The sequence below is a fragment of the Podarcis melisellensis genome (assembly GCF_964234715.1).
Source record: "Podarcis melisellensis genome assembly, chromosome: 13".
In the NCBI taxonomy this organism is placed as follows: Eukaryota; Metazoa; Chordata; class Lepidosauria; order Squamata; family Lacertidae; genus Podarcis; species Podarcis melisellensis.
In genome coordinates this window covers 6484452-6553800 of record NC_138545.1, presented here as the reverse complement: position 1 = coordinate 6553800, position 69349 = coordinate 6484452, and the positions used below count along the sequence as shown (strand labels likewise).

Below are 69349 nucleotides of genomic sequence, written 5' to 3'. Positions count from 1 at the left end.
GCGGGGATTCGAACCGCCGACCTGATCGGCAAGCCCTAGGCTCTGTGGTTTAACCCACAGCGCCACCCGCGTCCTCCCGCATACTCCCTCAATTTATCCTCACGACGATCCTGCGAGGTAGATTAGGCTGAGAAGCAGCGACTCAAGGTCGCCCAGCAAGCTCCGTGGCCAAATGGGGAGCCCCACAGTCTCGCCGCTGCCCCACACTGGCTTTTGGGGCACGAGAATAGCACATTGGGTCACAAGATTCTGCGAGGAATCTTGGGAACTGTAGTTTCTTGAAGATGCCACGGTTTGTAGCACTGTGAGCGGGTAAACTATAGTTTCTTTGCGGGAAGGCGTGACTTTTAAAGTGATCCTCCGTGTCGACACAACCTTTGCGGTGGAGTCACGCCACTTCAGTTAATTCTGTAACACGACGGAAGCAGGGCCAAAATAAAACCGGAAGATTTGAGGCAGAATGGCGGGATTTCGGCAGAAAGCTGCAGGGTGCTCACCAGATAAGAATGAAGCAGTGTGGCCGCACCAAAGGTTTTTCAGGTTGTCATTGCCTGTGACATTCCTGATTGAGCCCCGAGTGCGGATCTTGATGAATGTGCAATGAAAAGGAACGTTTTGCAGGGAGGAAATCCAGAAAGGGGGAGAGCAGGGTGTGATGGAAAGCTGTCCTGGTGGGGGCAGCTGAGACGGGACTGTGCGCGGTTAGCTCAGGTGCAGTGCTAATAACGCCAAGGCTGTGGGTTCGAATCCCTGTAGGAGCCAAGAAAACCTCTTAGCTCAGCGGTAGAGTACAGGATCTGCTTTGAAGAACATTGGGGAGACTGCTCTGAGGCCACATATAAGGCAGGGCTAAGACAGACCCCTGCCTGGATCCCTAGAAAGCCACTGCCAACCAGAGTAGGAAGTATTGAGCTAAATGGGCCATCAATCTGTCTTGGCATAAGGCAGCCTTCTGGGGTTCCTCTCCCCTCCTCTGCCCCCCTCTTTCCCAGTTCCCAGTTCTGGCTGAATCCTTCAGCCCCTCAGTCATGGCCTTTGCTTCAGGCCCTGCTGTCAATGACAAAATGGCGGAAGCTACGAAACAGTCATAATGAGCACCTCTGAGCATATGCAGAGGGAGTTTCTGTCCCTAACCACAGCTCGCCTCGTACATGCCTGGGGCTAGGAGGAGGGAATCGGAGCCGGGTCGCTCTCCGGGTCCATTTAAAATATAGAAAGCTGCCTCCTGTTTTGCGTGGAGGAGAAGCACTCTGCACATGCTCAGAGACAAGGCCGTTTTTGTAAGCAGAAGCCGTCTCCCTCCAGGAAGGCGTTCTAGAGACCTCTTGTCCTTTCGCCCTTTTTATTTTCATCCAAGGATCTTCCCCCAATGGGGGGGAAATGCACTCTGCGTACGTTCAGAGTCGTGGTCAGGGAGAATTGCCAGAACTTTCAGAAGCAAACTTTCTCTCTCGGGTGACTCAGCTGAGTCCATTTTGATGCAACAGTGCGGTGCTCGGCTGGGGGGGTGCGCACAGAAAACGGGCGAAACCACACTTTGGCGCATTAAAAGGCCCCCGTTCCTGGGGCAGGTTTGGGGCACTGGGGGGCTGGCCGGGGGGGATGACATGTTGTCCAAGCCCAAGCCTGTGGCCCGGTTGCCATGGCTTCTGCCCCGGCCTATGCTTTCCTAATACCCAGCGGTTGCTAGGACAAAGGGGCCGGGGAGCGTTGCTAACCCTTTGTGACAGGGGATTCTCGGCCTATTCAGGGTGACGTCACCCTGTCATCAGGCCTCACCCCACCGCTGGCCCGGACGCTGCCAACCCTGGCGTGACCTCCCCACCTGACCGGGCCCTGTTGTTAAGCCGAAAAGTGGGGGTAAAGCGGGTGGGAGAGAGAGAGCCTCCCCTGGCAAAATAACAGGCCCTTGTCCTGTTAGCCCCTGCCGGTCCCCTCCGCCCGCTATCCAGCGCTCAAACAAACAAACCAAAAAAGTTTGGGAGGTTGTGCACAAAATGCGCTTTTTCTTCTTCTTGCTGCGTGTTGATTCATCTCAGTAGACCGCCTTGCAGGGGGTGTTAATGGGCTCGATTCTGAATCCTCTGCTGCCTTGTGGGAGCAGAAAAGGCTCAGGAGTGAACCCGATGCAAACATACCCTCCGACGTTTCTCCAATGGAAATAGGGACGTCATGTTTCATCGTTAACGTTTTACTATTTCTACCCCAAGCGTTTTATTGGGTTGCCCCAGCACTCCAGCATATATAAGAAACAGAATAAAACATTAAACATTTTTTAAAAGACTCGATGCCTGCTTCTTGGGAGAAAAGCAATGACAAACCTAGACAGCATCTTAAAAAGCAGAGACATCACCTTGCCAACAAAGGTCCGTATAGTGAAAGCTCTGGTTTTCCCAGTAGTGATGTATGGAAGCAAGAGCTGGACCATAAAGAAGGCTGATCGCCGAAAAATGGATGCTTTTGAATTCTGGTGCTGGAGGAGACTCTGGAGAGTCCCATGGACTGCAAGAAGATCAAACCTCTCCATTCTGAAGGAAATCAGCCCTGAGTGCTCACTGGAAGGACAGATCCTGAAGCTGAAGCTCCAAGACTTTGGCCACCTCATGAGAAGAGAAGACTCCCTGGAAAAGACCCTGATGTTGGGAAAGATGGAGGGCACAAGGAGAAGGGGACGACGGAGGACGAGATGCTTAGACTGTGTTCTTGAAGCTACCAGCATGAGTTTGACCAAACTGCGGGAGGCAGTGGAAGACAGGAGGGCCTGGTCCATGGGGTCACGAAGAGTCGGACACGACTAAACAACAACAACATGGGATGGCTCAGAAGTTGGATAACTCCGTAGCCTCCAGTGAAAATAGGGACATCCTAAGGAAAAGCAGAATATTCCGGGATCAAATCAGAAACCAGGATGGCTTCTCTAAATCAGGGACGTCCCTGGAAAATAGGAACACTTGGAGGGTCTGCACAAACCAGAAGTGGAGTCCCTAAGGGGGTTGGACGGCTCCTTGTACTCCTCCTTCTGGAAACTTCCACAGCCAAGCTTGTGCCAAATATCTTGCTCTGCTTGTGACTGAAGACTCCAGTGACAGGATGAGGCCAGTGGTCCATCTTAGCCAAGCGTCCTGTTCGCACTGTGGCTACTCTGGTGCTACGGAAAGAGGCCCGGAAGCAGTGCTGGATTTACGTATAAGCTAAACAAGCTATAGCTTAGGCTCTGGGGCCCCCCCAAAAAAATTTAAAGGGGGAAAAAACTGGATGTACATTTCCAAAATATAAGATAAAAAACAAATAAAATAAAACCTACATACAGCAACAGTGTTATGTGTTGTGTAGGCTCCTATGATGTGAGCTAGCCTGCTCCTTAATATATCACTGGTTTGCTCCTTTCTATATATAGGGTGCCTACATTCTGCATGGACTGGTTGCATGGCAACATGGGCAAATGGCTTGAGATAATAATAATAATAATAATAATAATAATAATAATAATAATAATATTTATAATATTTATACCCCGCCCTCCCCGGCCAGAGCTGGGCTCAGCATGGCTAACCCCATTAAAATTACAGTAAAAACATAATAATAATAATAATAATAATAATAATAATAATAATAATAAAAATAAAAATAAAAAACCATATTGTTCTCAATCACTTTCGTTGCTGTGAGGCGCTTGCATGAAAGGGAATGAATAAATTGTTATTATTATTATTATTATTATTAATAATAGCGGTATGGTGTTTTTTCCTGGTCTGGAGTATGTGAAAACCAGGAATGCTGACAAGGCCTTTGTTGAGGTAAGACAACATGCTAGTCCTTTGTGAGTTTCCCTGTAGCCCAACAAGGTTTGGGATCACGTTAACCCCTAAAACAAAGGGAAGCTGTTTCTCTGTGTGTTTAACCCGTGACCTGTCATTTACCAATACGGGGAAAAAAGTTTAGTTGTGAGCAAGAGGGGAATTAAAAGAGAACCATTTAGCAACCAGGGACGCCGGTGGCGCTGTGGGTTAAACCACAGAGCCTAGGACTTGCCGATCAGAAGGTCGGCGGTTCGAATCCCCGCAACAGGGTGAGCTCCCGTTGCTTGGTCCCTGCTCCTGCCAACCTAGCAGTTCGAAAGCACGTCAAAGTGCAAGTAGATAAATAGGTACCGCTCTGGCGGGAAGGTAAACGGCTCCCTCGGCCAATAAAGTGAGATGAGCGCCGCAACCCCAGAGTCGGTCACGACTGGACCTAATGGTCAGGGGTCCCTTTACCTTTACAATAATGTCTTATTTATTTTATAGTAGAGTACATTGTTCAATAGGGGACGTGGATGGCACTGTGGTCTAAACCACAGAGCCTAGGGCTTGCCGATCAGAAGGTCGGCGGTTCGAATCCCTGCAACGGGGTGAGCTCTCATTGCTCGGTCCCTGCTGCTGCCAACTGAGCAGTTCGAAAGAAGTCAAAGTGCAAGTAGATAAATAGGTACAGCTCCGGCGGGAAGGTAAACGGCATTTCCATGCGCTGCTCTGGTTTGCCAGAAGCAGCTTAGTCCTGCTGGCCACATGACCCGGAAGCTGTACGCCGGCTCCCTCGGCCAATAAAGCGAGATGAGCGCCGCAACCCCAGAGTCGTCTGTGACTGGACCTAATGGACAGGGGTCCCTTTACCCTTTAACTTTTTAGCAACCAGGAAAAAGGTTTCTGGGATGTTAGCGGACAGAGAGAAATGCCCGTCTCCATCTCAGCTTCATCTCTTTGCAACACTAGCAGCTTTTTCAGATGTCTTTTTGTGCCCTGTCGGTACAGCGCGCGAATCTTAGCCTCAGGGTTGTGGATTTGAACCCAGCGCTGGGCAAAATATTCCTGCATTGCAGGGGGTTGGACTAGATGACCCCGGGGGTCTCTTCCAACTCTAGAATTCTTTGATTCTTCTCTGGATCATCCACACAGAGGAGGAAACGTGGCTTTTCAGATTTCAGTTTCTTACTGCTTGTAATAATTTTCGCCTGGGTGAATTTTCTGTTTGGATCTTCCTAGATCCTAGTTCGCGACAGCCAGGTTGATCCCTCCATAACATACGTCTAAGACCACAGCAGGATCCTCTTTCCTGGAATTTCACTCTGGACTGGTATTCTTCCCTTGAACCAAACACGTACTCAGGACATCTGGGAAAATCTGGTTAGCGTTAACTAGAAGCCCGGATGAGTTTAGGTGATTCAGCAACAGTGAAGAGAAAGTTAATTTTCATATTGCACGTTGCACTTCTAAGTTTACTAATCAAGTTGCATATTCATATTCTGTTTCGTTTCTCCATGTTAGCACTGCATACACTGTTCCTTATTCCTCCCTTCCTTGAGAAGGCATCCTGATCAAATTTGCAGATGACACCAAACTGGGAGGGGTGGCTAACACCCCAGAGGACAGGATCACACTTCAAAACGACCTTGAAGGAATAGAGAACTGGGCCAAAACAAACAAGATGAATTTTAACAGGGAGAAATGTAAATTATTAAAGGTAAAGGTAAAGGTACCCCTGCCCGTACGGGCCAGTCTTTCCAGACTCTGGGGTTGTGCGCCCATCTCACTTAAGAGGCCAGGGGCCAGCGCTGTCCGAAGACACTTCTGGGTCACGTGGCCAGCGTGACATCGCTGCTCTGGCGAGCCAGAGCTGCACACGGAAACGCCGTTTACCTTCCCGCTAGAAAGCGGTCCCTATTTATCTACTTGCACCCGGAGGTGCTTTCGAACTGCTAGGTTGGCAGGCGCTGGGACCGAGCAGCGGGAGCGCACCCCGCCACGGGAATTCGAACCGCCGACCTTTCGATCGGCAAGCCCTAGGCGCTGAGGCTTTAACCCACAGCGCCACCCGCGTCCCTGTGTAAAGTATTGCACTTGCGCAAAAAAAATGAGAGGCACAAATACAAGATGGGTGACACCTGGCTTGAGAGCAGTACATGTGAAAAGGATCTAGGAGTCTTGGTTGACCACAAACTTGACATGAGCCAACAGTGTGACGCGGCAGCTAAAAAAGCCAATGCAATTCTGGGCTGCATCAATAGGAGTATAGCATCTAGATCAAGGGAAGTAATAGTGCCACTGTCTTCTGCTCTGGTCAGACCTCACCTGGAGTACTGTGTCCAGTTCTGGGCACCACAGTTCAAGAAGGACACTGACAAACTGGAACGTGTCCAGAGGAGGGCAACCAAAATGGTCAAAGGCCTGGAAACGGATGTAAATATCAGTGCAGTTTTCAGATTGGTCACATATCCCAAACGCCCGACGAGACAGGAGGCAAAGATGGTTGTCGTTATTCTGCAGTGCTGTGTGAAAGAAGGTCGCAGCACATAGCACAGAGTGAATCTGCTTCTACTGTGCCGCATATGTTTTTCACAGCTGACCCCTGACCTTTTCAAGGGCCGAAAAGCCATCTCCTTCCCACACGAACACAGCTAGGCTTCTATCCACCCGGATGGTCCATAACATTGTTTTTTAAAAAGCTGTTAAATGTGTTCAGACGCTCTCAATGTTTTCAGGTGGTTTCAAAATTCCTCTTAAATACTTTTAAAAATCACATTCTTTTACATTTTTTATGCTCGCCACTCTGGCTCCTCTGGGAAGGACTGTATGGAGATTGAATAAATAATAGTTATTATGAATTTTGCTCATTGTATAGTGTATTTTATCCCATACAAAATGCTGACCGACCCCCTTGAAGAAAGACCACGGTCCCAGCCTTCTCAGTAACCAGATTCTCCAGATGTCTGTAAATAAAACTGAGCTCTCCTAATCGCATCAGGGTATATTCTCTGTTTAATTGGCCAATCTTTCTATTATCTCCCACCCCCGTCAGCCCCTTCTCCCTGTCCCGCTCTCGTGTCTCGACCTCGCTGACCCACATTCTCCCCTGACTAATCCTGACCACACCATTCCAGCCAAGCCGATCCAATGCCCCCTGCCTTGATCCCGGGAAACAAACAGGCAGATTAGCAGAATGGGGAGACTTTTAATGGGATCTAGTGGGAGTGGGCCAGAAGGGAAGATTTCTCCTGCCGGATCAGCCAGGGGTTAAACTTTTAACCCCAGCAGTCCACACAGCCTCCACCGCCTCCTGCAACTTCAGATAAGGAAGGGGAGATTATCTCTCCAGGGTGCCAGGGGTTAAACCATTGGGTGGTGGGCAGGGTGCCAGGTGAAAGGTGCTGGGGGGGAGAGAGAGAGAGAGAGAAGGAAGGGTTGAATCAGTTGGAGACAGGAGCGTCTTTCACTACAAACCCTGAAATATAAGAACCCCTCTCTCCAAACCTCGAACATTGGGGACGCTACAAAACGCGGGGTTTTCGCAGCAAAACTATTGCCAAACTTTGGTTTGGCAATAAAATAAAATAAAACTTTGGTTTTAAGGGATTCTGACAAAAGTTGGATTTCTGGGTGTTAGTTACAACCTCCGGCTTGGAGTATCCATCACAGCAGTACCTCAGTTCTTGAACGTCTCTGTTGACGAACGTTTCGGAACCGGAATGCCGAAAACCCGGAAGGAAACGCTTCTGTTTTTGAACAGCTTCCATTGCGTGCTTTTCGATTTTCGCAATTGAATTTGCGGACAGCCCTTCCTTTGCGCCTCGGCTTTCAATCGTTTCGGAACTTGAACGGTCTTCCGGAATGGATTACGTTCGAGAACTGAGGTACCACAGTGGTACCTCGGGTTAAGAACTTAGTTCGTTCTGGAGGTCCATTCTTAACCTGAAACTGTTCTTAACCTGAGGTACCACCTTAGCTAATGGGGCCTCCCGCTGCCACCGCTGCACAATTTCTGTTCTCATCCTGAAGCAAAGTTCTTAACCCGAGGTACTATTTCTGTGTTAGCGGAGTCTCTAACCTGAAGCGTCTGTAACCCAAGGTACCACTGTACTTTGTTTGTGGGACACCAGGTTTTCAGTGCAAAAAGACTGCAAATCTTTTATCACAGGCTTGGAGTAAGGTTACGAGATTTTTTTTCAATGGATCCAGGGACATTTTTCAACTTCAATGGATCTTGTATGGGGACTGATTTGTAAATCCAGGGACTGTCCCCAGGAAAGGGGGATGTCTGGTAACCTTAGCTTGGAGGGGATCCCAAATTTTGGGGTCCGTTGTTGATGAAGCTGGAGCAGGGCACAGGGATTCCTTTGTTTCCCTCGAGGACTAAGTTCTCAGGGTCATGATTCTCAGAGTCTCCCGTCAGCCCCAGACTGCTGAATTCTGCGGCGTGTCATTGTTGTTGTTGTTTAGTCATTTAGTCGTGTCCGACTCTTCATGACCCCCTGGACCAGAGCACGCCAGGCACTCCTGTCTTCCACTGCCTCCCGCAGTTTGGTCAAACTCATGCTGGTCGCTTCGAGAACACTGTCCCACCATCTCGTCCTCTGTCGTCCCCTTCTCCTTGTGCCCTCCATCTTTCCCAACATCAGGGTCTTTTCCAGGGAGTCTTCTCTTCTCATGAGGTGGCCAAAGTCTTGGAGCCTCAGCTTCAGGATCTGTCCTTCCAGTGAGCACTCAGGGCTGATTTCCTTCAGAATGGAGAGGTTTGATCTTCTTGCAGTCCATGGGACTCTCAAGAGTCTCCTCCAACACCAGAATTCAAAAGCATCCATTCTTCGGCCATCAGCCTTCTTTATGGTCCAGCTCTCACTTCCATACATCACTACTGGGAAAACCATACCTTGTGATAGTGAATTGACCCCAGAGCTTTCCAGGGTTGCAGGAAGGGACTTGAACCCAAGGCGTTCTACATGCAAGGCAGCTGTTCTAACCACTGAGCTACAGCCCTTCCCCATAAACAAAGAGATGAGCGTGGTTGCTTACTATTTATTCATTACCTACTTTGCGGGAAACGATAGCCCACTTTTTATCAGTCCAGGGTAGGGCATAACTGTTAACGTAAGCGGCTGGCTTCATCTGTGACTAACAGAAGGAACTTCCTAAAAATAGACAGAGATATGGAGGCAGCGAAGAACAGCAAGGCCAGGCAGAAACAGTTTGCAATAATGAATTATTATTATTATTATTGACCGGGTCAAGGGAAGTCATAAAAGGTAAAGGGACCCCTGACCATTAGGTCCAGTCATGGCCGACTCTGGGGTTGCAGTGCTCATCTCGCTTTATTGGCTGAGGGAGCTGGCGTACAGCTTCCGGGTCATGACTAATCCGCTTCTGGCGAACCAGAGCAGCGCACGGAAACGCCGTTTACCTTCCCGCCGGAGTGGTACCTATTTATCTACTTGCACTTTGAGGTGCTTTCGAACTGCTAGGTTGGCAGGAGCAGGGACCGAGCAACAGGAGCTCACCCCGTTGCGGGGATTCGAACCCCCTACCTTCTGATCGGCAAGTCCTAGGCTCTGTGGTTTAGACCACAGCGCCACCCGCGTCCCATCAAGGGAAATCATAGTCTCACTCTATTCTGCCTTGGTCAGACCACACCCGGAATACTGTGTCCAGTTCTGGACACCACAATTTAAGACGGATATTGACAAGCTCCAGAGGAGGGCGACCAGGATGATCAACGGCCTGGAAACCAAGCCTGATGAGGAATGGTTGAAGGAGCTGGGTATGTTCAGCAAACTTGTTTTCTCCTGCTCTGGAGGGTAGGACTCGAACCCATGGCTTCAAGTTACAAAAAAGGACATTCTGAGTCAACATTAGGCACCCAGGCATCTTAATGTATAACCCAGACCGACAAGTTTTTAACCCTCTCTTTCCGGACCTACAGACTCAGTCCTCCCGCCCCCATCCCATACCTATTTGGAGATTATTGGGGTTAAAAGTTTAACCCCTCTGGAACCCTGACTGAACCACAGCAGGAGAAATCGGTCCCCTGTGGGACAGCGATCCCATTAAAAGTCTCCCCAAGGCAGCTAATCCCTTTGTTTGTTTTTGCCTGGGATCAAGGGATGGGTGGAAGGAGGAGGGGGGGACGAATAGGCTTTGTTGGGGAGGGAGATCTGATCTCATTAAAGGTGCCACTCAGGTCAGGATTAGACAGGGCAGATTTCTTAACACTCTGGGGCAGGCAGTAAGGCCTAGTGGGTGGGGCGGGCCTGTAGGAGCTCGGATACCTGGGTCCTCTCCAAGGAGAAAGGGGGGAGTCAAAGTGGGGAAGCATCCGGGACTCGAACCCAGAACTCCTGGGTCCAGTCTCCTCCCAGGGTCGCTAACAAATAATCTCTCCTTTTGTGTCTCTGATCCCTTCCCACAGGTGAGGGTGGAGGACGGAGATTATCGCTAATCGGCTCATAACAGGTTTATTTTTATGGCCCCTCGTCAGGTGTCTCCACCTCTGCTAAAAGCTGGAACATGGGGTCAAGGGGGGAGGAGGATGGCTATATCTCTCCTAAGCCAGACACCTGTCTCTCTCTTCCCTGTTGGGTGCATCTGTTCACTTCTGAACTGATCCCATTCCCCCCCTTTCCCCCCCTTATATGGTTTCTGGGCCTTTCGCAGCTGCAGGCAGAAATTCAACAGGTGAAGTTTATCTTCCTGGCAAGTGGGAGACTTCACTTCTTACATTTTTGCCGCCAGGCTGCAGTTATACAGGTGAAACTCAGAAAATTCGAATATTGTGGGAAAATTCATTTATTTCAGTAATTCAACTTAAAAGGTGAAACTAATATATGAGATAGACTCATGCAAAGCGAGATATGTCAAGCCTTTAATTGTTATAATTGTGATGTTTATGGCATACAGCTGATGAAAACCCCAAATTAACAATCTCAGAAAATTAGAATATTAAATGAAATCAGCAAAACAAGGACTGCAAATAGAGCAATATTGGACCTCTGAGAAGTAGAAACATGCACATGTACTCAGTACTTGGTTTGGGCCCCTTTTGCATCAATTACTGCCTCAATGCGGCGTGTCATGGATGCTCTCACCCTGTGGCTCTGCTGAGGTGTTATGGAAGACCAGGAAGCTTCAATAGCAGCCTTCAGCTCTTCTGCATTGCTCGGTCTCATGTCTCTCATCATTCTCTTGGCAATGCCCCATAGATTCTCTATGGGGATCAGGTCAGGTGAGTTTGCCGGCCAATCAAGCACAGTAATCCCATGGGCATTGAACCAGGTTTTGGTACTTTTGGCACTGCTGGAAAATGAAGTCAGCATCCCCATAAAGCTCGTCTGCGGAAGGAAACATGAAGTGCTCCAAAATCTCCTGGTGGACGGCTGCGTTGACCCTGGACTTAACGGAGCACAGTGGACCAACACCAGCTGACTACATGGCTCCCCAAATCTCTTTTCTGATGAGAGCAGCTTTTGCATCTCATTTGGAAACCGAGGACCCAGAGTCTGGAGGAAGAATGGGGAGGCACACAATGCCAGGTGCTTGAAGTCCAGTGTGAAGTTTCCACAGTCTGTGTTGATTTGGGGAGCCAACAGAAGCAACATCAATAATAATAATAATAATATACTAATTGTGCCTTCATTTTAGGAGGAACTCTGGCTTGGGTTCCTTTGTATTTCTGCGTAAAATTCTTATTGGGGTAGCATGTTCATCAGCTTTCCAAGAACCCTGACTTCTCAGTTTTATTCCATTTCTTCCTCTTCTCATCCTTCTCTGTCTCCTTTGACTCCTTCTCAGCGAGTTTCTAGGCCTCGTGGTGGCAAAACTATGCTTAGAAACACGTGGGAGAAGATAAAAAGTTCCATAACTAGGGGATGTCAGAGAATTCTGTCAGAAACGGAAATTGAAGTAGGTTTTGCCACGATTCACAAATGTTTTTCGCTCTATAAGACGCACCAGACCACAAGACGCACCTAGTTTTTGGAGGAGGAAAACAAGAAAACAAATATTCTGAATCTCAGAATCCAGAACAGCAAGAGGGATCGCTGCGCAGTGAAAGCAGCAATCCCTCTTGCTGTTCTGGCTTCTGGGATAGCTGCGCAGCCTGCATTCGCCCCATAAGACACACACACATTTCCCCTTACTTTTTAGGAGGGAAAAAGTGAGTCTTATAGAGCAAAAAATACGATCTTAAATAATTCGGCCATTTCCCACCTTCTTTTTGATATTTCCCTTCCACTGAGGTGTACTAAAGTTAATCCCACAATTAAACACACAATTAACTACATTTGTTTTGTCTACAGGGGATAATGAGACCGATGACGTAGGTTTTAGCAGAAGCCGAACTGTAGCAGAACGGAAACATCGCCGATTGAGACGGACGCACGACATGATGGAAATCGCTGCCTCCTATCAACCCGACCTGCGACACACAAATTTGTGTGTGTCCACAGTTTTTGTTGTTGTTGTTAACATGTACCAAGATGGAGAAAAAGTAGAGCTTTGCCACCATCGCCACAAGTGGCAATGTGAATGGGCATGGCCCTGGAAGGTGGCAACGAATGACTCAAGCAAGCGAGTCAAGCCATGTACTGTGGAGGCAAACTATATACAGTGGTACCTGGGTTAAGTACTTAATTCGTTCTGGAAGTCTGTACTTAACCTGATACTGTTCTTAAGCTGAAGCACCACTTTAGCTAATGGGGCCTCCCGCTGCTGCCGTGCTGCTGCGGCACGATTTCTGTTCTCAACCTGAAGCAAAGTTCTTAACCTGAAGCACTATTTCTGGGTTAGCAGAGTCTGTAACCTGAAGAGTATGTAACCTGAAGCATAGGTAACCCAAGGTTACCTATGGAAGCCGCCCAGAGTGGCTGGGGAGGCCCAGCCAGATGGGTGGGGTATAAATAATAAATTATTATTATTATTATTATTATTATTATTATTATTATTATTATTATTATTATTATTAAGGTACCACTGTATATTGTTATGTACTGAAGTTCTCACCCTGGGCCAGCAGGGGGATACTGCAGATAGTTTTCACTCAGGTCCACATATGCAAATAAGGGATTGAAAGTGACGTTCAGTGATTGGATAGTTACAGAAAGTTGTTACAGTTGCATTGTAGCGGAGCTCTATATAAGCAGGCTGGCTGAACCCTTCAGTTCAGTTCTGTTCTGGCCTGTGAATAAACAAGAGCTGTTTGAAGAATCACTGTGTCATCTGATATGTTCACCCACAACCTAGCATATATCTATTGAGAGTCAGTGTGGTGTACTGGTTAGAGTGTTGGACCTTGGAGGCCAGGGTTCGAATCCTGACTCAGCCCTGAAGCTCACTGGGTGCTCTTGGCCAGTCACTGTCTCTCGGCCTATCCTACCTCACAGGGTTGTTGTGAGAATGAAATGGGGGGTTAGAGGGCTGTGTACAACACCTTCAGCTCCTTGGAGGAAAAGGTAGTATATAAAGGTAGTACACATACTCTAGAAACCTCCCCGTTCGCTTTTTAAGGAAAGGGAGGAGTTTTGCAGAAAAAAAAACATTGAAAAATACATTTATTAAGAAACCAGAAGCCTTTCTCCTTGGAAATAACAGGACCAGAATTGCCCAAGAAGGATGTTAGACTGTTTTTGTATGCCACTACAGCAGCAAGACTTTTATTAGCCAAAAATTGGAAATCGCAAGAAATACCGACAATAGAAGACTGGCAGGTGAAGATGATGGACTTTTCGGAGCTGGCTGACCTGACTGGAAGAATCCGCCACCAGAAAGAGGAGGAAACACAAGAAGACTGGAAGAAATTTAAAGAATATTTAGTGAGATACTGTAATAGAAGATAATTAAGAAATCCCTAGAAGTAACAGATTAGGCTAAGGGATAGAAAAATATTAATAATAAATATTATTATGGATTACAATTGGAAGTAAGGTTCAGAAGTATGTAATGAAAAAAGAGATTGATGTTATAAATAGGAAATTGGGAACTGCTAAAAATGTGATATGACGAAATTCAGATTGGAGGGTGTCGAGGAAGTCTTTTAGCAATGTAAATACACCAGGGAATATGAAGAAAAAATTCTTCTTTTATTTTGTGTGTTCTTATTGTTGTTAAGTTTTCATGTTGTGTTAAATGTAATGTTTTTCTTTTGTGTTTTTGTCTGTGTGTTATAAGAGAAAACTAATAAACTTTTGGGGGGGGAAATAAATAAACTGCTGTCTGAAGAGCCTCCCACCCTATAAAAATTACCGTATTCTTCCGTGTATAAGACAATATTTTTTCCTTAGAGATAATAGGCAGCGTCGAGGTGTGGTTGCAATCTCCTGCACCCCCCAAAAAAAGCTCAACAACTTTGGGCAATTTTTTTTGCGGTCCCCCAAAATAGGGGTCGTCTTATACATGGGGTCATCTTATACACGAAAAATACGGTAGATTTTGCTGCAGGTGTATTGAGCAGAGGGGGGGTGCTTCACAGTGCATTAAACAGCTTGCCTGAACTAGTCGTTTCTCACACCAGAGTTGTCCACGGCCACCAGTTGGCGATCTCGCAAACTGCAGAACCTGTCGACAGCCTTCATTCTTATGTATATAGGAAGATATGCTCCAGATCACAAACCATTCTGGCTTTTTGCAGAGGAGGCAGGGCAAGAACAGACAATTCCTAGACCCTCACTGATGGTCGTTTCTCCCCTTCTCTTATAGCCATCTGGGCCCCTTTGGTCTCGCCACGGGAGGGTACAAATTGAGGGATGAGCGAACAGCACATGGAATTAGGGGGTGGGATGGCTGAATACTAGGATACAGTGAAACAACTTTAAGCTTCCTCCACACAAAGCAGAGTCTGCACCCCTCTCTAAACCAAAACACCCTTCCATCCTGGAAAGCTTTAACCCCAAATCCGGATGTCTGGAGACTGGCTAGAATTGCACAGTGGCAAAACAAAGGCACTCTGTGCATGTTCAGACGCTCTCTGTTTCTTTACAGGCTTCAAAGTTCTGAAAAAGGAGGCTAAGCCCCAGCGACTCTTGACATGTATTCAACTCTGGATTGTTGTTGTTGAGTCGTTTAGTCGTGTCTGACTCTTCGTGACCCCCTGGACCAGAGCACGCCAGGCACTTCTGTCTTCCACTGCCTCCCGCAGTTTGGTCAAACTCATGCTGGTAGCTTCGAGAACACTATCCAACCATCTCGTCCTCTGTCGTCCCCTTCTCCTTGGGCCCTCCATCTTTCCCAACATCAGGGTCTTTTCCAGGGAGTCTTCTCTTCTCATGAGGTGGCAAAGTCTTGGAGCCTCAGCTTCAGGATCTGTCCTTCCAGTGAGCCCTCAGGGCTGATTTCCTTCAGAATGGATAGGTTTGATCTTCTTGCAGTCCATGGGACTCTCAAGAGTCTCCTCCAGCACCAGAATTCAAAAGCATCCATTCTTCGGCGATCAGCCTTCTTTATGGTCCAGCTCTCACTTCCATACATCACTACTGGGAAAACCATGGCTTTAACTATACGAACCTTTGTTGGCAAGGTGATGTCTCTGTTTTTTAAGATGCTGTCTAGGTTTGCCATCGCCTTTCTCCCAAGAAGCAGGCATCTTTTTATTTCGTGGCTGCTGTCACCATCTGCAGTGATCATGGAGCCCAAGAAAGTAAAATCTCTCCCTGCCTCCATTTCTTCCCCTTCTATTTGCCAGGAGGTGATGGGACCAGTGGCCATGATCTTCCTTTTTTTGATGTTGAGCTTCAGACCATATTTTGTGCTCTCCTCTTTCACCCTCATTAAAAGGTTCTTTAATTCCCCCTCACTTTCTGCCATCAAGGTTGTGTCATCTGCATATCTGAGGTTGTTGATATGGGTCCTAAAAATATATATTTTAAAAATTATGGGGTGCTAGCCCTGACTCTGGCGTTAAAGCAATGGATTGCATTTCCTTCACCCTCCCACTTGCTGTGGTTTCCGTAGCTGCTATTCTGGGGCCTTGGGAGAGAGGCATGACAGGATGAAAGCTGGGTGCGGAGGAGAAACCAGTGGCGGCTAGAGAGGAACCAGCGGGGAGCAAAAAGTGACTCAGCGCATCTTCGCAACTCCGGCGACCCTGACTCAGCACAAAGCAATCGGCTGTGGGGAGCCTATTCTCTTTTCATGACCATAAGAAGAGATTGTCGGATCAGAGCCAGGGGCCCATCTAATTTAACATCCTGGTCTCACGGGCGCCAACCCATAAGCAGGATTCGAACGCAAGACCCACCTCCATTCCTGCAGTTTCCAGCAAACTGGTATTCAGAAGCATTGTTGCCTGAAGCAAGCAGAAGGAGCAAAGCCATTGTGGCTAAGAGCTGCTGATTCCCTTCTCCTCTATGAAATTGCCCTGTGGGAGGGAGTTCCACAGTTTAACTGTCTGCCCTGGATGAACTTATTAGCAACACAAAAGCAGCTGTATTTTAAGAACAATGTGTCAGGGTGCAACTGACTTGGGGGGAAAGGAGCCAGTCATATTCCTGAGCCTTTAGCTCATAGGTAGGCAAACTAAGGCCCGGGGGCTGGATCCGGCCCAATCGCCTTCTAAATCCGGCCCGCAGACGGTCCGGGAATCAGCGTATTTTTACATGAGTAGAATGTGTCCTCTTATTTAAAATGCATCTCTGGGTTATTTGTGGGGCATAGGAATTCGTTCATTATTTTTTTCAAAATATAGTCCGGCCCCCCACATGGTCTGAGGGACAGTGAACTGGCCCCCTGCTGAAAAGGTTGGCTGATCCCTGAGTCTAGCTGCTATTATTATCCACTAGGCCTTTTACTGCTACTGCTCAGGATTCCAAAGAAACCCAAAATTAATTGCAGTGGTTAAAATCGGCTCAGTTCTGAAAGGCTCAGCCCGCCATTTTGATTCAAAATAGGGTTGACCTGTACCCAAACCTAGACGGTTTGGTTACAATAGCGCTGAGTGGCCGATTTTCCAAAATATATAGCAGATTAAGAAGAAGAAGAAGAGTTTGGATTTTATATCCCGCTTTATCACTCCCCTTCAGGAGTCTCAAAGCGGCTAACATTCTCCTTTCCCTTTCTCCCCCACAAAAAAACACTCTGTGAGGTGAGTGGGGCTGAGAGACTTCAGAGAAGTATGACTGGCCCAAGGTCACCCAGCAGCTGCATGTGGAGGAGTGGGGAATCGAACCCGGTTCCCCAGATTACGAGACTACCGCTCTTAACCACTACACCACACTGATTAGTTGAATTTCTGTCCCTCCCTTTGTCCCAAAGTAACCCAGGTGTTGGGGGAGCAAATGCTAGCTGCGGTTTCTGAGTAGTCTTCAAGGGAAACCCATTGTGGAGTGTTTTGCAGTAGTCTAGACCTGGAGGTCACCAGATTGCAGAGAGCTAGTATGTAGAACTCAGCTGGGGAATAATAATAATAATAATAATAATAATAATAATAATAATAATAATAATAATAATAATAATAATAGACAAGAGAAGATTCCCTGGAAAAGACCCTGATGTTGGGCAATCTTAATTCTGGCTTGGGATTCATCCAGCCCAGCCTTTCGCATGATGAATTCTGCATATAAGTTAAATAAGCAGGCCTGTCATACTCCTTTCCCAATTTTGAACCAATCAGTTGTTCCATATCCAGTTCTAACTGTAGCTTCTTGTCCCACATAGAGATTTCTCAGGAGACAGATGAGGTGATCAGGCACTCTTATTACTTTAAGAACTTGCCATAGTTTGCTGTGATCGACACAGTCAAAGGCTTTTGCATGGTCAATGAAACAGAAGTAGATGTTTTTTTCTGGAACTCTCTAGCTTTCTCCATAATCCAGTGCATGTTTGCAATTTGGTCTCTGGTTCCTCTGCCCCTTCGAAATCCAGCTTGCATTTCTGGGAGTTTTCGGTCCACATACAGTGGTACCTCGAGTTAAGTACTTAATTCGTTCCGGAGGTCCGTACTTAACCTGAAACTGTTCTTAACCTGAAGCACCACTTTAGCCAATGGGGCCTCCTGCTGCCACTGCGCCGCCGGAACCCAATTTCTGTTCTTATCCTGAAGCAAAGTTCTTAACCTGAAGCACTATTTCTGAGTTAGCAGAGTGTGTAACCTGAAGCGTATGTAACCTGAAGCATATGTAACCCGAGGTACCACTGTACTGCCTAAGCCTGCCTTGTAGAATTTTAAAAACAAGTTATCAAGGCCTGGCCCAGTCTATGTACACACTCAAGCACTTTCCAAGTGCCTTCTTCCCCTCAAAGAATTCTGGGTACTGTAGTTCACCCCTCACGGAGTGACAATTCCCAGCAACCCTTAAGAAACTACAGTACCCAGAATTCTTTGAGGGAAAGGATGGGCATCGGATGTGCTTTAAAGGTTATAGTGCCCAGCCCCGTCAGCGTCGGAAGTCCAGATCTGCAGAAATAATCTAGGTGAGGTGTCGGCTGCTGCTGCTCCTGGATTGCCCTGGAAGAATCTAGAATTTTGTTTTGCAAAACAGAGACAGAATTAAGGAGTGAGGTCACTTCTCCAGTTGCAGAAGGTTCAGCAAACGGGGTTCGCCATCTGCTTGAAAACGTGAGGCATCTGGAGGTGAATGTGGGAGTTTGTGGAAGGGGGGGTAGAGTCATATTGTCCAGTCAGCTCATCTGACCCACTCGTGATCTCTCCTCCGGGGATGGGATGACCTCAGCAGAGAAGAGGTGAAGCAAGTTTCTTGCACCAGTCAGCAGCCCCAAATGAGGAACTTGCCTCAGAGAGAGAGAGAAAGAGAGAGTCAAGAAAGTGAGGAAGCAAGCAGATAAAAGTCTTGAGAGCTCCAAAGACTCTCTGCCAAAGCTGTGTGGCAAAGGAACCTTCGCTAAGAAAAGTGCCTATTCTCTAAGGGCAACAGTAGCAATGCACAGTGGCGTAGCGTGGGTTGTCAGCACCCGGGGCAAGGCAAGTAACTTGCGCCCCCTAACTCGTGGATTTGTGCCCCCTAGCCCGTGGATTTGCGCCCCCTAACCCTAACCCCCAGATGTTGCGCCCGGTGCGGCCGGCCCCCCTGCACCCCCCACGCTACGCCACTGGCAACGCAAACACACCAGATCCCCGATCAGCAGAGGAGAACGAGAGAATCCTATTAGGGAAAGCCCTCAGCAGTGTATGTAATCTGGAAGAGGCCTGCTTATTATGCAGGCGCTGGCTGCAAAGCTTGCATCCATTTCCCCCATTGGCCGGGCTGCTGTGACATCACATGGAATGTGCACGAGCATTCTATCTGCTCCGAATATTCGCACAGAGAATATGGTGGAAGAGAGAACTTATAGAATAATTATAATATGCAGTCGTATTAGAAAATGTGGTGAAACCATGGAAGGGTGGAGGGGAAGTCGCACACTAATGGGATGCTAATGGGAAAACATTGTGCAATTTGGGTTTGTTTGTTTATTGGGGAAACTGATAAATACACATTTTTTTAAAAAGAAAAAGCTGTACGTTCAGGGGGTCCCTTTCCCCATCCTTTGGCCCCCCCGGGAAACACAACAAGTCGGCTGCACCTGGGTGGAGAGAGTGCAGCTGAATGTGGGCAGCCTGAGGAACTCCCATCCACTTGAGGCCTGCCCATGAAAATATGAATGAGAGACCAGGGTGACGCCCACTGTTTCCAAGAACTCTTCTCGTTGTGAGACCCTAACCCTGAGTTAGAATTCGGAGGCTGAGATTATGTATCAGAAGAAAAAAATGAATTGATATTAATGTTTATATACTAGTAACTTTGTATTAATGTAACTTTTTTATACGTAACGGTGTGCATTTGTAAGATGTAAAGTTGTCTGTTGTGGCTTCAGTTTTCTGCATACCACCTAGAGATACTGTACAGTGGAACCTCATTTTTCAAACTTAATCCATTCCGGAAGGCCGTTCAGCTTCCAAAAAGTTTGAAAACTGAGGATCAATGGGCTGGCTGCAAAGTTAATGGAAAAGAAAAAGAAAAATTTGGCTTGAAAGTCGTTTGAAAACCGGAGCAGTTATTTCTGGGGTTTCGGCGTTCAGGAGCTGAAACGTTCCAAAACAGAGGCATTCAGGAACCGAGGTTTGACTGTGTTTTCAATATATTGCGTCAAAATTAAAAGACTCAATCGATTGACCAACGTGTTATGATCTTGGCCTCCATGTTTCATAAACACAAACAGAACCCTCTCCAGACCAACCCTCTGTTGCCAACCAGATGCCAGAGAAAGGCAGCGTGGTGCAGCGGTTAGAGCGCTGGACTAGGACTTTGGAGACTTGGGTTCAGTTCCACTGTCTGCTTGCTGTTGACCTCAGGGCTGTCTTAAGCTTATTATTATTATTATTATTATTATTATTATTATTATTATTATTAATACCCTGCCCATCTGGCTGGGTTTCCCCAGCCACTCTGGGCGGCTTCCAACAAAGTATTAAAATACAGTAGTCTGTTAAACATTAAAAGCTTCCCTAAACAAGACACCAGGGTGCAAAGATCTACCCAGTTGCCCAGTCCCAGGCACACAGGAGGGCAGATTCGCCCGCCTGCCTCAGTGTCTCGCTGGCTCGGTCGCCCCCGAACTCGCGGCGCAGAGCTGCCCACAGCAGAAGAACCCGCTGCAGCGCTCCGACCGACGGGTCAGCTCTTCCCTGGATTCAATTCTTGGGCCCCGGACTCTCGGCCTGGCGCCCCTGAGAGCCCAGAGCCCGGGTGCCCTGCACACCTAGGACCTATGGGTAAGACAGCTCTGCTTGACCTTGAGCCACCAGTAACAATCTTTCAGCCTAACCTGCACCACAGAGTTGTTGAGGACAGAAGATGCACCATGGATGCCCCCTCGAGCTCCTCAGAGATATTTTGTTGTTGTTTAGTTGTTTAGTCATGTCCGACTCTTCGTGACTCCATGGACCAGAGCACGCCAGGCACTCCTGTCTTCCGCTGCCTCCCGCAGTTTGGTCAAACTCATGCTGGTAGCTTCGAGAACACTGTCCCACGATCTCATCCTCTGTCCTCCCCTTCTCCTTGTGCTCTCCATCTTTCCCAACATCAGGGTCTTTTCCAGGGAGTCTTCTCTTCTCAGGAGGTGGCCAAAGTCTTGGAGCCTCAGCTTCAGGATCTGTCCTTCCAGTGAGCACTCAGGGCTGATTTCCTTCCGAATGGAGAGGTTTGATCTTCTTGCAGTCCATGGGACTCTCAAGAGTCTCCTCCAGCACCAGAATTCAAAAGTATCTATTCTCCGGCGATCAGCCATCTTTATGGTCCAGCTCTCACTTCCATACATCACTACTGGGAAAACCAGAGCTTTCACTATACGGACCTTTGTCTGCAAGGTGATGTCTCTGCTTTTTAAGATGCTGTCTAGGTTTGTCATTGCTTTTCTCCCAAGAAGCAGGCGTCTTTTAATTTCGTGGCTTCTGTGACCCTCAGAGATATACATAATAATAAATAAATTGGAAGCATCACAAGCATCGGCACTGCCCCAAAGAATTCTGGGAACTATAGTTTGTTAAGGGTCCTGAGGACTGTATGTCTGTGAGGGGGTCTGGCTCAGCAGAAGAAGACAGCTTCCTGTATTTCACAGCCTGCATCCTCCAGAGCAATAGGCCCCCCCAAAATCCTGGATTAAGCAGTAGCCACCAGTGACGTCACAGGCACTAGCCAATAGGTGCTAACCACTGGACCTAGTGGGGGTGGCCAAGGAGGATCCTGTTTTTTGTTTTCTCCCCATCCTCCTCTCTTACAGAGATATCTTAACTGGACATTTAAGCAATGCTGGAGTAAATATATCTGAAAGGCTCTGACTCACCTTGCCCTAGTGACCAGCTGACCCTTGCAAACCATTGCTGACAGCATCTTAAAAAGCAGAGACATCACCTTGCAGACAAAGGTCCGTCTAGTTAAAGCTATGGTTTTCCCAGTAGTGATGTATGGAAGTGAGAGCTGGACCATAAAGATGGCTGATCGCCGGAGAATTGATGCTTTTGAATTCTGGTGCTGGAGGAGACTCTTGAGAGTCCCATGGACTGCAAGAAGATCAAACCTCTCCATTCTGAAGGAAATCAGCCCTGAGTGCTCACTGGAAGGACAGATCCTGAAGCTGAGGCTCCAAGACTTTGGCCACCTCAAGAGAAGAGAAGACTCCCTGGAAAAGACCCTGATGTTGGGAAAGCTGGAGCGCACAAGGAGAAGGGGACGACGGAGGACGAGATGGTAGGACAGTGTTCTCGAAGCAACCAGCATGAGTTTGACCAAACTGCGGGAGGCAGTGGAAGACAGGAGGGCCTGGCGTGCTCTGGTCCAGGGGGTCACGAAGAGTCGGACACGACTAAACGACTCAACAACAACAACAACAGGAACAGCTGGATTTGTGTTTTTCTCCAGCGACAAGATATTGCAGCTTGTGAATGGAAGCCTACCAAAGGAGAGGATATCTGGATTTCCTGCCTCCCCAGGAAAGCTAGTGATCTCCTGGACAAAACTAAACAGGCTCTAGGGTAAAAATGTGTTTTTTCCCCTAGGCAGGCAGTGCCACCTGGTGGCCGGAGTCAGCACAGTACAGAAAGAGCTGTCTGATATACAGTATACCTTGGTTCTCAAACACCGAAAACCCGGAAGTAAGTGTTCCGGTTTTTGAACGTTTTTCAGAAGCCAAACATCCGATGCAGCTGTCGGCTATAGTTTCCCGGGCGCCTGCACCAGTCGGCAGCCGCACCTTGGTTTTCAAACATTTCAGAAGTCAAATGGACTTCCGGAACGGATTAAGTTTGGCACTTTTGTTTTTGCTATTCATTTTGCGTTTTTGCTTTTGAGGCTTTTTTGGTTAATTTGTTTTTGTGACTGTGTAGAACCCAGTTCAGCTACTGATTGACTGATTGTGTGACTGCAGAAATGGATAAAAGCCCCCCATCCAAACAATGACTATTCATCAGGGCAGGTAAGAAAAAAAGTTACTTTTAATTTTTATCATCTATAATACTCTTATTTATTTTATAGTACAGTACATTGTTTATTGCTTTCATTTTATGGATCAGTGGTCTCGCTAGACAGTAAAATTCATGTTAAATTGCTGTTTTAGGGGTTGCTTTTAAAACTCTGGAACGGATTAATCCGTTTTGCATTACTGTCTATGGGAAAGCGCGCCTTGGTTTAGGAACGCTTTGGTTTTGCAATGGACTTCCAGAACGGATTAAGTTTGAGAACCAAGGTGCTGCTATATAGCATTCCTCCAGTTCTGAAGACTGATTATTTCTCAGTGTTCTTTGCATGTGCTCAGAGGCTCCTTCTACATTCTTACCACCAATGACTTTCCCCTACAACAACCCACCCGTGGTCTGTTGTGTGGAATCCTGACAGCTGGAAAAGATGGACGGCTGTCACTCTTCAGACCAGCTTTCTAAAGAGCCACTAAGTTGCCTGAGGTGAGCGGAAACTGCCTCTAGGCGACCACGCAGAGGAAGCTTTACAGAAGGTTGTTCCTGTTTGTTATGTACTGAGTTGAATAGGATCCAAAAGGCAGCAGTCTGATTGGTCCTAGAACAATAGGATTCAGAATGCAGCAGTCTGATTGGTCCTAGAACAATAGGGTCCAGAATGCAGCAGACTGATTGGTCCTAGAACAATAGGATTCAGATTGCAGCAGTCTGATTGGTCCTAGAACAATAGGGTCCAGAATGCAGCAGACTGATTGGTCCACAGGAGCCACCCAATCCAGCTCCAGGTAGAAGTTAATCCGCAACTGGATTGGCCTACAGGTGAATCCTGGAATTAGCCAATCACATGGGGCCCATTGTGTAAATAATGTGTATAAAGCAGACATTCTGGGGGAACTTCCATTCCTCCTCACCACTATGAGCTGAATAAAGAGCATGAAATCCACTCTCGACTCCGAGTATATTTCACTGTTATTCCTCATAGGCCTCCATCAGTCTATATGTTAGCAGGCCGACCGGCACATTTTTGTCATGTTCACGAGCTGAGCATGAGTCCTCAGTGTGATACAGCAGCAAAAAAAAGCTAATGCCATTCTAGGCTGCATCAACAGTAGTATGGTGTCCTGGTCAAGGGAAGTCATAGATAAAGGTAAAGGGACTCCTGACCATTAGGTCCAGTTGTGTCCGACTCTGGGGTTGAAGCGCTCATCTCGCTTTACTGGCCAAGGGAGCCGGTGTACAGCTTCCGGGTCATGTGGCCAGCAGGACTCAGACGCTTCTGGTGAACCAGAGTAGCACACGGAAACACCGTTTACCTTCCCACCGGAGGGGTACCTATTTATCTACTTGCACTTTGAGGTGCTTTCAAACTGCTAGGTTGGCAGGAGCAGGGACCGAGCAATGGGAGCTCACCCCGTCGCAGGGATTCGAACCACCAACCTTCTGATCGGCAAGCCCTAGGCTCTGTGGTTTAACCCACAGTGCCACCCGTGTCCCTAAGGGAAGTCATAGTCAGACTCTATTCTGCCTTGGTCAGACCACCTGGAAAGTTAAGTCCCATTCTGGGCACAATTTAAGAAGGATATTGACTAACTGGAAGGTGTGCAGTGGTAGCCAACCAAGATGATCAAGATGGTCTGGAAACCAACAATCAAGGGTCTGGCCAAACTAACGAAATGGATTTCAACAGGGACAAATGTCAGGTTCTGCACTTAGGAAGAATCAGGTGCACAAATATAGGATGGGGGACACTTCCTAGCAATACACGTGAAAAAGATCTAGGGGTCTTGGTTGGCCACAAGCTGAACATGAGTCAGCAGTGTGATGCAGCAGGGAAAAAAGGCTGATGGAGTACAGTATATGGTGATGGACTATATGGGATTGGCAGAAATGACTGGCAGAATCCGAGACCAGGGAGAAGAGTCGGCGGAAGAAGATTGGAAGAAATTTAAAGACTATTTACAGAAATATTGTAAAATTAGTGAATGTTAGAATGATGTTGGATAGAAATTAAGTGGTTTCCAGCTGTAATGCTTTAAGAGAATATGAAAAAAAAGGTTTAGAAATAGGTAAAAATTTAATGGTAAGGATTTGCTGAACTAACAATCTGAATTGGAATACGAAAAAGGGAGGTATGAGGAGGTCCGGGAAATAAGTTAAAGGAAAATAAGTAATGGAAATTCTGTGTGTTTTTAATTATTTTTATTTTTGTATTTTTGTTATTATTTCTTTTTATTTTCATTGTATTATTATTGAAAATTTTAATAAACATTCTATTAAAAAAAAAGGGGGAAAGGTATCCTAGGCTTCAGCAACAGTCCTGTTTAGGGAAGTTTTTAATGTTTGAAGTTTTAATGTTTGAATAAGTTTTTAACGTTCTGTTGAAAGCCGCCCAGAGTGGCTGCAGAAACCCAGCCAGATGGGCGGGGAGAAATAATGAATTATTATTATTATTATTATTATTATTATTATTATTATTAACCGGGTCAAGGGAAGTCATAGTATCACTCTATTCTGCCTTGGTCAGACCACACCCAGAATACCGTGTCCAGTTCTGGGCACCACAATTTAAGACGGATATTGACAAGCTCCAGAGGAGGTTGACCAAGATGATCAATGGCCTGGAAACCAAGCCTGATGAGGAATGGTTGAAGGAGCTGGGTATCTTTAGCCTGGAAAAGAGGAGACTGAGAGGAGATATGATAGCCGTCTTCAAATATCTCAAGGGGTGTCACATGGAGGATGGAGCAAACCTGTTTTCTCCTGCTCTGGAGGGTAGGACAAGCAGAGGTTGGAAAGCCATCTGTCATGGATGCTTTCGTTGAGATTCCTGCATTGCAGCGGGGTCAGACTAGAGCACCCCTGGGGTCCCTTCCATCTCTGCCATTCCATGAGATAAAAATAAATAAAAATTCTCTGCAGGCAGAAAACAAGTACCTATAACATGACCTCCAGCTCAGGCTCCATAAAGGAGGGAGCATGGGAGGGGGTGTGGCCTAGTGGGCGTGGTTCAAAAAGGGGCGGGGCCACAAGATCAAGAGTCAGGGCCTGCCCCTGCACAGAACACTCACGCCTCCTGGGGAGAAAGTACAGTCATACCTCGGGTTACAGATGCTTCAAGTTGCGTTTTTTTGGGTTATGGACCACCGAAACCCGGAAGTACCGGAACGGGTTACTTCCGGGTTTTGGTGGTCGTGCATGCGCAGAAGCGCCGAATCGCAACCCATGCATACACAGATGCGCCGCTGCAGATTGCGAACACTGTGGGTTGGCGAACGTGCATCCCGCACGGATCATGTTCACAACCCGAGCGTCCACTGTATACAACACAGTACCTTGAGAAATCGCCCCAGAAAATTAGTATGTACTTACAGTGGCACCTCGGGTTGCATACGCTTCAGGTTACAGACTCCGCTAACCCAGAAATAGTGCTTCAGGTTAAGAACTTTGCTTCAGGATGAGAACAGAAATCGTGCTCCGGCGGCGCAGCAGCAGCAGGAGGCCCCATTAGCTAAAGTGGTGCTTCAGGTTAAGAACAGTTTCAGGTTAAGAACGGACCTCCGGAACAAATTAAGTTCTTAACCCGAGGTACCACTGTATTTTCCCCTAGAGAGGGAACTTCAAGTGGACAACACACATCACTGTACATAGATTAAATCTATCATCCTGGTACTTCTCTCGGTGGTGCAAGTAACACACTGGTGCATTTGGGTTTACCGTCATCCTGCAAATCTTTATGGGAATCACCATTTGCAATTTAAATACTGCTGCCCACTGATGGATTAATATTCTCAGTGCCTCCCTGGTGGAGATCTAGATCCAGGTTTGGGGCAAGTAACTCTTTGGTGCAATAGCCCCAGCAGAGATTTAAAATCACAAAACCCGCAGCAAAGTGTGGGACCTTTAAAACAGCCCCTTCCAAGCTCTTCCAAAGTTCCTCTGTTCTTCTGTACTAAAAAGATACCACACCTGTGGCCCGGTCAAGATGGTTTTACTTACAAACTTCTCAAAGGTCATATTCCTGTGCTGCTCTATACAGCAACAAGAAAACCCAGGCAGCAAAACTTAGCAGCAAAGAATTGTAATCTAGGCCAAACCCTGCAGTTACAGAAATGAGTTTTAATGTTCCTAAGTGGAACAACTGATTGGTTCAAAATTGGGAAAGGAGTACGACAAGGCTGTATATTGTCTCCCTGCTTATTTAACTTATATGCAGAATTCATCATGTGAAAGGCTGGGCTGGATGAATCCCAAACCGGAATTAAGATTGCAAGAAGAAATATCAACAACCTCAGATATGCAGATGACACAACATTGATGGCAGAAAGTGAGGAAGAATTAAAGAACCTTTTAATGAAGGTGAAAGAGGAGAGCGCAAAATATCGTCTGAAGCTCAACATCAAAAAAAGGAAGATCATGGCTACTGGTCCCATCACCTCCTGGCAAATAGAAAGGGGGAAAATGGAGGCAGTGAGAGATTTTACTCTCTTGGGCTCCATGATCACTGCAGATGGTGACAGCAGTCACGAAATTAAAAGACGCCTGCTTCTTGGGAGGAAAGCAATGACAAACCTAGACAGCATCTTAAAAAGTAGAGACATCACCTTGCCAACAAAGGTCCCTATAGTTAAAGCTGTGGTTTCCGCAGTAGTGATGTATGGAAGTGAGAGCTGGACCATAAAGAAGGCTGATCGCCGAAGAATGGATGCTTTTGAATTCTGGTGCTGGAGGAGACTCTTGAGAATCCCATGGACTGCAAGAAGATCCAACCTCTCCATTCTGAAGGAAATCAGCCCTGAGGGCTCACTGGAAGGACAGATCCTGAAGCTGAGGCTCCAAGACTTTGGCCCCCTCATGAGAAGAGAAGACTCCCTGGAAAAGACCCTGATGTTGGGAAAGATGGAGGGCACAAGGAGAAGGGGACGACGGAGGATGAGATGGTTGGACAGTGTTCTCGAAGCTACCAGCATGAGTCTGACCAAACTGAGGGAGGCAGTGGAAGACAGGAGTGCCTGCCATGCTCTGGTCCATGGAGTCATGAAGAGTCGGACACAACTAAACAACAACAACAAAGTCATTAGTCCAGAGCAGGTTTCTCCAACTTTGGGTCTCCAACTGTTTTCGGACTACAACTCCCATCATCCCCAACTAGCAAGACCAGTGGTCAGGGTGATGGGAATTGCAGTCCAAAAACAACCGGAGACCCAAAGTCAAGAAACCAAGGTCTAGAGACACAAAAACGCCTTGTGAGCCACGTTCATGGTCTGATCCCGGAGCAAGGTTGATCATGGAGTCAGTGTGCCTGGCTGTCAACCAGAAGGCTGGCGGTTCGAGCCCAGGCAGGGACAGCTGTTGGGCAGAATTCCTGCATTCCACGGGGTTGGACTAGATGACCCTCGGCTCCCTTCCAAGTCGTCGATGATCTCAGAGGGTAAACTGCAAAAATAAAACAGAAATCCCTGATTTTCCTCTTTTTTTTTTGGAGGGGGCGTGACCTAGTCGCTTCCTCCGCGCTCTTAACCCCTTCGTGCCTGACTCCCAGGGGCAGAGCCTGGAGTCAAGCGCTGTCTCTCCCTCCGCGGCCCTTCCTGGCAATTGCGGGCGGCTCTTACATCATGCCCGTTTGCAGGCGGCGGCAACGTGGAGAGGAGGACGGAGGAGGAGGAGGAGGAGGAGCGGGGCGGGCGGGGGGCCCGTCCCCCAGCAGCCTATGGGGCGGGCCAGGACGTGGGTCTCCTCCCCCTTCCTCTTTAAATCGGGCGCCCGGACGCCTGGGTCCATCCTGCGCTGCGAGGGGGCTGCGGGAAGGGGGGACGCGATGCCGGCGCCTTACACGCGGATCCTGGGGTGAGCACACGCCCGCCGTGGCCCCCTCGACTCCCTCTGTCTGCACCCCACTTCTGACTCTCCCTGACCCCCACCCCCGTTTCAATGCAACACTGAACCCCCTTCCCCTTTCTTCCCCAGTCTCCAGCCTCCGCGATCTCGCCTCTCTAAGCCTCTGCCCCTCTCTCTCTCTCTTTCCACCCCCCATCCCATCCTTGGCCCCCCAACTTCTGCTTCAATCCTTTCGGCAGATCTCATGGAGTTCAAGGGAATGACCTTCGCTTCGAAGGGTGTTTTTAATTTCTCAGCCTTCCGCCGCCCACCCCATAGCGATTGCTTTGCACCCCACTCTTCTTTGGGGTGGTCCTGGAGGAGAGGGGTTCGCTTAAGTGGGGCGGGGCGGGCGGGAAGACAAATACCCATGCAAAAAGCCAACAAACATACCCCTCCGCCCTGGTGTGTTTTTTTTATTCCATAATAATCTGCATGTGATTTTTAAAAATAACGTGATGCCATTCAGGGAAAAATGCAACGCAAAGCTCCTCTTACTTCATGTGACTGGAGGAAGAACGGGACTGTCTCCCTGGGGGGGAAGAGAAGTCCAGCCTCAGTTTGCACGTTCTGTGAAATGGGTATAAGGCGTCCGGAGCCGTTTGCTTCCGCCAAGCGAGGCCTCCTGTCCCTTCCCAACTGTGCTCATGTATCCCTTCCTGACACATAGCTGAATATTGCAAGGGGGTTGGACGAGATCACTCCCCCCCTCCCTTCCAACACTTGAGATTTGATGATCCTGCCTCTATCTCCTTTAGAGATGCTCCCCCTCCCTTTATTCCGTCTGTCCACCTTCCTTGTCTGTCTCCCTGTTTAAGATGCAAATGCGGACCCCCTTCTAAACTCTAAAACTGTACCCACCCCAATTGTGCAAAGGAGCTTCTAAATTTTGGGTGCCCTGCTTCCTTTGCAGGCAGAGTGCTTGCAGCCGGGGGACACAGATGGGTCCTTGTGCTCTGGCAAGGCCACCCTTGTTTGTTAGGCCGCCTCTGCCTCCTGCGTCTCGCTCTCCACGTCACCCACAAACACCCTCCCCCCCCTCCACTACAACCTTTTACCCATAAGAGGAAACAGCAACTCTCTAAGCCCAATCACCTCTGCTTTGTTTTAACAGCTCTTAATATTTCCTCTTGGATTGCCCTCCTCCAGATAAACCAAGGCTGGGACACTAATCTGGGTCCTAAAGAGTTGCAGGAAGATCTGTCTCCCTGCAAACAAACACACACACACAGAGACGCTGCAATCTCCAGTTGCAGCACTGGGTCTCATCCATGCAAGCCTCCCAGCCAGCTTGAATTTATCGTTTTATGGCTGTCAATCTCCTGTTTCCAGATTACCTCACCTTGGCTACCTTCTTTCGCCTTTGGACACACAAACAAAACACACACACAGGGCCGCTCTGTAAAATGGGAGCAGCGGCGACAGCTTGAGGGTGACCGTAAAGCAAATACGCACATTTTAAAACGTGGGTATGTTGCACAGCCCCATCTCTGCCACAGTCATTTTGTGGCCTTGGGTCAGTCACATTCTCTCTCTCTCTTGCTCTGTGCCTCAGTTACTTTATCTGTAAAATGGGAGCGATATTCAGTCCTAGTTGGTTTATTTAGAGTGTTTGTACCCTGCTTTTCAGGGTGGCTTACATACAATCAAAACAAGACAGTTGCTACCCACAGGCTTATAATTTAACCCCCTCCCCAAAGGGGAAAAAAAACCATGACACACAAGGAAAAAGGTACAGGAGGGAAGAGGAAACCGACATCACAGGATTCTTGTGGTGTGCGTCCAATTTTTTAAACGAAACAAAACAATGAATGGAGTGTTCTGCAAGAACAATCCATTGCGACGTCCTGTAGCCTGTCTGCAAGACAGCCCTTCTCCCCACCACACACAACAAGCGTTCCCATTTTACAGATGGAAAACTGAGGCCGGTGGGTTTTTTGGGTTTTTTGAAGTGTCCTGTCAGAGGTTGAGCAGTTAGGTAGGTGGAAAGGTGCAAAAGCTGAACCCTCTCCGAATGAATCGGAACGACTCTGTTGGTCCCCGCAGCGTCGGAGTCAAAGCGGCTGGGGAGGAAATCAGTGGGGGAGAGGAATTGCTGTAGCTCACAGGTAGGGCATGCACAAAGGTCCCGGGTTCAAACCCCTGGTAGGGGCCGGAGTTCTCCTCTGAGGTTGTTGTTTGATCGAAGCAGGATCCAGTCTCCTTAATCCCCCCCCCCCGCCCCGTGCTAAATTGCAGACAAAGTGGCACACTTTTTGTGATCTGATCTAGGCTTGCCTTCCCCCCCTTCTTTTTTAATTAAGACAACTCCCCGTGGTAGTGGGGAGATACCACATGGGAGCTGTGGGGCAAGGCGGGGAGGGCCTGCGCCTCTATCTGGGAACAACATGTTCCCGCACGCAGGCAGGCCTCCGACCCGGCGCCCTGGGGGCATGACCGAGACCTCCCCCCCCCCACCGCTCTGCCGGGAGCCTTGGCTCTGGTGAAAGTCCACGCCACCGTGTGGCCTGGCCCTTTGCCCTTTGCCCTGCCGCCTGGAGCCCAGCCAAGGTTCCTCGCTGTGGGTCCTCTGCCAATCCCGGGAGGAGGGGGAGAAGAAGCAAACCCTTTCCCCAGATCTCCCGTGCAAGGGTCAGCGAGGTGCGCATACATGCTCACAAACAGTCTAGGGTCCACAGATCCACAGCCGTCGATATTGTCCTAGGACAGGCGTCCTTAACCTCAGCCCTTCAGATTTTTTTTGGGGGGGACGGGACTACAACTTCCATGATCCCTAGCTAGCAGGCCCAGTGGTCAGGGATGATGGGAATTGTAGTCTCAAAACATCAGGAGGGCCAAGGTTGAGGAAGCCTGTCCTAGAATCTGAGAGGTGGAAGCATAGCTGTCAAGGTTTCCCTTTATTTAAAAGGGAAATTCCCTTATTCCAAATAGGATTCCTCGCGAGAAAAGGGAAAAGTGGACAGCTATGGGTGGAAGGGACCCAGGGGTCATCTAGTCCAACCCGCCGCGATGCAGGAATCTCGACAAAAACAGCCATGACAAATAGCCGGCCAACCTCTGCTTAACAACCGCCAAGGAAAGGAGAGTCACCCTGGTCGCACGCACGCAAGTTCACGAGCATGCACACGGAGTTTTGTGGCGCATGGTGCATGCGTGTTAGGCACGGAGCTGGGCTTTGCCAATGGGATTTTCCTGCTTGCCTTGGCGACAAAGGCGTTAGGGCACCTCCTTGTTATTTCACCCTTCAGCAAACCTCCTGATAACTTGCGGACGCCATGTTTTATTTTTAAAAAGAAAATACGCTTTGAGGGGGGAGCTTGCTAGCAAGGCGGCAGGCCTGCCACCCTTTCCCGTCCGCAAACTGCAGCTTTGCGCATAGGGGACAGGCCGTAGCTCATTGGTAGAGCGTCCAGAAAACCCCAATAAGGAGCAAGGTGGACCGATGGTCTGATTCAGGGACAGGTGCCGTATTTTTCGCTCTATAAGACGCACCAGACCACAAGACGCACCTAGTTTTTGGAGGAGGAAAACAAGAAAAAAAGTATTCTGAATCTCAGAAGCCAGAACAGCAAGAGGGATCGCTGCGCAGTGAAAGCAGCAATCCCTCTTGCTGTTCTGGCTTCTGGGATAGCTGCGCAGCCTGCATTCGCTCCATAAGACGCACACACATTTCCCCTTACCTTTTAGGAGGGAAAAAGTGAGTCTTATAGAACAAAAAATACGGTAAGTACTTAACCCGAGGTACCACTATATTCATCTTAGTGTTTCTCACCTGCCCCAGGTGCTGTTGTGCATTGTGGGGAAATCTGCCAGCGTTTATGCTATACCTTCTCTCCATTCCCAAAAGGCAATTTAAGTTAGACTCCCATTATCACTCATTTTGGCGATGGAGCTGTTTCGTTCTACGTCCTCATTTTTCTCGCGTGGCTCCAGCCTGTCTAACACGCTTGGTTTCAACCTTGAGGCGGAGGTAGCTTTTTTGGGGTAGACGCTGACTTTTGGGGGAGACGTTGCATATAAACATGGGCCGCGTAGAGATAAGCGCACCCCAATCGCGCATTCCCAATGTGTTGTTTATTGCCTAGATGTGAAAACGACGAGGAAGGCGCCTGGGCCTCTTGTGCGGAAATGCGCCCGCGCTGATGTGCAGCGGCACCTAAAGTTTCTGGGGAACGCAGGCGTCTGGCTTTGCGCATAAACTCCAGCACACATGCTCACGGGTCGCGCACGCACCGGTTTTTGCCTGCCCAAGCTTGCGTACAATTTGCACACTTTGGAAGGCTGTGGGTGCCCCCGGGGGAATCTCTCTGCTTATTTCTGCATGATTTAAATGCTCTGATAAGGACTCGGGAGAGGCCTGGGCAAAACAAGAGTCCTGGGAAAATTGAGATGCCCATCTAGGTTTCCTCCAGCTCCCCTCCTTTTTATTTTCTTCTGCTCATGTGCCTCCATGCTTGATCTGTGTGTGTGTGTGTGTTTCAGCCTTGGAGCCTCGTCTCTCAGATGTTGGTCTGTAGCCCCAGTGCGCTGGGCGCATGCCCCACGAGTGCTCCACGGGGACCTGGGCAAACTTCCGAGCCGGGTGAAGGAGTTTGTGGACCACGGGGTGCGACTCTGCCAGCCAGACAGCGTCCACATTTGCGATGGCACTGAGAAGGAGAACGTCAAAATCTTAAACTACCTGGAGTCCGAAGGTGTTATCAAGCCACTGGGGAAATATGAGAACTGGTGAGCACATTGGAGGGCGGGAGGTGGCCGCCCCCGGAAGCGCATGGCCAGCGCATGTCCTGCAGAGCATCCTGGGAGGTGGCTCTGTGGAGCTACTCGCCGGGGGATGTAGGCACTGCCGCCACAATCCTGTCATTGGTCGGCTACGCCACGCAGGTTTGGGGGCGACAGAACGAACCTCGCTTTCCCCCTCTGTCTTCCCACATAGCTGGCTAGCCAAGACAGACCCCAAGGATGTCGCACGAGTGGAAAGCCGTACGGTCATTGTGACGGAAAACCAGAGGGACACAGTGCCCATCCCTGCGCCGGGGGTCAAAGGGCAGCTGGGCAACTGGATGAACCCACAAACATTCAAGGGAGCAGTGGATGAGCGTTTTCCTGGCTGCATGAAAGGTAAAGAGAGAATAGACAGTGGATAGGACAGGGAGACTTTCTGAGAAGAGTTGGGCTAAATTCTTATTATTATTATTATTCCCGTCTGTCAGGGTTGCCCCAGCCACTCTGGGAGGCTCCCAACAGATATAAAAACACAACAAAACATCAAACATTAAAAACTGCCTTCAGATGCCTTCTAAAAGTTGTGTCGTTCTTTATCTCCTTGACATCTGCTGGGAGGGCGGGTGCCACCACCAAGAAGGCCCTGTGCCTGGTTCCTTGTAACCTCGCTTCTCGCAATGAGGGAACTGCCAGAAGGCCCTCGGAGCTGGACCTCAGTGTCTGGGCGGAGCAATGGGGCTAAATTCCTCCTGGACCTAGTTTATTTTTTCTCTAGCTGTCCATAGGCCTGTCCTTCTGCTCCTTTGCACCCTGTTAGCTCATTGCTTCAAATACGTATCCAACCCACCTCAAGGGATGTCTCCACCCACAAAAACTGTCCTTCTGTGATCCAATGACTCTTCCTTCAGCTGTGCCCCTGCCTCCGTTTGAGCTGCTGCCTGCACCTTCCCCTCCTGTGACTCCTTTGTTTTCTATATATATTTTATTAACATATAAAACACACGCATATACATTTACACAATACACATACACAACACACTACCTAATCTTCATAACATAAAACATACCTACACTACTCTATGTAATACCTACCTATACTATACATATCAACATACCTGCACAACTACACCATATGGACACTGACCAAGTGACTTGACTTCCAGCCGTTCTTGTTACGCTCCTTTATTTTTCCAACTAGCTTAAACGCATTTCATTATTTCTTCAATCTCTTCTCTTAACTCTCCTTTCACTCTAATCATTTTCTGGATTCACTCCGTATCTGTCAGAAATTCTACTTTTCCCACCTAAATTTTGATGTGTTCCTTAAAGACAGCCCACTCCTTATTCACTTTTTGTACCATGTCTCCTCTTATCCTCCCTGTTAGTTCAGCAGTATGGAAGTATTCCATCATTTTAGGAAAGCAGCCTGTTTTAGTTGGGACGCTGCTGTTTTCCCAATTTTTGGCAATCGATAACCTTGCCACCTGTGATTCCTTTGTGCCTCTTCTCCCGCAGGCCGCACCATGTACGTCATCCCCTATAGCATGGGGCCCATCGGCTCGCCCCTCTCCAAGATCGGCATCCAGCTCACGGACTCAGCCTACGTGGTGGCCAGCATGCGGATCATGACCCGGATGGGCACGGCCGCTCTCCGCACGCTCGGCGACGGGGAGTTTGTCAAGTGTTTGCATTCGGTGGGGCGACCTTTACCCCTGGAAGGTGAGAGGGTCCTCTTTGGGATTTCGGAAGTGGGGGGGCACCGCTCTCGGGACCCCCCAATGGTTAGGGACGAGGCTTGGGTTTCGAAGCAGTCTGTTGCTTTCCCCCACTGAGCCTTGGTCAGTTTTGCAATGGCTGCTAGCGGAATGAAAATCATGGGATTGAAGAGTTGGGAGGGACCAGGTCATGTGGTCTAACCCCCTGCCACGCGGGAATTAGGGGCAGGGTCCTTAGGCTGACAGCCCTGCAGAATACCGTATTTTTTGCTCTATAAGGCTCACTTTTCCCCTCCTAAAAAGTAAGGGGAAATGTGTGTGCGTCTTATGGAGTGAATGCAGGCTGCGCAGCTATCCCAGAAGCCAGAACAGCACGAGGGATTGCTGCTTTCACTGCGCAGCGATCCCTCTTGCTGTTCTGGCTTCTGAGATTCAGAATGTTTTTTTTCTTGTTTTCCTCCTCCAAAAACTAGGTGCGTCTTGTGGTCTGGTGCGTCTTATAGAACGAAAAATACAGTAGATCCTCTGGAAGTGTAAAAACTATGCCAAAGACTTCCTTCTGCTTAAATTATTAGTAGCAGAGAGAGATTGTGTGAGGAAAGGCCAGTTTGGATACACATTTTCTTTTTAATTTAAATATTTTTTATTATTAAAATAATTCAACATTAATGCATACATGTTACGAATATACAAACATACATTTCATATAATCTTTAAAAATAATCATACATACCCACACTCAATCCCACATATACTTCCTTTTCCCACTACCCCTCACCCCACCCTTGTGTTAGACTTCCAATCTACTCAATTGCAATTTCTTTCCACTTCTATTACTTTCTCTCACACACTTTTAAACCCATTTTCTACTTCTTTTTCTATGACACATTTTTTTCGACTTATTTAGTATTTCGGTATAACGGAACTTGTTTATTCTAATAGGAGTTCTGATTTTTCAATATAATTTTGCAAGTATCCTTTAAACACCTTCCAGTCCTTGTCTATCTTCTCTTTTGAGATCCTTGTTTAGCTCTAACAAAGATCCTTAAGGAGTCAGAGCTTTAGCGTGGTCACATTCGCACCAGACATTTTAAAGCTCTGTGATACCGCTTTGAACTGTCATGGCTCCCCCCCCAAGGAATTCTGGGAGATGTAGTTTGTTAAGAGTCTTTCGGAGACACACATTCCCCTCTCATGGCTACGGTTCCCAGAGTGGTTTAACAATCAAACCCTCTTGACAGGGAGCTCTGGGAATTGTAGCTCTGTGAAGGGGTCTCCCAAGACCATGTTCTTCAAAGCTACAATTCCCACCGCCCTCAGTCAATGGTCAGGGATGATGGGACTTGTGATCCAGAACTATCTGGTGAAGGCTGATCTGAGAGCACCCATGACAAACTGCAGCTCCCAGGATTCTCCGGGCGAAACCATGGCTGTTTAAAGGGATATGTTGTTGTTGTTTAGTCGTGTCCGACTCTTCGTGACCCCCTGGACCAGAGCACGCCAGGCACTCCTGTCTTCCACTGCCTCCCGCAGTTTGGTCAAACTCATGTTTGTAGCTTTGAGAACACTGTCCCACCATCTCATCCTCCGTCGTCCCCTTCTCCTTGTGCCCTCCATCTTTCCCAACATCAGGGTCTTTCCCAGGGAGTCTTCTCTTCTCATGAGGTGGCCAAAGTCTTGGAGCCTCAGCTTCAGGATCTGTCCTTCCAGTGAGCACTCAGGGCGGATTTCATTAAGAATTAAAGGGATATAGTAATGCTTTAAATGTAGGGTGTGGATACGGCCTTAGTTTCCTACAGTATTATTATTATTATTAAATTTGTATAGCGTCCTTTATCCATAGATTTCAGGGCGGTTCACGGTGTAAAACCACAAGATGAAACCACAAAATGCATAATAAAAACCGGAACAAAACAAAACCTCCCCAGTACAGCTGCTGGGACACCCTCCAAGTCCTGTTGTTCAGAGGCAGGTGCAGAATTCTTCCATAAGATTGCTAACCTCTGTTTATCTCCTCCAAATGCAGATGAATTGGTGAACAACTGGCCATGCAACCCCGAGAAGACCCTCATAGCGCATGTCCCAGAACGCCGAGAAATCGTCTCCTTCGGCAGCGGCTACGGGGGCAACTCCCTCCTGGGCAAGAAATGTTTCGCCTTGCGCATCGCCTCTTGCATTGCCAAAGACGAGGGTTGGCTGGCAGAGCATATGCTGGTGAGAGGAATGGTTTGTGAAGATAGTTTGTGAAGAGGCAGGCCCGGCAGGGTAGGATGAGGGGAACCGGGAGTCAGTGGCTCAATTCCCTCCACAGTTTCATAGTCCGTACATGCTCAGAGGCACTCTTGGCTCCTCTTTACGGAGCCCGGGGCCGGTCCTGACGTTGCGGGTTCAGTCTTGCATGCCGGGTGGCGGCGGCGCAATGGATTTCCTGCAAAGGGTTCTGGGAGTCTGGAATATTATTCAGTTTGGGTTCGGCCAGGGCTTGATAGCCAGGACTCGAGAAGGGATGTGGGACTTGGGAGCAAGGCCAAAGGACAACGGGGTGTTTACATTGCCTCAGGGGGATATTTAACGAGCAAATATTAATTGGTTAATGAGTGGCAGAGGACTGCTGAAATCCCAAATGAGCGAGGAAGAGTCTGACGCATGGAAGGGCGGGGGGGCGGAGGTGAATTTTTTAGGTCTTTCATCAGGACCCAGAGGTTATTGACCCAGGTGGAAGGGCAGTCGAGGGGACCCACAACGGCGGGTGTGTAAGTGCTAAGCCTTGTGGGAAAACGTGCATGAAACTGGGGGTATTTTCACTGCAAAATAAGTGTTCATAGCTGAAACAGCCTCCAAAGCATCGTGGGTAATTTGGGGAACGCCATTAACTCTCCAGAACAGCAGTTTACCTTTGTGCGTTGAGTGAAGCTTTCATTATTTAAAAAATGGCCCTAACAATCCATTACTTATGGTCGAGCCATTTTAAAGAGTTGCTTCGGATAACCCTCTGATCCAAGACTCGGCAGGTGTTTAGACAAACAGTTTCCCCCGACCTAGCGCTCTCCAGATCCTTTGGACTAGTTTCCAAAAGCCCCAACCAGGATGGGGGAAGGCTAGTCTAAAACAATGGCTTTGGATTGGCATTTATTACAATCTATTCTGGTACTTTTATGTTTCATTGCAAAACCAAAGTTCCTTCCTTTAAAAAAAGGGGGGGGAGGAAGGGTTCTCTGTGTTTAGACATTGTGTGACAGGCAGAAATTCAATCTACCCCCTGCTGCCTCTCTGTGCTATAAAAGCATCATCTGTTGAATTTCCTGACCTGCTGCGCCAGAAAATTAGGAAAGAGCACATGGAAATGTCTCATTAAAGTTTAAACCACACTAGGCTTTATGACGCAAACAGCCTTCACTGCAAATATCTGATTACGTGTATCCTAAAGTTGGCTTAGATTTCTTAAAACAAGAAACTCATCTAAAATTTGGGTGCCGTTGCCAGTGCGTGTCTCTGGTCTTTGGGCGCCTGCGCATCACCTCTCTCCCTGTGCATCTCCTGAGACATTTACGTAAAGGTAAAGGGACCCCTGAGCATTAGGTCCAGTCGCAGACGACTCCGGGGTTGTGGCGCTCATCTGGCTTTATTGGCCGAGGGAGCCTGCGTACAGCTTCCAGGTAATGTGGCCAGCATGACTAAGCCGCTTCTGGCGAACCAGAGCAGCGCACGGAAACGCCGTTTACCTTCCTGCCAGAGTGGTACCTATTTATCTACTTGCACTTTGACGTGCTTTTGAACTGCTAGGTTGGCAGGAGCAGGGACTGAGCAACTGGAGCTCACCCCGTCGCGGGGATTCGAACCGCCAACCTTCTGATTGGCAAGTCCTAGGCTTTGTTTAATCCACAGTGCCACCCACGTCCCTAACATTTATATCTTGCTAATTTCCCCCTTCCAGATCCTGGGACTCACAAACCCAGAGGGGAAGAAGAAGTACGTGGCTGCAGCCTTCCCCAGCGCCTGCGGAAAGACCAACTTGGCCATGATGAACCCCACGCTTCCCGGCTGGAGGGTGGAGTGTGTGGGGGACGACATTGCGTGGATGAAGTTTGACAGTGACGGTGGGTTTGGATCCGGGGCACGAAGGGAATGAGAACAGTAGGGCATGCTTGCTGTGTCACGAGAGGCAGTACAGTGCAGTGGTTAGCGTGCTGGAATTAGGAGACTTGCATTCAAATCCTGAGAAGATCACTGAATGACCTTTGTCCAGTTTCATTCTCTCCCCCCCTCTCTGTGACTAACCCTACCACACAGGGTTGTTGTATGGATAAACCTTAGGGGACTGGGAGCTGGTATACCCTCTCCCGAGCTCCTTGAAGAGCAGGATAAAAATGGGGGAAAATAAATACACAGGCATCGCTGTGTGGCCCTTGGAACTATCCCTAGGGCATACACACATCTCCTCAGGCCGACTGACAACACCTCTGGCTTCCAAGGTGATATTTACACCTGGTGCTCCGCCTTCTTTTGCCCCTGGCCCCGCCCACCACGGGCAGGTGGCCCTTGGGCAGTTGCTCAGAGGAGAATGTGGCCCCTCAGGTTGGAAAAGTACACAGAAAAGGTACTAACTCCAGGTTTTGGAGGATCAAATGGGCAAGGTACCCTCAGTGTACCATCCCTGAGTGGGTCTACTTCTTCCCCATCACTGTCATGGCTGCCCACATGGGTGCCTTGGCCACCTTCACACCCGACATTTAAAGTAGTTCAAACCATCATGGCTTCTCCCCAAATAATTATGGGAACTTTTTTTTTTTTTGCTAAGGGTGCTGAGAGGTGTTAGGAGGCCAGTATCACAAAGCTACAATGCCTAGAGTTCCCTGTCAGGACAGTTAAACCACTGGGAGGGCAGAGCAAGCTGTTCAGAGGTGTGGCCTTCTTTGAGAGGGTGTGGCCTAAAGAGAAATCTTGAGGGCCAGGCAGATAGCCTAGTGGCTCCATATTTGGCCCCTGGGACGCCACCCCTAATTTCCCAGGTAGTCTGTCGCTCATCCTGTCTGCAGATGAGGTCAGATCACCCGACCTCCCCAGTCTTAAGATGGCTCAAAGGGGAATAATAATAATAATAATAACAATAATTTATTTATTATTTATACCCCACCCATCTGGCTGGGTTTCCCCAGCCTCTCTAGGCGGCTTCCAACAGAATATTAAAATACAATAGTCTATTAAACATTAAAAGCTTTAAACATTAACATTAAACAAGGCTGCCTTCAGATGTCTTCTAAAAGTCCGGTAGTTGTTTTTCTCTTTGACATCTGATGGGAGGGTGTTCCACAGGGCGGGTGCCACCACCGAGAAGGCCCTCTGCCTGGTTCCCTGTAACTTGGCTTCTCGCAGTGAGGGAACCGCCAGAAGGCCCTCGGCACTGGACCTCAGTGTCCAGGCAGAACGATGGGGGTAGAGACACTCCTTCAGGAATGGCGGATTTGGTGGGTGGAAAGAGAGAAGTTTGCGCAGAGACAGCGGCTCCTTGTGTGAAGGAGAGAAGGAAGCCTGGGGAAATAGAGGCTCACGTGGGAAAGGCTGGCGGGAAGAGGCCCTGGGATCTGGAGCAGAATTATCTGCAGCTCATTATCTTCTCCCCTCTCACACGTAGGCCGCTTGCGGGCCATCAACCCCGAGAACGGCTTTTTTGGGGTGGCGCCCGGCACGTCCACCAGAACCAACCCCAACGCCATGCACACCATCCAGCGGAACACCATTTTCACCAACGTAGCCGAGACCAGCGAAGGGGGAGTCTACTGGGAGGGCATCGACCAGATGATCCCCGCGGGAGTGACCATCAGCACCTGGCAGGGCAAGCCTTGGAAACCAGGCAAGGATGGGCGGCTCGTTTGCAAAGGATTCTGGGTAGTCGCACAGAACAAAGCAGGGAGTGGGGAGCGCATAGGGCCTGGTAACCTGAACTTTCCCCTTCTCTTCCTGCCAAGGTGACGCAGGGCCGGCTGCCCACCCGAACTCACGCTTCTGTGCGCCAGCCCGCCAGTGCCCTATCATGGACCCGGACTGGGAGTCCCCCAAGGGGGTCCCTATCGATGCTATCATCTTTGGGGGCAGAAGACCTGCAGGTAAGCTCCCTGGCCTCCCGCTCCTCCTCCCAGAGTCTGTGGGCACCCACTGAGCGACCCTCCTCTCTGAGGGACCCCACCCGCTAAACTGATTTCCCCCACAGGCGTGCCCCTGGTGTACGAAGCCTTCAACTGGCGCCACGGCGTCTTCGTGGGCAGTGCAATGAGATCGGAATCCACCGCAGCCGCTGAACACAAAGGTGAGGAATCTCTGGGGTTTGGTGGATCTGTTTTCTATGTAGATCTGGTTGCATCTCAAGGGCTAAAGACCAGGGAAGACCTGCCCGTCCACCTTGGGTAATGGAACCAAGGCCATAGAGAGTACAGTGTTACATACGCTTCAGGTTACAGACTCCGCTAACCCAGAAATAGTACCTCGGGTTAAGAACTTTGCCTCAGGATGAGAACAGAAATGGTGTGGTGGCAGCGGGAGGCCCCATTAGCTAAAGTGATGCTTCAGGTTAAGAACAGTTTCAGGTTAAGAACGGACCTCCGGAATGAATTAAGTACTTAAACCGAGGTACCACTGTACGTTTAAATGAAGGGTGGGGAGAATTTTTCAGCAAAAGGGAGAGATTTCCACCCAGGCAGGATTCTGGGGCCTTCGCACCAGTAGTTGGCAAGGCCAGAGGAGGAACAACTGAGAAGTGTACCTTTGTAGTGGCGCCCTCCCTGTGGAACTGCCCTCCCGTCAGATGTCAGTGTAATTTTCGGTAGACATCTGAAGGCAGCCCTGTTTCAGGAAGATTTTGATGTGTGACTTTTTCTGCATTTTGGCTGGAAGCCACTCAGAGTGGCTGGGGCAACCCAGTCCAGGCGGGCAGGGTGTAAGAAAGAAATTATTTGGATTATTATGGGGAGAGTCTGGGGGCCAGATAGAGAGGCCTGAATATTCCCAACTCCTGCTTTAAACCTTTGTAATTGGTGGAGCCAGAGACGGGCAGACTGGCAGCAGTGGGGCAATGATAAGCGCATGGTCTGAGTCTAAACCGAAAGGTGAGGTGTCAGAGCACAGGCTGAGCTCCAGGTACAAGGCAAAGACAGCCAGCAGGTAGCCTAAAACAGGTGTAGCCAATCTGCCAAATGTTCCTGCATCACAGCTCCCATCATCCCTGACCGTTGGCCATGCAGATGGGAGTTGTAGTCCACAACATCAGCAGGGCATGTGGATGAACCTATGCTTGAGCATTGCTCTGGAGCTGAGAGATACTTATTCTTTTTTTATTCATATACAGTGGTACCTCGGGTTACATACGCCTCAGGTTACATACACTTCAGGTTACAGACTCTGCTAACCCAGAAATAGTGCTTCAGGTTAAGAACTTTGCTTCAGGATGAGAACAGAAATCGTGCTCCGGCGGCGCGGCAGCAGCAGGAGGCCCCCATTAGCTAAAGTGGTGCTTCAGGTTAAGAACAGTTTCAGGTTAAGAACAGACCTCCGGAATGAATTAAGTACTTAACCCAAGGTACCACTTGTATACCGCTTTTCCGTAGAAATATACCCTGGGGCGGTTCACAACGCAACAAAAATGTAGCAACATTCGAGCGCCAGATGGTTTCAGTACGACAATCCAAATAATTCATTGAGTTCAATTAATATCAAATACAACAAGCATTTTCAGTGCCATCAATTACAGTGGTACCTCTAGATGCGAACGGGATCCGTTCCAGAGCCCTGTTTGCATCTAGAACCAAACGTAACCAACGATGGCCTTTCTGCGCATGCATGTGTCACTTTTCGCCGCTTCTGTGCATGCAGGTGGCGTCATTTTGAGCATCTGTGCATGCGCAAGTGGCGAAACCCAGAAGTAACGCGCTCTGTTACTTCCTGGTTGCCGTGAAGCGCAACTCGGACGAGCTCATCCCGAAGCACATTCAACCCGAGGTATGACTATACACTGGTATCTTGGTTTTTGAACGTAATCCGTTCTGGAAAACCATTTGACTTCCAAAACATTCAAGGCGCAAAGGGCGGCCTGCAAATTCAATGGAGAAAATTGAAAGAAAGCTCAGCGGAAGCCGTTTGACTTCCGAGGCATGTTCGAAAACTGGAGCATTCCAAATCATTCGTCAGTGGAGACGTTCGAAAACTGAGGTACCACTGTATTATTAAGAATAATAAAACCAGCAGCCGTCTATTATGAAGAAGCAGCCAGATATGTACCCTGAGGAGTAAAATATATGGAAACAGGGAAGTTTTACTTCAGAGACAGCTTTAGTTTAACCTGAGACGTATACACACTTGTTTAAGGTATCCTATCCCTGCTCCCCTCCCTCCCCAAATCGTTCCAGGCAAGGTCATCATGCACGACCCCTTCGCCATGCGCCCGTTCTTCGGCTACAACTTTGGCCGCTATCTGGAGCACTGGCTGAGCATGGAGGGCCGTAAGGGAGTCCGCCTTCCCAAGATCTTCCATGTCAACTGGTTCCGGAAGGATGCGGCCGGGAACTTCTTGTGGCCGGGCTTCGGGGAGAACTCCCGTGTCCTCGACTGGATCTTCCGCCGCGTCGACGGAGAGGAGAGCGCCAAGGAGACGCCCATTGGCTACATCCCCAAAGATGGTGCCTTAGACCTGACAGGCCTCAGCAAGGTGAACTACCAGGAGCTTTTCTCACTGCCCAAGGAATTCTGGGAACAAGAAGTGAGGGAAGTGAGGCAGTACCTGACGGAACAAGTGAACGAGGACCTGCCCAAGGAAGTGATGAAGGAACTGGAAGCCTTGGAAGCCCGGGTGAAGAAGATGTGAGGCACCTGAAAAGGGAACACACCTGCTCTCCGGAAAAAAAGAGACCAAAGTCACACACCCTCCTCCCTCCTGTGGGAGATGGAGGAGATGACAGGGAGCTTGTTTACAAAATGTCCCTTCCCCACTTCTTTCCAGCTACGCCTCTCTGGCCATTCAGGAGACGGCCATCTTGTTTCCTTGGCCATGAGGCGGCCATCTTGCCTCCTAGGAAACATGAGCCGCACATACTGCTTTCTTTATTTTCTTGGTAGATCTGCTTTGCTTCCCCTTTCCTGTGCCGCTATCATCCTCTGGTTGTAGGGTGGAAGTGACCCGCCGTCTTGTTCCAGCAGCTGCCCGTTGGTTCTCGTTTGGGTCTACGTTCCGTGTCTGTGTGCCATCTTTGTTCTCAAGTGGCTCTTCACCTTTCGTAGAATGCCTTTCCCTCTTTCTAGAGAAAGACTTTTACGTTGCAAAAAAAAAAAAGATGATGGAAAGCCTTTTGGGGAAAGGGACACCCCAGGCTAGCTTGCGGCATGTCCTCAAACCTTAACTTGCTGCCTCTAACGCACCTTTGGGTTACGGATGTGGAACCAGTTGTTCGCCAGCCAGGATGCAGCAGAAGCTGTACTTCAAAGGAGAAGTCATTTCTTTAATGCCGAGAAGCTTTTGCCCCTTCAAATTTTGCTGGAATACAACTCCCATCATCCCCGGCTGCGGCTTTTGGGGGTTGGAGTCCTGCAATGTCTGAAGTGGCTCCCCTTTCGCCACCCCTGCCTTAGTAGAACCTCAGGACCAGCCTTCCTATTTGGTAGCTCTAACTGAATCATAGAACTGTAGGGACCCCAAGGGTCATCTAGTCCAATGCAGGAGTCCCAGCTCAAAATCCCTGACAGATAGCCATCCAAGCTACTTAGAAGCTACCAGTGAGGGACCTGAACAAGTAAGTGCTAATCCTTCGCTTCTAGGCCATCGCTGACACCATCTGGAACACGACGGAGGCCACATTCATGAATTTGCCTAGCCTCTCCTCCTATTTCTTTCGGTTGATAAACAAACTTACGATGCTGCCTTAGTCTGACCTATTAGCCTTATCTTATCCACCGACAGTTAGTTGCTCTCAAGATCCCTTGCAGAGAAGCCTTTGCTGATCAGTGAGGGATGCCAGGATTCATCCCGGGACCTCTTAGCACACATGCCACCAAGCTTACGTGGCTCCTATGAATGTACTACGCTCCCTCGGGAATCCGTTCCGCGATCCTTTTAGCAGGCGTGAGGTTTCATGCCAACGCCCGCCCTTCCTTCCAAAAACCCCTTGGCTGTTTAAACCCACATTTCCCCCTCTTCTGGACCTCCTTTACATTGGCTTACTTGAACATCACACACAAGGGACCAATCTCATGAGGCCCGTAAGATATTGTAGGGCATTTGACAACATCATACTTTAACCACCCAATATGTGGTGCTTCCCGCTGGATTTATGGTTTGTAAATCAGGAAATGGGGGGAAAGGTTTCAACGGTTCTTCCGCGCTGGAGAGCAAATTTTTGCACTTCAAATGTCCACAAGAATGTAAGGAGAGCCTGCTGGATCACGCCAGTGGCTGATCTCCTCCAGCATCCTGTTCTCACAGCAGCCAATCAGATGCCCCTGGGGTGGGGTGGGGTGGGTTCCAAGTTTACCAGAGTTGTACTTTGTACAGTCGGCCTCTGATCCCCACACTTATCTAGCTCCAAACCTAGGAATGGGGTGTGCGAGGCGGAATGCGACTAAACCATCAAGCTCGTTGCCAAAACCATAATTTCGTTGCCTGCCTTTGAAATCTTGTAGCTGAAGCGGGCAACACCCATTTGGAGCTTGAATCCTCTTTCTGTGTGGTTCTGGGGGCTGCGAAGTCAGAACGTTTCATGGCATGATGGCAACTCGGCCCAGTCCGTTTTCTGAACGCCCAACAAGCCTTATTACTCAATCTCCACCATCATCTCCAGCACAGCAACCGTTCCATGCAAAAAAAATGGTTCTACCCAACTTCAGATTTGCTCGTTCTCCAGAAAGTAGTTGTCTGCCAAGTAGGTGTGGACAATTAAATTCCCAAGCAAACAAGTCAGCCTTCTCCAGAAGACTTATACTGTACGCCCATGTTGGCTTTGGGGTAAATTAACAACTCAGAGTCAAACTTTATAGTTCACCCACCCATCAGACACCAGCCAGAGAGAGTTCTGGTCCTGGATTGGGGATACGCTGAATCGAATCTTTCCTCCATTATGATGCTCGTGGCAGAGCCTCGGCTAAAACTACTCTCAGCCTCACCTACCCTGCAGGGTTGTTGTTGGGACACATGAGATAAGAACAGCATCCTTTGTGGGCTAAAATATGCTACTCAAGTTAAACTTGTTGCCCGCCTTTGGTTTTATATTTGGTCAAGGTTTCGGTTCCCCGTGGCCATAACTCCACCATCGACCTTCTTCAGAATTCAGCTAGGACACTGTTTACCTAACTTGCTCTGTCTGTCTCAACATTCGATTGCTAACATTCCCCACCGGAGCATTTAGAATTTCCGTGAACATTGAGTGACATCACAGCAGTGCAGCCAATAGCTAGAGGAGGTTTTGCACGCAACAAGGCAGCTTTTCGCCTATTACACATCCTGGGATGTCTGATGAGGGAAGTGAGTTACATGACGTGAGTCTTCGCTCACCAAACAGCCATGTGAGTCTGTTACAGCAAAGAATTCCGCCTGCTGGTTATCAGATACGGTGGGTTGTTGTTGTTGTTTTAACTGGTGCTCAGTGTTATAATTTTAATTTCCCCCCTCTTCTTTACATTCTTGTATGTGGGTCACAGTTGGTAGAATCACCCCCTCTGAATAAAGTTTGCCTACATTTCAGGGAATTAACATATGCAAGTGATTAATGGGGTTTTAGATTTCTTCCCCTCCATCCCTGGTAGAAGTGACAGTCTTTCAGGGGGGCGTTGGGGAAAGTGAGCAAGGAGGGCAGAAAAGAAGGAAAATTAGGTATGGCTACACCTTTCCTGTGGAATTTGAACCAGAAGTGAGGCAGCAACTGGAAAGAAACTTGGAGTGTGAGCTCGCTATATTTTTTTTTAATTTTTTTATTTTTTAACACCCATCAAATCAAATGCACATTATTCTGTTAATAACAAACATGAATGAGAATAAAAATATCAACAAATAAATGGAAGTGAGCGTTTTAAATCAATGGCTTGTGCAGGATCCCATGTTAATGGAGAATATTCGGTGGGTTGGTATGTATCTATGCACGCTGAATTTTCAAAGTGTGTTGCAGACACGTCCACAACACCAACATCAAACCAGTATGAAATGCTGAGTTAGTAGCTGCAGTGTTATTGACGTGGCGCAGAACCAGTCAGGCACACTTTTATAATTAAACAAAACTAACAACACATTATTTATTCTAAAATATAAAGGCACTTTACTTCGGCTTCTTAAAAGACTTGTATTTTCTGCAATAAGGTTACTGTATCTTTAAATGACAATTGCAGAGGTTTACATAAGGCCGGCTGATAAAACTTTGTTCCTAACCCTGTTTAACTTGCAAGCCAATTTCCTTTGGGCCATGTGCGGGGGTACAAATATTAAATGATGATGATGTTAGTCTCAATCCATATTGATCCTACAGTATCTTGAGAAATACTTGCTTGTTGGACGCGCTGTCCCTCAAACCAGATCACATCCAATTGAGAACGAACACTGCGTTCACTTTGCAGGTAAGCTGAGGTGTGTACATCGGAGGCAGCTGCTGAGCATGCCCAGAATAAATTTCATATCCAGAGTGCAAGGCAGTGTACAAATGAGAGTCAACTTTGCTGTGTTTTAAGCTGCTGCCATGTACACAGCCATAGTCTGGAGGGACCCCTTTGAATACAGCACCATCAGTATGTGTGGTGCTTTAAGGAGCACAAGAGGGCAAGGTCCCTGCCCTGAAGAGCTTACAATTTAAAAGTTGAGATAGGGAGTCAACATATGAAGGGAACAGGGGAGGAAGTAGCCAGTGGTTGGGGCACGGAGTGGTAGGGTTTTTAGCTGAAAGCATCACTAGGCTTGTGCGCAGAGAGCTTGGCAGGATTCCAAAGGAGTTAGAGCATTCACACGTGCAGGTAACGTGTAAATACGTTTTGTGGGTCAAGAGATACTTGAGGCGCACAAGAAGAGCAGCACATTTTGCATGGGGGCAGGGCTGCGTATGAAGGGCGACAAAAGGCTCGGATTAAAGACGGGGGGGGGTAGCCGGTCTACAAACCGAAGCTATTTGGTTTTGAAACGCCTGTGTTTACACTATAGAACTCGTAACCTGTCTTAGCAACGTCAATCATTTCACCACTGTCCAATCAGAGAGTACGCCACTGCCCCGCCCCCCCAGGAGCCCGCCTCTAACCCGAGACGTCAATCAATCCTGCCCTGACGATAATGGCGGAGGTTACGCAACTAGCCCGAGCAATCGATCAAGCTACCGGGAACCAATCCGAAGGCGCCCCTTCGGCCAGCTGCCCGCCTTTCTTGCGAGTCATCCGCTTGCTCTGTCCAATCGGCGGCTCATTCACCTTATCGCCTAGTTTATCGCTTAACGGTTCTTTCCCTGCCCCTCGTCTTCAGCGAGGAAGGAGCCTCAGCAGCCAATCAAGGAAGAGCAACTTTTTAAAGCCCCGCACTCTAACCCACGTGGGGTGGTGAACGGTGGCCAATCAATTCTCAGCCGGCGCGGCCCGCCCTATCTCACTTCTCCACTCCGGTTAGAGGCGGCTGTCGCCTTAAGATGTAAACAAGGCCTCGCGCAGCGGCCGTTAGAGGGTGAGAAGGGTCTCGCGCTCCCGGAAAAGGAGGTGGGGGGCAGGCTTTTGATTGGACAAGGTGGGCGCGCGGGGAGGGGGGAAGAGCAGAGGGGAGCAGTTCGGTAAGAGGCAAGGTGAAATGCGAAAGGCGTCCTGATTGGTCGGGACGAGAGGGCAGTTGGGACAGAACGTTGCGGGGGGTGGCGGCGGCGGCTGCAATTGAGCAAGAGTGTCCCTGCTCTATGGCGTCTGTTGATTGGAGGAGCCGTGAGCAACGGCCGTGCTCATTGGTGGAGAGGGCTCAGGTGTCTGAAAAAAGTACTTTAATGGGTTCGGCAGGTCTGCGAGCCCTTGATTGGTTGCCTGGGGTTGTGCTTATAGTCACGTAGGACGGGGTGGGTGGCTGGCTGACGTCTAGATAAGGGCACCTCGATAGGGGAGCCGAGGAGCCCTTTCAGTATTGGAGGCTGTGATTGGTGAAGATGAAAAGGGGGTGAATTTGGGGTGGGGGGCGTATGGCTAGTGGGCGCCCCATGGAAACAAATGAGGGGAATGTTTGGCTTCTGGAAGTGGGGTTAAAGTCTGCTATAGTGAGAAGCTGTGATACAATTTTAATTTTTTAAAGAGCAATACTTTTTAAATATTTAATGCTGTACTGTTTTTAACATTTGATTGGGAGCCGCCCAGAGTGGCTGGGGAAACTCAGCCAGATGGGCGGGGTATAGATAATTTATTATTATTATTATTATTATTATTACTTCTGAGTGAGGGTAGATTTGATTGGTAAGAGGCAGGGAATCCTTCATGCGAAGAACGAACGCTGTTCTCTCTCCCTCCTCGCCCCCCCCCCGTACTGCGTACAAAGTTCTGCAATTAGTGGCTCAGGATTTTCCTTTTCAGGAAGGACTTGCCCTCTCCGTTTGGTTCCTGAGCTCCAGGAAGTGAAGAACACACCAGACACAAACCGTGAAGAATGCCTTAAGACATGGGCTCCCGCAGTAGTAGCAACGCTGGCTCGGGGGGCCGGGATAACCAGGGGAGCTGGTCTCGAAGGGACTCTGGGATACTGCGCAGTGAGGAAGAGGACGACGAGGATGTGGATCTGGCCCAGGTATTGGCATATCTACTGCGCAGGTAACTCACACCCCCGCCCCACTTTTTAGTCAAATTAGGGATATGAGGGATGCCTCTCTGGCAGCGGATGGTGTTTCAGACTCGTGCAGAATCTCAAGGCAAGACGAGGAAGGGAATTTGTTATGCCTTTTCTGTCTGCTCCATTAATCTGGACAAAGAGAACTCAGTCCTCTCAGTAAGTGGACTCTGCTGGCATGGAGACTCATGAGACCCTACTGGAAAATCCATTCTCAGCTGATTTCTCACAGAGCTAGGATTTTGAAGATATGTGTGTCTGGGAATGAATTCATGCATAGATTCAAGGAGATGGGACTTGACGCCTGGTTAAAAAACACAGAAACAAAATAGTTTGGAAGTGTGGAAATAAGGGTCACAGTCCAGGTTTATGTTTTACAAATCAGCTGGGATGCAGTCTTCGTTGTAAGGTGGTCGTACCAGAATTTAACTGTGTATTGCTGGATCTCATCATGCTTTTCTAAGAGTAGAGGGGTTTTTGTATTTTCTTGTGCAGAAGTTGTTCAGGGCCATACTTCTTCGTGTGCTCATGACGTTAAAATTCTCAGTTGTCCACCTATTGCGCAGGATGAGATGATCCAAAGTTTTGACGCATAACATCATAGTTTTAGAAATTTATTCAAGAAAAGTGAAGGTTTCCTCATCTGTGGCTTCTTTATCCCTGTTTCTGATGTCACCTTAGGTAGGCCGCAAGACACTTTGGAATACTTTAAAAATATTTATAGCCAACTCTGCACCAAATATTCTGGTTGGCTTTGGCCAGCTATGCATACACAAAAGAGATTCCTGATACCGTTTTGATAGCAAGTTTTTTGGGTGGTTAAGACAAAAAGGGGACGCGGGTGGCACTGTGGGTAAAACCACAGTGCCTAGGACTTGCCAATCCTATGGTCGGCGGTTCGAATCCCCGCGGCAGGGTGAGCTCCCGTCGTTCGGTCCCAACTCCTGCCCACCTAGCAGTTCGAAAGCACGCTTAAAAGTGCAAGTAGATAAATAGGTACCGCTTTATAGTGGGAAGGTAAACGGCGTTCCGTGTGCTGCGCTGGTGCAGGCTCGCCAGAGCAGCAATGTCACACTGGCCATGTGAACCGGAAGCGTCTGCGGACGGCGCCGGCTCCTGGCCCCTAGAGTGAGATGAGCGCACAACCCTAGAGTCTGTCAAGACTGGCCCGTACGGGCAGGGGTACCTTTACCTTTACCTTAAGACAAATAGAGTTTGTGAAGTGCTCCAAAAGTACCCCTCTAAAATAGGTGAATGAATGGGCAGTAAAATGGCAAGTGCAATTCAATGCACACAAGTATAAGTGATGCACATTGGGGCAAAAAAATCATATCTTCACATATACAGTAAGGAGATTTGAGCTTCCGGTGACTATCCAGGAGACAGTGGGTCGTAGTGGATAGTTTGGTGAAAACGTTGGCCCAGAGTGCGACTGCTGTGAAAAAGGCGATTGTATGTTAGGGATTGTTTGGAAAGGAATTGAAAATAAGGCTGCCAATATTTGTAATGACCACTCTTAGAATTGTGTGTACAGTTCCCTCACCTCAGAAAGGATACTGTAGAGCTGGAAAAGCTTCAGAAAGGGGCAAGTAAAATGATTCTGGAGTTGGAGCAATTCACCTGTGAGGAAAAGTTGCAACACTTGGGGTTTTTTAGTGTAGAAGGAAGAAAAGCAAGTAAGCAATACAATTATGTATGGTGTGATGAATAATACTACAATCCAGAGGCATCCAATGAACTGAATGTCAGAAGATTCAGGGCAGACAACTTCTTCACGATTATGTAATTCTGTCCCACAAGAGGCAGTGCTGGTCACCAATTTGTGTGGCTTTAAATGAATTCGAGGCTGTTAATGACCACTAGCCTGAAGCCTGTGTTGTAGTACTACTTTGGGAGGCCTTGTGCCTCTGAATACCAGTTGCTGGAAGCCGCAGGAGGTGAGGGTGCTGTTGGGCTCAAGTTCTGCTTGTGGGTTTCCCATTGGGGCATCTGGTTGGCCACAGGATGCTGGACTAGATGGGCCTTTGGTGTGATCCAACAGGGCACTTCTTATGTTCTCATCCAAAAACAATCCAAAGGCTGAAAAGTTCAGGAAACAAGGGTGGCAAGGGTCACTCTACTCAAGATTGACCCTGTCGTTGGACAGTGATGTAGGAGCCTTAGACAGCAGGATATTCTCTCCATAGTTTATGTTTAAAATTTGCATCTCTGTTCCCATCTCTCCTAGTTTGTGCACCCCTAAGCTGATCCTGAGCTGGGTAGGCGTCAGTTGAAATCATTCCTTGGCTGCTGTATTAAAACTTCAAAAGCTGCTTAGTGGGCACCTTCAGAGAACAGGAAACAAATAAATTTGGGGGCTGCCTCTCTCCATTCCCTCTCTGTGAGCTGTGATGTGGGGAGAGGCAAAACGGATTTGTAATTCCTAATACTTTCCATTTTTCTCTCCAGAGGACAATTTCACTTGATGCAGGGCGGGGGAGCAGCCAGTGTCCGTCTGGTCCAGACACTCTCGGACTCGGACGACGACAATGACAGTGCCTGGGAAGGGCGACTTGGAAATCACTACAAACCTCCAGGTACTGGCCAGTAACTTGTTTTAATGTAAGAGAGTCTGAGGGTGCCATCTGAGTACCGTATTTTTTGCACCATAACACTCACTTTTTTCCTCCTAGAAAGTAAGGGGAAATGTCTGTGTGTGTTATGGAGCGAATGCCTACGGATGGCCGGGGGATCTGCTGCAGTCGTGAGCAGAGGATCCATGGTTCCCCTTCCTTTCCTCCTCCGTGGCTCGCTTTGAAACAGCAAAGCAGGAGAAGAGCCGCTGAGTGGGGAGGAGAGAGGGACAGAGAGCCTGCTTGCTTTAAAGGAGCAAAGCGGGAGAGGAGAGGAGCCGCTTACACGAGTGTAAGCGGCTCCTGTCTAGTTGGCTCCTTTAAAGCAAGCAGGCTCTCTGTCCCTCTCTTCTCCCCACTCAGCTGGCTAAATAGCAGCAAAGTTTTTCAGCGAGCCAGGGAGGAGGGAGAGAAGCAGAGCCTGCTTGCTTTAAAGGAGCAAAGCGGGAGAGGAGAGGAGCCTTCTCCTCTTATACCCCTCTTCTGCATTATTAACAGCATCCTTCTCCACCCACCCCACATGTGTTCCTTGTCCCTTGAGTGCTTTTCCTTCCCTCCCCACTTAAAACGTGGTTACAAAGCACGGATCCACATGGATCCTTAGGATTTTTGCATTGGGCTACCTCAAACTCACTGTCAGATCACATGTCTATGGCCACAGCATGAACCACAAAAATCATACATCCACGGTTTATTTAGAATATTTTTTTTCTTGTTTTCCTCCTCTAAAAACTATGTGCGTGTTATGGTCGGGTGCGTGTTATAGAGCGAAAAATATGGTATATCGGGCAACAGGGCAATTGGGGGTCTCGTTCTCAACCTGTCCGATCTTCCTCTCTTTCTTTTACTTGCAGTGGATTTGACGCCAGACACTCACGACCTGGAGTGCAACGAGATCAAAACACATATCCAGTTGGCAACAGGCAGGCTGCGCTCGGGACAGACTGAGCATAGCATCCCTCGACTGCTTTGCAAGGTGCCTGTTCACTTCTTGGGGATGCCAATATTAGGCTAGGAAAACAAGTGGTTCTCATAGCTTAAAGACGTAGAGGGTGGGGCTGTCTGGAGAGCAGATCTTTCAGTGTATGAAAACTGCAGGCAGAGCCTTGTTGAATTACTTACTCCTTCCTTTCTTTCTTTCCCTGCCACCACAGAGGGAGCGCGGCCTCTGCCATAACAGCAGCTTCTCTCGTGGGGAGTGCTCCCGAGTGGCGTCACAGTGAGTATTTGGAAGAGAAGGCCTGGTGCGGTGGGTGAGATAATGATTTTTGGGGAAGAACCCTTTAATAACTCAGACTTTGCTCTTCCAGCTTTCTCCCCAACCACTTGTCCTTCACCGATTCCTACTCCCAGAAGGCATTCTGTGGGATTTATTCCCGTGATGGAAAGCTTTTTATGTCTGCTTGTCAAGGTACTTCGTAGTACATCATAGTATTTGGCTTTTTTATTTTTGGCTTTTTTGTTTTTGTTTTGCTTTTCTGTTTTGTTGTATCAACGCATACTGTATTACAGTGGTGCCCCGCAAGACGAACACCTCGCAAGACGCAAAACCCGCTAGACAAAAGGGTTTTCCATTTTGGAGGTGCTTCGCAAAACGAATTTCCCTATGGGCTTGCTTCGCAAGACGAAAATGTCTTGCGAGTTCCTGCGGGGTTTTTCCCCTTTCCCCCCCCTTTTCCTAAGCCGCTAAGCGGCTTATCAGCTGATCCGCTGATAAGCCGCTTAACAGCTGATCGCTAAAAGCCGCTAAACTGCTAATAGAGCTAATCCGCTAAGCTGTCAATGGGCTTGCTTCGCAAGACGAAAAAACCGCTATACGAAGAGCCTCATGGAACGGATTAATTTCGTCTTGCGAGGCACCACTGTATAGTCATATACAGGATAATAAGAAGGAAAAATAACAAAAATGTCAGACATATGTAAATTATTATTAGTGTAGCAGTTGGTTTTTAAACAATCCCTGCATCAGATCAGCTTCCGTCCTTGGCACTGAGGGCACCCTAGAATTCTCTTGTCTTGAAATTTCCTGTGGCACAAGTTTTTGTGGCGTTTTGGGTACCAAGTGTCCTAAAATGCTGTTTGGGAAACATTGCATTGTGGGTGGGCCTTGCTGCAAAACCTCTTAGTCCTCCGTAAGATCCTGTGGAGTTTCTAATCCACAGATACCCGAGTGTAGCGTGATTTATTTATTCATGCAAAAACACCATTGCTGCTTAGTTGGTATTGCTGTTCTAAGGAAGAAGGAAAAAAATCCTCTTATCCCATTGGAAAGGACAGTGTTGAATGTCCTCAAAGTTGGGTCCTTCATATAGGTCCATCTGGATGATTTGGATTTTTACAGGGGTGCCCTCCCATCTCTTACTAATCCCAGATTCCTGTTGCCAAGATCAAAGGCTTAAAAGGCTGCGTTCTGTTTTCCAACAGCAGCTGTAGCTCAACAAAGAAAGTCTTGCAAGGCACGAATGGGGAAAGTGTGTCCCTTCCACCACTTTGGGTTGGACTACAACTCCCATCATCCCTGACCAGACACCATGCTGGCTGCTGCTGGGAGTTGAAGTCTTGGGGGGGGGGAGTGCATAGGTTTCCCATCCCTGATGCAAGCTTAACACCTTGGTGTTTTTGCCTCTGTGTTAAAGGTCCTAGTAGATGAGGACATATGGACACATGGTACAATTAGCACACTTGCCTCTTTCTCTGTTCCTTTCCCCCCGTTTCCACCCTCCCCCAACTTCAGATCAGACAATCCGCTTATATGACTGCACTTACGGAGGCTTCCGGAAGTTCCGGAGCATCAAAGCCCGGGACGTAGGCTGGAGTGTCCTGGATGTTGCCTTCACTCCTGACGGGGCCCATTTCCTCTACTCCAGCTGGTCAGATTACAGTGAGTGGGGTCGACTTCTGGGAAGGGTGGGGGTGTGTCACATGACAGTCCTTGACCCCGCAGGAAGTGTTAACTCTGATGCCCTTGGCCTTCCCTCCCCCTCTCCCTACAGTTCACATCTGCAACATCTATGGCGAGTGTGATACCCACACAGCACTGGATCTGAGGTAAGGAGGGCACCCATCAGCCACTCTATTTGACTAAACAGACTCCCGGAGTGGTTTCTAACTCTCTCTTCCTCTCCACAGGCCTGATGAGCGTCGCTTTGCCGTCTTTTCCCTCGCAGTCTCCTCCGATGGAAGGGAGGTGCTTGGCGGGTACGTTAGCCTTTTGCCCAGTCCCTTTACCCACGATTCATAGCACTGTTTAACATTTTATCCAGGGGTGTGGAACCTTTCTTTTAAAAAAAAAACCTGCATTCATTTCTGGACAACCTTCCAAGGGCCACTTGCCCTTGGGGCTAGAAGCAAACAGCAACGAAGCGGCAACTGTTTCCTTTGTACAGCAGGCTACTTAAACTCCAAAATCCCACATTCAAGAAGACATTCCAGTCAGGAGCAAAGCACTTTGGTGGTGGTGGTGGGGAATCAGGGCCATGAGGGGTGGCTTTCTGAGGGCCAGATAGGGAGTCCAGGGGCCACATTTGGCCGTTGTGCCTAAAGTTCCCTACCTGTGATATTGTCTAAAGCAACACCTGGACTTTGCCTAGGCAGACAAGATTTGGGTTCTTCTAAAACACAGATCTTCTGCCCTCTCTCCCATCCCTTATTCATTTATTTATTTCTGCTATTTACGTACCATTTAATTGGCAGGGTTTCTAAGCGGTGTACAGAAAAAAATATTAAAAAGCATATAGTGGGTAAAATCAATTAAAAGTAATTGTAAAAAAAAAAACCCCGAGGAAACTTCTTGAAAATTCCTCCCAGAATAGAAACATCTCTGTCTTGTGCCTGAAGCTTAGCAGGGCGGAGAGGGCTGTCTGATACTGGTCTTTTTAGCCCAGAGGATTCTGGGCGTCTGTGCCATGTGGCTCTCATTCCATGTGGCCCCTGTGGAGCGAAAGGCTAGGCGGTGAAGCCCCTCCCATCAGCCTGGCTGGGGCCAGCTGCCCCCACCCTTCCCTGTTGGTGCCCAAAGGAAGCAACACGGACCCAAGTTGTGCAATGTTTCATTTTGTAAGCTGCCTTGGGGGCTTTTTAAAAGGTGAAAGTCAGGGTAGAAATACTCCTATTCAAGGGTGAAGTGTTGGAAATGCTTCAGAGACATGCCTTTTTCCTGTCAAGGTGCTGCCTTGGGGTCCATTGACCAGTGTGGCTTCAGTGTCTCTTCCCACCCCTCCTTCCTTGTGTTTATGTCTGTTCTTCCACCCACTCAGTTTTGGTTTTAAACCTAGGGCCAACTATGGCTGTGTCTACGTGTACGACATGGAGCAGAATAAGCGGACGCTCAAGGTACTTACGTTTTGGACCCTGCCACCCCTCTGCTGGGCCTCTCTGCCATGCCTCTGGTCTCACCCACTTCCTGTTCCTCTCTCCCTGGGTCTTAGAAAGTGTGGCTGTTATATTTGTGTGTGTCTGTGTGTGCTCACACACACACACAGCCTTGTTTCCCTTCCGGCCCTTTCAAGATTTCTCTCTGCCAATGGAAGAAAAACCAAAGACGGTGAAATTAGAAGCAACTTCATAGTCATAATCATGGCAATAATTGCCCAATGACTTGAATGAACTTAAATGATAAGGATGAATGTCAAGTCTATATTTATCCTTGAGCAAACCTAACCATATCTCCTCTCTGTGAATATGTCTTGTCCCTTTGCATTTCCACTCTACTCCTTAGCCTAACGTTTCAGCCACTGATTCATTGCAGCTCCTTTCGTTGCTAGCAATAGTCATTTAGCTACTGTTGGAAGGTTCCGGGCCGTTTTGTAGCACATGGGACAGTGGCGGTTCCTTCCACAGTATCCCAACGTGGATAAAAGATTGAGGGGAGCAGTAAAGCAAAGCATCAGTCCAGCTGTCTGGATTTTTTCTGCCCGAAAGCTATAGGGCGGGGATCCCTGGGATGTTGTAGATCAGCCCTTCCAAGCTGGGACTCTCCAGATCTTCTGACTACAACTTCCACCAGTCCCCTCCCCCAGCAGCGTAGTTGTAGTTCGAAATATCTGGCGGACCCTAGCTTGGGGAAGACTGTTCTGGATGTCTTTCCTTGAGCGTCCCACTGCCCATTCTGCCTCATCCCCTTCCCCATTTCTCTGTAGCGTGCTGTGCTTCTCCAAGGTGGGCTGTGCATGTGTGTGTCAGCGTGCGATTCTGCTGCATTGCCATGGAGAATGGTTGCCTTGGTCAATCACATTCCGTGGATGCAGAAATGCACTAAATCAGGGGTGACCGACTCCCAAGAGACTGCGATCTACTCACAAGACTAGCAGTGATCTACCCCCTTTTGTGGAGTTCAGGTCAAAGTTGTTGAGCGATTTTTAGGAAGAAAGAAGGCCCGTTTTTTAGGGGTTCGAAGTTGTTGAGCTTCTTTGGGGGGAGCCAGTGATCTACCACAGACATCCTGTGATCCACTGGTAGATCATCTACCTGTTGGACGTGCCTGCACTAAATGACTTGGCTTCAGCTGAGCCTGGCAACAGCCAGCCAGCCAGCCCCCTAACAAAGGGGCTTGGTTCTTTGGGCAAGTTGCCATTTAACAGGCCAGACTCGTTGTCCCATCTAGGTCAGCGTTCCCCACTTGGACTGGCAGAAAGAGGGTCTTTCCTGTCGCTCCATCAACTGCTCCTTGTTCAAACCAGAGATTCCAGGGTTTATATTTGGGAAGCAGGTGCCCAGGCACTGAGCTCCCCTAGAGCCCAGGAGCTTTCGATCCCTTGTGGCTCTCCAGCTCTTGTCTCTCGCAGTACATTAAAATACCATTTCGGTGCCCCCACTGCACCCCAGTGCACACTGGGGCCTGGCATGCCGCAGCCAGCCTAGGTAAAGGGACCCCTGACCATTAGGTCCAATCGTGGCTGACTCTGGGGTTGCGACGCTCATCTCGCTTTATTGGCCAAGGGAGCCTGCATAAAGCTTCCGGGTCATGTGGCCAGCATGACAAAGCCGCTTCTGGCAAACCAGAGCAGCGCACAGAAATGCTGTTTACCTTCCCACCGGAGTGGTACCTATTTATCTACTTGCACTTTGACATGCTTTTGAACTGCTAGGTGGGCAGGAACAGGGACTGAGCAAAGGGAGCTCACCCTGTTGCGGGGATTTGAACCGCCAACCTTCTGATCGGCAAGTCCTAGGCTCTGTGGTTTAACCCACAGCGCCACCCACATCCCACGCCTAGCTCTCCCGTGGAAAATCCTGCTCCTCCCTCTTGCGCTGAGTCCTCTGCCTTCCTCCAGATCGAGTCCCACGAAGACGACGTGAATGCCGTGGCCTTTGCCGACACCAGTTCTCACATCTTATTCTCCGGGGGGGACGATGCCATCTGCAAAGTGTGGGACCGGCGCACCATGAGAGAGGACGACCCCCGGCCTGTGGGCATCCTGGCTGGCCATCAAGATGGCATCACCTTCATAGACAGCAAAGTAAGGCATCCTTTTCTCTCTATATTGTCGCAGAGGGCAGGAGGTGGAGTCTGATGGGACTGAAAAGCTTATTTAGGCAAACAACCTTGAACCCCCCCTCAAAAAAAGCTTCTTCGGGATCTCATTCACAACATGTTCTGCGTGATCTGCTTGTTTTTATTAATTTTATTTATTAGATTTAATTACCACCCTTCATCAAAAGATCTCGAGGCAGTTCACAAGATAAAAATACAAGATAAAAACACAAATAGTTAAAACAAAAGCAACAAGAAAATAGCCCCTACTCCCACAAACTCATTTAAAAGGCTGTAGAATATTAATCAGTCAAAGGCCTGGTTATTGTTTTTATTATTATTATTAGAATTAGAATTTATTTACCGCCCTATACCTGGGGGTCACAGGGTGGTTCACAGAAAAAAGTCAAGATATAAAACCACAAAATGCATAATAAAAATAAAAACAACAACCCAATAGCCCTCTCCCCAAAAAACCACATTTTAAAAGGGCGTAGGATATAAATCGAATCAACCAAAGGCCTGGTTGAAAGGGAACATTTTTGCCTGGTGCCTAATAGTGTATAATGAAGGCACCAGGCGAACTTCCCTGGGGAAGTGGAACATTTTTGCCTGGCGCCTAAAGGTGCATAATAAAGGCGCCAGGCGAACTTCCCTGGGGAGAGCATCCCACAGATAGGGAGCCACTGCAGAGAAGGCCTGTTCTTGTGTTGCCACCCTCCAAACCTCTCGAGGAGGCACACGAAGGAGGGCCTCAGAAGTTCAGCTCAGGGTCTGGGTAGGTTCATATGGAAAGAGGCGGTCCTTGAGGTATTGTGGTCCTGAGCCGTTTAAGGCTTTATAGGTCAAAACCAGCACTTTGAATTGGGCCCAGAAGCTAATAGGTGTTGATACTGTCTAAAAGAAAGATCTGCCTGGTTCACCTCCACCTAAGCCCACAGCAGTCCAAGTGAAAACACAGTAGCTGATGAGCACCTATATATTTGGCCATGCATTCCTTTAATGTCATTTATACAGGATTCCCATGTTGGGGAGAGGCTGAGAGAGCTAAATTAAGTTTCCTTTAGAGAGTGAGTCTTCTGCTGTGGGACATCTGTACTACGGATGGGAAATGTCCTTGGGGACTATAGAGTGTGAAATATTCCTTTAAACCATTGTTCCCCACTCCTCCTCCTAGGGGGATGCCCGATACCTCATCTCAAACTCCAAGGACCAGACGATAAAGCTCTGGGACATGCGGAAGTTCTCAGGCCGCGAAGGGCTGGAAGCCTCCCGCCAAGCCGTCACTCAGCAGAACTGGGATTATCGCTGGCAGCAGGTGCCCAAAAAAGGTGAGTCTTAGAGGATGGGGAAGGAGGGGGGACCTAAAGCATTGGGGAGGCAGGTCTTACTCTCCTCTAATCCTTACTCCTCACCTTCCTCCCTCTGCCAGCGCGGCGGAAGTCAAAGCTTCCAGGTGACACCTCCCTCATGACGTATCGTGGCCATGGGGTGCTCCACACGCTGATCCGCTGCCGTTTCTCGCCGCTTCATAGCACCGGACAACAGTACATCTACAGTGGCTGCTCCACAGGGAAGGTGGTGGGTGAGTGGACTCAGGGTGCGGGTGGCAGGGATCTGGAAGGGCAGTGCCATGCTGGGCAGCAGTCAGAGGGGTGAAGCTTTGCCTTTTTGATTAATAATAATAATAATAATTTATTATTTATACCCCACCCATCTGGCTGAGTTTCCCCAGCCACTCTGAGCGGCTCCCAATCAAGTGTTAAAAACAGCACAGCATTAAATATTAAAAACTTCCCTGAACAGTGCTGCCTTCAGATGTCTTCTGAGTGTCAGGTAGTTGTTTATCTCTTTGACATCTGATGGGAGGGCGTTCCACAGGGCGGGAGCCACTACCGAGAAGGCCCTCTGTCTGGTTCCCTGTAGCCTTACTTCTCGCAGGGAGGGAACCGCCAGAAGGCCCTCGGCGCTGGATCTCAGTGTCTAGGCTGAATGATGCGGGTGGAGACGCTCCTTCAGATATACAGGACCGAGGCCGTTTAGGGCTTTAAAGGTCAGCACCAACACTTTGAATCATGCTCGGAAATGTACTGGGAGCCAATGCAGATCTCTCAGAACTGGTGTTATGTGGTCTCGGAGGCTGCCCCCAGTCACCAGTCTAGCTGCCGCATTCTGGATTAATTGCAGTTTCCGGGTCACCTTCAAAGGTAGCCCCACGTAGAGCACATTGCAGTAGTCCAAGCGGGAGATAACTAGTGCGGCGTTTTGCTTGGGTGCAGGATTCGATCTCTTGCTGGCGGGTGGGGGAGAAATCTCTTAAGATGCACGTCTGCACACATGTGACTATTGTTTGAAAGTCCCTCCCCTTTTGGTATGGAGGACTCAAGGGAGAGAATGAAAGAAAAGAGAGGTCAGGCTGTGTCAATATGCCTGGACGGTGAGTTGGATAATAAACCCAAGGGGAAGGAAAACATGGCAGAACTAAATGGTTGGCACATGAGGAAGCTGCCCACAGTGGCTGGGGCAACCACACGAATGGGCAGAGTATAAATAAATAAACAAATTGTTGTTGTTGTTAAGAAGCTGCTGCTGCAGCAGCCTTTGGTCCAGGAGCCAAATTTGCCCCGGCTAGGGTTAGTTTGACCTGTGAGACCATTTCCCCCCCAGCCATGACCACCCAATCCACACATGGCTTCATACAGTACTAGGTGTGGGGCAGGTAAAACTGCAAATGCAAAGGAATGGTTGGCAGACTTGACAGGGGTTTCAATCTGATCTGTGCAGAGGGGAAAGAAATTCCTTTGCAGACCATCTTCAGTCTGGTCTGCAAAGGGAAACTCTTCACTTGTTCTCATGGAGATGTCTAGTTCCCCACCACCTGTTTCCTATCTTGGGAGCTTCCCATTGTTCCGACTATATGCTGTGCCCCTTAAATTTTCACTCAATCACACCCCCGTGTGTGAACTTGAAGACTTGCAAGCTCCTTGGGGCGGGGACCTAAATGGCACTATAAAAATAATCAATAATACAAAGTGTGGGCCGGTCCAATGCTGACATCTAAGGGATAAATGGGACGCGGGTGGCGCTGTGGGTTAAACCACAGAGCCTAGGTGAGCGGTTTGAATCCCCGCGACGGGGTGAGCTCCCGTTGCTCAGTCCCAGCTCCTGTCCACCTAGGAGTTCAAAAGCACGTCAAAGTGCAAGTGAATAAATAGGTACTGCTCCGGCGGGAAGGTAAACGGCGTTTCCGTGCGCTGCTCTGGTTCGCCAGAAGCGGCTTAGTCCTGCTGGCCACATGACCCGGAAGCTGTACGCCGGCTCCCTCGGCCAATAAAGCGAGATGAGCGCCGCAACCCCAGAGTCGTCCGTGACTGGACCTAATGGTCAGGGGTCCTTTAAGGGATAAATAGTGGTATCTGGAGCATCAATTCTTGCTGCAAGAGAGGATAGATAGCCCTTTTGATACTTCCCCACTGCTATGGGAGGAGTGGGTGTCGTGGGGCCGGTGTGTTGCCAACGCTTCTCTATGCTCCTTTCCCTTCCTCCAGTATACGACCTCCTGAGCGGCCTGATCGTGACAAAACTGACCAATCACAAGGCTTGTGTCCGTGACGTCTGCTGGCACCCCCACGAGGAGAAGATCGTCAGCAGCTCGGCAAGTACTGGAAGCGAGGGAGTGGTGGGGTGAGGTCCTTGTGTGGTTAAGATGAATTGCTGGCGCCTCTTTCCTCTCGCCCAGGAACTTGTGTGTCTTCCCTGCCAATAAGGTTGTGATGGCAAGGATGAAATTCTTCTCCTTATCTGCCCTTTTCTGTGGTTGTTGCTGCTCGTCTTTTCCTTCTCAACAAACCCATCTGGCAGTGCCACTTGACTACAGAGGGGCCCCCTCCTTGCAGTTTGAGGCGTGGTGGGTGAACGCAAAGGAGAAGGGGGGGGTCTTCTGACTGGGGTGCCCAGACTGAAGAATGGCACACCCAGAAAGTGTGCTTGATCAATTTCAGTGGCTGGCGAAGACTCACTTTATTCTAGCAAGCTTTAATCAGCCTCCGGTGTGTTAACCGTGGCTTTTTCCCATCGTGCTATTGGGTTATATTTATGATTTTGCATTTTATGAATTGTAGTTGTGAGCCGCCTTGAGAACCTTTAGAAGAGAGGTGTTGAAATAAGTACAGTGGTACCTCTGGTTACATACGCTTCGGGTTACATACGCTTCAGGTTACAGACTCCACTAACCCAGAAATAGTACCTCGGGTTAAGAACTTTGCTTCAGGATGAGAACAGAAATCGTGTTCCGGCAGCGCGGCAGCAGCAGGAGGCCCCATTAGCTAAAGTGGTGCTTCAGGTTAAGAACAGTTTCAGGTTAAGAACGGACCTCCGGAACGAATTAAGTATGTAACCCGAGGTACCACTGTAATGGCAAAGTGTAGCATTTACAGCCTGCTGGGTCGTAGGCAAGGCTGTTGGCGTTCACATGTGGAAGGAGCTGCCATCTTCCCTGCCCTGCCCTCCCTGCCCCCGCCCAGCATTTAATGACATGGTGCAAAATGTGTTTGCTGCCCATTGTTTTTGAAACTGGTTTGGGACCCAAAATAACAGCATTCCCTTTGAAAAATAAATAAGTAACTAAACCCAGGATACGAAACAAAAGCCAATATCCAGAGCAAAATGTCAACCAGCCTTCCCCAACTTGGTGCCTTCCAGATGTTTTGGACTGCGATTCCTATCAGCGCCAGCCAGCCTGGCTGGCTGCAAGACGTTTGGGATGGGGAGAGCTGTAACCCCAAACATCTGGAAGGTACCAAAAGGGGAAGGCCTCTCTTACGCCGTTTCCGTACCTGCCAGCCCATGCCGCTGTAATCTCAATTAGGAAATAAGCAGCAACCTCTGCGGAGATTGCCCAGGTGTATTTTATGTTGACAGTGCAGCTGCCCTGCATTGGCACAGCGATCTAGTGCAAATAAAGTATAGTGAGATAAGAGAGCACTTAAAGCAGGGTCTGTTCAGCTGAACTTGGATTGCAAGGTGGGTTCCTGTTTGGGGGCAAGAGCTCTTGTGACGTATCTGGGCTGCAAGACCGAGAGTTTTGCAGATGAAATTCAGCCCCTAAATTTGGGCTGGGAGAAAGATGTTCAGTAGAGGAACTGGTTGGTTGTACAGTGGTACCTCGGGGTTACAGACGCTTCAGGTTACAGACTCCGCTAACCCCGAAATAGTACCTCGGGTTAAGAACTTTGCTTCAGGATGAGAACAGAAATTGTGCTCCGACGGCGCGGCGGCAGCAGGAGGTCCCATTAGCTAAAGTGGTGCTTCAGGTTAAGAACAGTTTCAGGTTAAGAACTGACCTCTGGAATGAATTAAGTACTTAACCTGAGGTACCACTGTATTTGGGTTTCAGGATCAGGCAATTCTATAGGCTGTAGCCTAGGTAAGTTTGGATTTGTCTTATCAGAAATAAAAACCTCTTTTTTTTAATTAATAAATGTTGATTGTCGAAACCCAATGGATAAGCAGAACAGCAAGTAGGTATTCCAGATCAACCAAGCTGGAATTAAAAAGGAAGTGGTGGCAAAGATAACAGTTTCCAAAAGCATATACAGTGGCACCTCAGGTTACATACGCTTCAGGTTACATATGCTTCAGGTTACAGACTCCGCTAACCCAGAAATAGTGCTTCAGGTTAAGAACTTTGCTTCAGAATAATAATAATAATAATAATAATAATAATAATAATAATAATAATAATAATAATAATAATATCATCTTTATTGTCATTGCCCCCTCTCAGGGACAACGAAATTACTTGGCTGCTCCATCCACCCAGATAGGGCACTCCACTCAAAATCAGAACAACTATAAAAACACTAATTAAAACAATATAATATAATACAGCAAGGAAGATTAGATGACTTTCAAAGTCCAGGTTTCCCATTCAGGGCAGAAATCGTTCTCCGGCGGTGCGGCAGCAGCAGGAGGCCCCATTAGCTAAAGCGGTGCTTCAGGTTAAGAACAGTTTCAGGTTAAGAACGGATCTCCGGAACGAATTAAGTACTTAACCTGAGGTACCACTGTACACCTGTCAATGGCTTTCAGCTTTCTGTCAGGATGGCTTTCTGTTTGTGTGTTTATGCATGCATGCATACATGCCTAGTGAATTCCACAGCATTTGGTACACTCAAGGATGCTTGAGAAGCGATGACCATAACTGTCTTTCTCTTTGATCGGCAGTGGGACGGGAACATCCGGCTTTGGGAGTACCACCAGACGGAATACGACGAAGATCCTCGGAGGCCCCCTACCGCCCGAGAGCTGCGCCCCAGACCCTCAGGAGCTTCTGATCAGTAGCCTTTTCTATCTCTGCTCACCACCATTCTCCAGTTTTGGACTCGCCACACGGTCGAGGGAGTGGGGGGCGGGAGCAAACAAGACCTCGCGCTGCCTGTGGCCTTGGGACATTTGGGTGGGAGGGCGGGCAAACTTCGTTTCGGGCGGTCTGCTAAGTGAAATGTAAATCAGGGCTCGGGGAAATGGGCAGCGTCTCGAACACGGCTCTTGGGAAGGGCCAGAATCGGATGACCGGCTGCAAAGGGGGGGAATTTAGGTAAGGAATTGTTAATCTGAACAACAGGCTAGTTTAGTTTATAGCGTCGCTTTAGGGTTCCGTGGGATTGAAATTTACAGTCCCACCCTCTTCCTGGTCTGTGATTTTTAATTTGAATTATTGGAAGGCAGAATCATGGATCATATCCTAACAACTCTGGGATTTAGTTGGCCCTGGGGAACAACAGCTTGTAGACCCCTCCCTCCCTCCCCATGCCACCCCGCAGTGTGTGTGTGATTGTGTGATTGACTGATCAGCCTTCCACAGAGGTTAGAAACGAGGGCTTTGCGTTCTTTAATTCCTTTCCAGGTGCCATGTTGAGTGCTGAGACGTATCAGAGACTGGGATGTGAGGCCCTTACTCCCTCCTTCTAGGGGCAAGGGATACAGCAAGACCCCCCTTTTTTCCCCTCTGCCACAGCAGCTGTTGGCAAAGTGCGAGGGGACGTGCCCTCCGTCTCCCACCCAGCAGCAGATAATGAAGGCTCCCTCTTCCCTTTCTAGAATGCACAGGGCACATTCCTTCCTGGGACGCTGCTTCTGGGGACCCTTTGCCATTTGTCGGAGTGAGAAATGACAGCGTAGGGGTCATAGCAGGGCTTGATATTTTGCGGGGCGGGGTCTTTTCCCCTGGAAGATGCTGTGTGGTCAGCCTGGCCCCTGCCTCCCTGATCTTCCTTCCCCATTGCCTCTATTCACCCCCACAGTCCCCCCCCCACCTCGCCTTTCTTTTAGTCTCCTCAAGCGGCAGGTGGCTTGAAAAGGGAGGCCGGCGGAAATCCTCTTCTACATCCCTTCCCCAAACTGTATTTTCCCGTGGGGAGCTGGGTGTCCTGGGAGGCTCCCTTTCTGCCCGTTGGCTCCCCCTCTGGGATACTTCCTGCTCTTCTCCCATTTTTTCTGGGGGGGGTTCCTCCCATCAGCTGCAACTCTGATGCTCGAGTGGTGATGGTAAGGTTTGTTTTGTTTTGTTTTGAAACAATAAAATATCTGGAGGTTTTTTGTTTTAAGTAGATTGAACCCTGATTTAATCTCTCTCTCTCTGGTTAAAGAGAGAAGCTGTTTTTTCTGGAAACCCACTCCCCCAGCATAGAAGGGGGAGGCTTGTACGTCACGGGGTGGGGGTGGGGGGGGGGAAGAATCTCTTTCCTGAGATATCTGCACACTTCCATCCAACACGGGTGTCTGTGCAAACTGCAATTGCCGTCAATAAAAGCTGTTGAAATTTTCTTTCTCTTTGTTTCGGTTTTTAAAAAGAGGGGGAGGTTGGGTCTTTGTTTTTTTTCTTCAATGTGCATTGGCACAGCGACACCCCCCCTCTCCCCACCCCAATTTTTCCAGTCTGCTTTGCTCTCCCCTCCTACTCCCGGTCAGCTGCTCACGCCAAACTTGGATTTGATCCCCACACCTGTCGTCGAGGATCAGCTCCAGACGACGTTTCTCTCCGCAAGAGTTTTGTCTCTTCCCACCCCCCACCCACCCACCCACCTCGGGTCGTCCCGAAGCCGAGGAGGGACGGGACTCCTCTGGCATCTCTGGCTGTGCAGGTGGGGGGGATGGCAGAGGGATCGGGGGCCAAGAAGCCCTCCCTGCCGGCCAAGGCGGCCGGCTGGGCCCAAGCCCTTTGCCGTGGCCTGGTGTGTTTCTGGAGCAACCAGTATGCCTGGCTGCTGGGGGTGCCCTGTCTCCGGCGAGCTTACCACCTCTGGTTGGCAGCCGTGGTCATTTTTGGGCCGTTGCTGCAGTTCTACGTGAACCCCCGAGCCATCTTTGCCAACCACCATAACTTCTTCAACATGTGAGTGATTGCGGGGTCTCTTAAAACATGTTTGTGGTTGCATGCATGGGGGAGGCGGGCGGGAGAGCAGCTTGGCAGAAAACAAGGCTTTGTATAGCAGCGATAAATCCCTGGTTCATCCACACCGAATATCCTGGGGTCAAGTGATGCCATCCGATCTCTGCCTGCCAAATGCAGCCGTTGACTTGAGTTGTGGGGAATCTCTTCCCAAGGGCAGAATACTATCACACCAGGCGCTATTATCCCCAGTGCTTTTGAGCACCGGTTGAAAAACCAGTTGTGCGGTCAGAGCTCAGCGTAGCAAAGTTTCCGCAATTGTTAGTTTGGGGGTCAAATGCGTCACGGTATATCGGAATGGCTGGCAGGTCCCAGACATCTCTAAAAAGATTCATATTCCACTATTCATTTTTAATGATTTTTGTTCAAGTTTTCATGATACAATATTATCTGGAACAGATAGAATAAAAAAGACAAGAGAGGATAGAGAGAAAGGGGACAAGAAAAGGAGGCAGAAAAAGAACAGAGAGAGAAACATTAAATATAAAGGGGGGAAACTTCTGATTTTCCGTCATTAGAAAATGATTATTTAAGACATTCAGTCTCCATCTTCTCTGCTTTCTGCTAAGCCAGATTTCTTTTTAGACAAAATGTCACAGTGCCCTCCATTTCTTCATCCCACGAGAAGCCCAAGAGGGAATCCAAAATTGTTACTATCTATTATTAGCTTTACCTCTGTTAGTTCCCATTGCCATTCTTCCGTACTGGGAAATGGCATTTCCCCATCCATGTTCATGTTAACCTTTCTCCCCTGTGATCACGTATTGGAAAAATATTCTGTATCCCCTCCCCCCCCCCCCCCCGTTCACTTTCCTCAGGTGGGTTATGCTTCATATGCAGGATGTGTGATGTATTTGGGGTCTTGCCCATCTGTTTGCTTGGCGGCCCCATTTTTGGGGGCCAATTCTCCTGCCTTCCTCCATGGCTCGCGGCTTGGGGTTCCGCTCTTTGAGGTGCTTCATCTTCTGCTCCTCTGCTCTCCCCAATTTCGGCCAAATCCAGCCCCACCCTTCTAACTTTCCTCCGTTCTTCCCTCGCAGAAAGTTTGTCCGGTCGGCCTGGGGCTGGACGTGCATTTTCCTGGGCGGCTTCATCCTTTCGGTGGTTTACCTGGCGACCCACCGGGTTCTGCTCACCTTGAGGCACCTCAGCCGGCTGGGCGTGGGGGCCGGGCTCTGGCTGGGGGCCACAGAGACCTTCCTCCTCATCGAAAACCTCACCGGCTACTGTTTTGACCCCGTGCCCGAGGGCATCCTGGTGAACAACCTCCCGGACAAGTGGACGTGTTTGCACGAGGGCCACACGTGGCACGGCTACGATGTCTCAGGCCACACTTTCCTGCTGACCTTCTGCTGCCTCCTGATGGTGGAGGAGACCTCCGTCTTCCGCCGCTACCTGGCCCAGGGCCACCCGGCCGGCGTCCCCCTGCGCCTCATCTTCCTCCTCAACGTCTTCCTCCTCGCCCTGTGGAACTTCCTCCTGGCCTGCACCGTGGTCTACCTCTATGATTACAGCCACAAGGTGGTGGGCGCCGCCATCGCCACTCTCTGCTGGTTCCTCACCTACCGCGGCTGGTACCGGTGGCGCTGGTCTCCTGGCCGGCCGGGAACGGGCCTCTTTCTCAAGGGAACGCCCGGGGAGGGCAAGAAACGGAACTGAGGGCTCCCCACCCCAGAAGGCAAAGGAGAACAACCAAGGGGTTTCTTCTTCCCCCTAGAGACAAATAAAGATGAGGCCTACTCTATTCTCTATTCGTTGTCCTGTGTGTGGTTTTTCGGGGGGGGGGAGGGGCTTGAAATTCAGACTACAAATGTCAGGTAAAGGGACCCCTGAGCATTAGGTCCAGTCGTGACCGACTCTAGAGTTGCAGCGCTCATCTCGCTTTACTGGCCGAGGGAGCCGGCGTACAGCTTCCGGGTCATGTGGCCAGCAGGACTAAGCCGCTTCTGGCGAACCAGAGCAGCGCACAGAAACGCCATCTACCTTCCCGCTGGAGCGGTACCTATTTAT

At 48.9% G+C, this 69349-nt stretch overlaps 3 protein-coding genes across 8 annotated transcripts; all 3 read left to right on the top strand.

Annotated features, from left to right (window-relative positions):
• Nucleotides 1-28395: 28395 nt before the first annotated feature.
• On the top strand, nt 28396-44917 carry PCK2 (phosphoenolpyruvate carboxykinase 2, mitochondrial). Its single transcript, XM_081887125.1, has 10 exons — nt 28396-28542; nt 33055-33300; nt 33509-33693; nt 34813-35016; nt 37039-37226; nt 38947-39109; nt 40645-40863; nt 40979-41116; nt 41221-41316; nt 43409-44917. The coding sequence occupies exons 1-10, from the start codon at nt 28406-28408 to the stop codon at nt 43861-43863; spliced, it is 2031 nt and encodes a 676-aa protein (XP_081743251.1). The 5' UTR covers nt 28396-28405; the 3' UTR covers nt 43864-44917.
• Nucleotides 44918-48428: 3511 nt separating this feature from the next.
• Nucleotides 48429-66455, top strand: DCAF11 (DDB1 and CUL4 associated factor 11). Of its 6 annotated transcripts, none has more exons than XM_081886846.1 (15): nt 48429-48672; nt 49554-49787; nt 52252-52379; nt 53270-53391; nt 53570-53634; nt 53726-53826; nt 55150-55296; nt 55409-55463; nt 55545-55613; nt 56690-56747; nt 58688-58873; nt 60065-60218; nt 60320-60472; nt 62436-62542; nt 65113-66455. In XM_081886846.1, the coding sequence occupies exons 2-15, from the start codon at nt 49639-49641 to the stop codon at nt 65227-65229; spliced, it is 1611 nt and encodes a 536-aa protein (XP_081742972.1). In that variant the 5' UTR covers nt 48429-48672; nt 49554-49638; the 3' UTR covers nt 65230-66455. The 6 variants fall into 6 exon arrangements, with proteins under 6 accessions (XP_081742972.1, XP_081742974.1, XP_081742971.1 ...); XM_081886848.1 differs by having other exon boundaries at nt 48429-48775; XM_081886845.1 differs by lacking the exon at nt 48429-48672 and adding an exon at nt 48821-48971 and having other exon boundaries at nt 49554-49764.
• Nucleotides 66456-66599: 144 nt separating this feature from the next.
• Nucleotides 66600-69090, top strand: FITM1 (fat storage inducing transmembrane protein 1). Its single transcript, XM_081887011.1, has 2 exons — nt 66600-67282; nt 68380-69090. The coding sequence occupies exons 1-2, from the start codon at nt 67041-67043 to the stop codon at nt 68996-68998; spliced, it is 861 nt and encodes a 286-aa protein (XP_081743137.1). The 5' UTR covers nt 66600-67040; the 3' UTR covers nt 68999-69090.
• The last annotated feature ends 259 nt before the right edge of the window (nt 69091-69349 follow it).

Excerpts from the sequence above, each read along its gene's own strand:
- DCAF11 (XM_081886845.1), top strand. The coding sequence starts at position 48,896 with ATGGCGTCTGTTGATTGGAGGAGCCGTGAGCAACGGCCGTGCTCATTG. Across the intron at positions 48,972-49,553 it reads GGCTCAGGTGTCTGAAAAAA|GAAGGACTTGCCCTCTCCGT; the intron begins GTACTTTAATGG and ends TTTCCTTTTCAG. Across the intron at positions 55,464-55,544 it reads CACACAGCACTGGATCTGAG|GCCTGATGAGCGTCGCTTTG; the intron begins GTAAGGAGGGCA and ends TCCTCTCCACAG.
- FITM1 (XM_081887011.1), top strand. The coding sequence starts at position 67,041 with ATGGCAGAGGGATCGGGGGCCAAGAAGCCCTCCCTGCCGGCCAAGGCG. Across the intron at positions 67,283-68,379 it reads CACCATAACTTCTTCAACAT|AAAGTTTGTCCGGTCGGCCT; the intron begins GTGAGTGATTGC and ends CTTCCCTCGCAG.
- PCK2 (XM_081887125.1), top strand. The coding sequence starts at position 28,406 with ATGGGGCGGGCCAGGACGTGGGTCTCCTCCCCCTTCCTCTTTAAATCG. Across the intron at positions 33,301-33,508 it reads CTGGGGAAATATGAGAACTG|CTGGCTAGCCAAGACAGACC; the intron begins GTGAGCACATTG and ends CTTCCCACATAG. Across the intron at positions 41,117-41,220 it reads TGGGGGCAGAAGACCTGCAG|GCGTGCCCCTGGTGTACGAA; the intron begins GTAAGCTCCCTG and ends TTTCCCCCACAG.